This window comes from Schistocerca cancellata, chromosome 2, assembly GCF_023864275.1.
Source record: "Schistocerca cancellata isolate TAMUIC-IGC-003103 chromosome 2, iqSchCanc2.1, whole genome shotgun sequence".
Classification (NCBI taxonomy): Eukaryota; Metazoa; Arthropoda; class Insecta; order Orthoptera; family Acrididae; genus Schistocerca; species Schistocerca cancellata.
The window spans coordinates 117,329,251-117,401,339 of NC_064627.1; positions in this window are offsets into that span (position 1 = coordinate 117,329,251).

Genomic DNA, 72,089 nt, shown 5'->3' on the forward strand with positions numbered 1-72,089 from the left:
AGCCCAGCTTCATGGAGACGGTTGCGAATGGTCCTCGCCGATACCCCAGGAGCAACAGTGTCCCTAATTTGCTGGGAAGTGGCGGTGCGGTCCCCTACGGCACTGCGTAGGATCCTACGGTCTTGGCGTGCATCCGTGCGTCGCTGCGGTCCGGTCCCAGGTCGACGGGCACGTGCACCTTCCGCCGACCACTGGTGACAACATCGATGAACTGTGGAGACCTCACGCCCCACGTGTTGAGCAATTCGGCGGTACGTCCACCCGGCCTCCTGCATGCCCACTATACGCCCTCGCTCAAAGTCCGTCAACTGCACATACGGTTCACGTCCACGCTGTCGCGGCATGCTACAAGTGTTAAAGACTGCGATGGAGCTCCGTATGCCACGGCAAACTGGCTGACACTGACGGCGGCGGTGCACAAATGCTGCGCAGCTGGCGCCATTCGACGGCCAACACCGCGGTTCCTGGTGTGTCCGCTGTGCCGTGCGTGTGATCATTGCTTGTACAGCCCTCTCGCAGTGTCCGGAGCAAGTATGGTGGGTCTGACACACCGGTGTCAATGTGTTCTTTTTTCCATTTCCAGGAGTGTATTTTGTTGTCCTTGTGCGGTGTCCCTTGTTTTGCTAGGAAGCCAGCAGAAATTTCGCAGCATCCGGTTCCCCATGCGGCTATGACCGCACTCGGCTAATATAAACGCCGAGGAGGAGGAGATTTAGTGTATAACGTCCCGTCGACACCGAGGTCATTAGAGACGGAGCGCAAGCTCGGGTTAGGGAAGGATGGGGAAGGAAGTCGGCCGTGCCCTTTCAAAGGATCCATCCCGGCATTTGCCTGAAGCGATTTAGGGAAATCACGAAAAACCTAAATCAGGATGGCCGGAGACGGGATTGAACCGTCGTCCTCCCAGCTGCGGTTACGCTGTTAGTGTGGATCGGACTGCTGCACAGACAGCTGCACTGAATGACTCAGTAGATGCGTCGTTATAGGAGCAACAGGCGCTCACACGCTACTGATTACAAAGGAGTGGGCAATATAAAAGTAACTGTTAAGCCTTATCGGCCGCAGAATGTTTTGGGTAGTCCTGTAGTTTTTCTAGGGAAGCATGATAAGGCTGAGGTTGTATTTGTGTGCCTATTGTTCGTTGTGGTTCAGCTGAAAGCATCGTTGGTCTGCAGTGTTTTAATGGACGTGATGTCATTACCGACTGTACTTCAATAACCAACGACAAGATATTGTTCTACGGTCGGGGCGTCGAATGTGAACGTACCAGGGAAGCTAGAAAATCTGAAAACGGAATTGCTCCTTACACCAAGCGAGGCGTCGTTTGACATTTACCGGCGTGATGTGTGGCTTATGAGCAGCCGCTCGAACGTGAATTCCAAGTTTTGTCGCCTCCGCCTAACTTTCATAGAACTTGCAATGGATCCTGATGCAGTTTGGAATTCCCGTGTGATGGTCTGGTTAGATGTCTGCCTATTACACATTAAGACCCTCTTCAAGTGACGGCGGTCTCTGTCAGTCAGCAGACGAGATCGGCCTGTACGCTTTTGTGATGTACGTGTCCCTTCACGTTTCCACTTGACTATCACATCGGAAACAGTGACCTAGGAATGTTTAGGAGTGTGTAAATCTCGCGTACAGTCATATAGTGACACCCAATCACCTGACCGCGTTCGAAGTCTGAGAGTTCCGCGGAGCGCCCCATTCTGCTCTCTCACAATGTCTAATGACTACTGAGGTCGTTGATATGGAGTACCTGGCAGCAGGTGGCAGCACAATGCACATAATATAAAAAACGTACGTTTTTGGGGGCGCCCGGATGCTTTTGATCACATAGTGTATGTTAATATGGGAAGCTGTAGAGGAAAAGAACTATAGGGGAAAACACAGACAGAAATTCAGCCAACAAAATACTTCTACATGGATCAATAATGAGACTCGTTACATGTGTAAGATAACTATTTAGTGGCGATTGAAGGTTTCTTACTAATAAAAGCGAACATTGCTGCTCCAAAGCACGTGCAGTTGCTGTCATTGCCGGCAGTCGTGTTGTGGCATCGTTTCCCCAACTTTCCTTAACTTAAATAAATTATACGTTGGATTTCTTCTGCTGGACTCCTTAAAACCCGTAAGCTTCATTACGCTTAATCTAGGCATTGTGGGGGTCAGTGAGGTGAAATGCAAAGAAGATGAATATAGTGTAATATGAACAGCAACAGAAATTGATATGAGGGGAATAGTGTTCGTTACGAATGGGAACGTAAGGCGGAGAATGTGTTACTGTGAACAGTACAGTGACAGGGTTATTCTCGTCTGAATCGACAGAAAAACAACACCAAGAACAATATTTGAGGTCTACATGCCGAGGTCGCAAGCTGAAGATGAAGAGATAGAGAGAGTCTTTGAGGATATTGAATAAAGGGTAGTTCAATACGTATAGGAGAGGAAAAGGAACAGTCGTGGGAGAATGGAATGCGGTTGTAGGGGAAGGAGCAGAAGAAAGCGTTGCGCGAGAATATGGCCTTCGTAGTAGGAATAAGAGAGAAGAAAGTCTTTTTGATTTCTACACTAAATGTCAGATAGTAATAGCGGATGTTCCGATCACGAATTACAACAGAAGGAGGTATACTTGGAAAAGGCCGGGAAATATAGAGAGATTTCACTTAGATTACGTCGTGGTCATGCAATGATTCCGAAATCAGATACTGGATTGTAAGGCGTACCCAGCAGCACATGCAGATTCGGATCACAATTTACTACTTATGGAAAGCAGACTGAAGTTTAGAAGACTAGACAGGAAGAATCAATGTGAAAAGAAGTGGAATACAGAAGTACTAAGGAATGAAAACATATGCTTTAAATTACCTTAGGCTATAGATTGTATTATATTGTATTGTATGTTAACCGGGGGCCTAAAAACGACTGGGAGGCTTAGTCCCCGCCGCAGCCGCAGTGGTCCACAACGCCACAACGACAACCGCAGTCCACTTCACCCTTCCGCCGCCTCACACCGAATCACTCTTTCAGGGTTATTGTGCGGTTCGACATTCGGTGAATCCCCCCCCCCCCCCCCCCAGGGAACGTCTCCCCCAAGCAAGTGTAACCCCTATGTTTGTGTGGTAGAGTAATGGTGGTGTACGCGTACGTGGAGAACTTGTTTGCGCAGCAATTGCCGACATAGTGTAACTGAGGCGGAATAAGGGGAATCAGCCCGCATTCGCCAAGGCAGATGGAAAACCGCCTAAAAATCATCCACAGACTGGCCGGCGCGCTGTACCTCGACCCAAGTCCTCCGGGCAGATTCGTGCCGGGGACCAGGCGCTCCTTCCCAATCCGGAAAGTCGTGCGTTAGAAGACGCGGCTAACCGGGCGGGCAAGGCTGTAGATACTGCGATATCTAATAGCTCAGTGAGCAGTTCAGTTGTAGAGCAATGTAAATCTCTAAAAAAGTACATTCACAGAAGTTGGAAAGAAAAACAGTGGCACGAAGAGCGTAACAGCCAAGAAATCATGGGTATCAGAAGTACTTCAGTTGATCAATGAAAGCAGGAAGTACGCAAATGTTTAAGGAAATTGTGCTTGCGAAGAAAAAGTATTTCAGTTGATCAATGAATGAAGGAATTGTAAAAATGTTCAGGGAAAATCTGGTATACAGAGAAACAAGTCACTCAGGAATGAAATAAATAGGAAGTGCAGCGAAGCTAAGGCGAAACGGTGCATGAAAAATGTGAGAAAATTTGAAAGAAATGTTTCTCGGAAGGACTGAATAAGCATACAGAAAAGTCAAATCAACCTCAGTGAAATTAAAATCCAGGGTCATAACATGAAGAGTACAATGGAAGTTCCACTGTTGAATACAGCACACAGACATGGTAGATGGGAAGAGTAGATTGAAGGCCTCTATAAGAGGGAAGTCTTGTCTGATAACGTGACAGAAGAAGAACCAGCAGTCGGTATAGAAGAGATAGGGGATCCATTGTTAGAGCGTCTCTATGGACCTCGTTGTCAAAGGGACGTTAAACACTACTCTCCTCCTCCTTCGGTATTACAATCAGATTTTAAAAGGGCTTTGGAAGACCTAAGATCGAATAAGGCAGAAGGGATGGATAACGTTCCATGAGAATTTCTAAAATCATTGGGCCATGTGGCACCAAACGACTATTCACGTTAACCTGTAGAATGGATGACTCTGATGATATACCGTCTGAGCTTCCGAAAAAAACATCATACACACAATTCCAAAGCCTGCAAGAACCGACAAGTGCGAGAACTACCGTACAATCAGTTTGACAACTCACGTATCCAAGTTGCTGAGAAGAGTAATATAGAGAAGAATGAAAAAGAAAATTGAGTATGTGTTAGATGACGATCAGTTTGGCTTTAAGAAAGGTAAAGGCAACAGAGTGACACTACTGACTTTGCGGTTGACAATGGAAGCAAGACTAAAGGAAAGACGAGACAGGTTCATAGGATCTGTTGACCTGGAACGAGCGTTCGACAATGTCAATTGCTTCGAGATGTTGGAAATCCTGTGGAAAATAGGTGTAACCCGTACGAATAGAGGGGTGATGCAGGCTTAGTAGTGGAACACAAAGTACGAAGTGGTCAGATTAAGTAGGTATTGGGATGTAGTCTTTAGCCCCTACTGTTCTATCTATACATCGGAGAAGCAATGAGGAAATAAAAGAAAGGTTCAAGAGAGGAAATAAAATTCATGGTGAACTGATATCAGTGATAAGATTCAATAATGATATCGCTATCCTCGGAGGAAGTGGAGAAGAATTAGAGGATACACTGAGTGGAATAAACAATCTAATGAGTACAGAATGTGGACTGAGAGCAAACCAAAAAAAGACGAAAGCAATGAGAAGTAGCAGATATGATCACAGAGCGAAACTTAAACATTGGAATCGATGCTCGCGAAGTAGATGCAATTAAGGAATTCCGCTAACCTAGGTAGCAAAACATCCCATGACTGACGGAGCAAGGAGGACATAATTAGCAGACTAGCACTGGAAAAATGGGCATTTCTGGCCAAGAAAGGTCTACTAGTATCAAACACAGGCCCTAATTTGAGAAAAAAATTTCCGAGAATGTATCATTGGAGTACAGCTCTGTATGATAGTGAAACACGGACCGTGGGAAAACTAGAAAAGATGAGAATCTAAGCATTCGAGATGTGGTCCTACAGCCAGCCGCGGTGGCCGAGCAGTTCTAGGGGCTCCAGTCTGGAACGGCGCGACCGCAACGGTCGCAGGTTCGAATCCTGCCTCGGGCACGGATGTGTGTGATGTCCTTAGGTTAGTTAGGTTTAAGTAGCTCTAAGTTCTACGGGACTGATGACCTCAGAAGTCAAGTCCCATAGTGCTCAGAGCTATTTGAACCAATTTTTTTGTGGAAATTTGTTGAAAATTAGGAAGATTGATAAGGTTAGGAATGAGGAGGTTCTCATAAGTTTGGACGAGGAGAGTAATGTATGAAAAACACTGACAAGAAGAAGGGACAGGATGGTAGGACCTCTATTAGACATCACGGAGTAACTTCCATGGTATTCCAGGGAACTCTACAGGATAAAAAGTGTCAGGGAATACAAAGATTTGAATACATCCAGTAAACAATTGAGGACGTAAGTTGGAAGTGCTACTCTGACATTAAGAGGTGGGCACAGGAGAGAAATTCGTGGCGAGCAGTGTCAAACCAAGTAGGAGACTTATGACTAAAAAATAGAAAAAGAACAAAAACAAAAACAAAAAACTCGGAATGAGTATATTACGATAGCATTTTCAGTTTTTAATTCTATCAGTAATTAACTTCTAAATGGGTCCATGCAACATAAACCATGAACCATGAACAATGATCCACGAATCACGAACCACGAACTATGAGCCGGGTTGGTCGTTTAGTGAAATAGATAGGCAACTCTTAAAAATCTGAAAACCCATAAATTATGTTCATTTCTGGCGGCACGCCCGTCGTGCTTTTTTGGCACATGATTTGTCGTTATCTAGTTCCTCTGCGATCTCTTTAAATGAACTCTGACGTCTTGCGACTTCCCATAAAAATTACAAGGACAGATGTTCCCAGGAATTTATTGAAAAGCTCTTGGTTATGTGCCACGAATGTGGCTTAAAAGTGCTTTTTGCTGTGTCATGTACTCAATCTACATCTACGTACATGGTGAGCCCCGAATCCAGCTACAAACCTTCGGGGTTTGTGCATTGACACTTTCTGAGTATTTTAGTATCTGTAATTACTATTTACATTGTAACAATGTGATTACGAGTTATTGGATTTGTTACTGCAATCACCCCTGTTTCAGTCGAAATACCTTCACAACAGTGAGAAAGCCTGGAATATCACGAGGTGACAAAAGTCATGGTATAGCGAAATGCACACATACAGATGGCGGTACAGTCGCGCACGCAAGGTCAAAACGGCTGTACACTGACGGAGCTGTCATTTGATTGATGTGAAATGTTTACGATGTAATATGATTGCACGACAGGAATTAACTGACTACGAACGCACAATGCTAATTTGAACCAGACGCACGGGACTTTCCATTTGGGAAACCGTTAGAGAATTCATTATTCTGAGATCGATAGCGTCGAGAGAGTAACGAGAATACCAAATTTCAGGCATTACTTCTCACCACGGAAAAGGCAATGGCCGACGGCCTTCACTTAATGGCCCAGAGCAATGGCGTTTTCATTGGGTTCTCATTGCTAACAGACAAGTAACACTGCGTGACATAATGGCAGAAAACAATGAGGGGCGTATGACGAACATATCGGTTAGGGAAACTTGGCAAAATTATGCGTTAATAGGCTATGGCAGCAGGTGGTCAATGCGAGTGCCTTTGTTGACAGCACGACATTGTCAGCAGTGCTTCTCCTGGGCTCGTGACCATATTGGTAGGACCTTCAATGACTGTAACACCGTGGTGCCAGGAAGCCTGATTTCAGCCGACAGGAGCTGATAGCAGGGTTCAAGCATGGTGCAGACACCGCGAAGCCATGAACCCAAGTTGTTCAAAAACGTTCAAATGGCTCTAAGCACTATGGGACTTAACATCAGACGTCATCATTCCAATACACTTAGAACTACTTAAACCTACGGACATCACACACATCCATGCCCGAGGCAGGATTCGAACCTGCGACCGTAGCAGCCGCGCGGTTGCGAACTGAAGCGCCTAGAACCGCTTAGCCACAGCGGCCAGCTCAAGTGCAAGACTGTGGTGGCCAAATAATGGCGTGGGCTGTGTTTACATGGAGTGGACTGAGTCCGCTAGTCCTACATATCTCCGGAATCCAAAATGAGCGGATACTCAGAGGGCCATAGACACGGGTTCCCAAGTAGCTGCCGTGTTTCTTGAGTTCCGCAAGGCGTTCGATACAGTTCCCCACAGTCGTTTAATGAACAAAGTAAGAGCATATGGACTATCAGACCAATTGTGTGATTGGATTGAGGAGTTCCTAGATAACAGGACGCAGCATGTGATTCTTAATGGAGAGAAGTCTTCCGAAGTAAGAGTGATTTCAGATGTGCCGCAGGGGAGTGTCATAGGACCGTTACTACTCACAATATACATAAATGACCTTGTGGAGGACATCGGAAGTTCACCGAGGCTTTTTGCGGATGATGCTGTGGTATATCGAGAGGTTGTAACAATGGAAAATTGTACTGAAATGCAGGAGGATCTGCAGCGAATTGACGCATGGTGCAGTTAATGGCAATTGAATCTCAATGTAGACAACTATAATGTGCTGCGAATACATAGAAAGATAGTTCCCTTATCATTTAGCTAAAAAATAGCAGGTCAGCAACTGGAAGCAGTTAATTCCATAAATTATCTGGGAGTACGCATTAGGATTGATTTAAAATGGAATGATCATATAAAGTTGATCGTCGGTAAAGCAGATGCCAGACTGAGATTCACTGGAAGAATCCAAAGGAAATGCAATCCGAAAACAAAGGAAGTAGGTTACAGTACGCTTGTTCGCCCACTGCTTCAATACTGCTCAGCAGTGTGGGATCCGTGCCAGAGAGGGTTGATAGAGGAGATAAGATCCAACGAAGAGCAGCGCGCTTCGTTACAGGATCATTTAGTAATCGCGAAAGCGTTACGGAGGTGATAGATAATCTCCAGTGGAAGACTCTGCAGGAGAGACGCTCAGTAGCTCGGTACAGGCTTTTGTTGAACTTTCAAGAACATACCTTCACTGACGAGTAAAGCAGTATATTGCTCCCTCCTACATATATCTCGAGAAGAGACCATGAGGATAAAATCAGAGAGATTAGAGCCCACACAGAGGCATACCGACAATCCTTCTTTCCACGAAAAATACGAGACTGGATTTGAAGGGAGAACCTATAGAGGCACTGAAGGTACCCTCCGCCACACACCGTCAGGTGGCTTGCGGAGTATGGATGTAGATGTAGATGTAGTTCATCGACTAGAAATGGTTATGTTCGTCTACTTGGAGAACATTTACAACGATTCATTTACAGATTTAGAGAGATATGTTACTAGGAGACAGATAGAAACCGTCTGCAGGAGTACTAAAGAGGGCTCTGCAGAAAAGGGAAGAATCTTTATGAATATCAAGAGCTCAGATTGAAAACCAGTCCAAAGCAGACAAGGAAAAGTTAAAAGTTGGAAGGTGTATATCTGGGGTCCATTCAAGGGAGTTGACCTAAAGACATTATTACAGAACTGGAATTGAACGTAAATGAAGGTGAGATGGGAGAAATGATACTGCGCGATCAATTTGATAACGCAGTGAAACAGCTAAATAGAAACAAGGTCCAGGGAGCAGACGATATTCTGTCAGGACTGCTGATAGCTTTAGGAGAGTCCCCTACGACAAAACTCTTCCATCTTGTCTGCAAGATATATGAACAGGCGAAATACCCCCAAACTTCAAAAATAATGTAATAATTTCAACCCCGAAGTACACACGTGCTGACAGGTGTGAATATGACCAAACTATCAGTTTAATGGTTGCAAAATATTAACATGAATTCTCTACAGTTTAATGAAGTAAATGGTAGAAGCAAACCTCGGAGAAGATCACTTTGAATTCCGGAGATATGTAGGAACACGCGAGGCAATACTGACCCTACGACTCATCTTAGAAAGTAGGTCAAGGAAAGGCAAACCTACGTTTGTAGCATTTGTGGCTTACAACGATTTTTTGACAATTTTGAACGGAGTACTTTACTCGAAATTCTGAGGGTAGCAGGGGTAAAACACAATGACCGAAAGTCTATTCACCACTTGCAAATAAGTCAGAGGCAGTTGCAAGAGTCGAGGGACCTGAAAGAGGAGCAGTGGTTCAAAAGGGATTGAAACATGGTTGTAGCAATTCCCCGACGTTATTCAATATGATTATTGAGCAGTCAGTAAAGGAAAACGTATAAACGTTAGAAGAAGGAATTAAAGTTCAGGGAGATGAAATAAAAATTTCGAGCTTTGCCGATGACATTCTAACTCTATCAGAGACAGCGAAGGACTTGTAAAACCTGTTGAAAGGAACGGACAATGTCTTGAAATAAAGTTATAAAACGGACATTAATGAAATTAATGTAGTGGAATTGAAAACATTGACGCAGAGGAAGTTAGATAATGTATAGAGACACTAAAACTACAACATGAATTTCGTTATTGGGGAAGCTAAACAAATGATGATGGCCTATGTAGAGAGAATATAAAACGTGGACTTGCAAAGATAAAAAAAGCGTTTCGAAAAAGAGAAATTTGTTAAGATTCCGATGCAACACGGCTGGTTTACTGTAACCCTTGGACCTTCAGTTTGACGATCAAAAACAGATATTGCTCGCGGTTAAATATAAAACCACAATGCCGACGCCGGCCGAAGTGGCCGTGCGGTTAAAGGCGCTGCAGTATGGACCCGCAAGACCGCTACGGTCGCAGGTTCGCATCCTGCCTCGGGCATGGATGTTTGTGATGTCCTTAGGTTAGTTAGGTATAACTAGTTCTAAGTTCTAGGGGACTAATGACCTCAGCAGTTGAGGCCCATAGTGCTCAGAGCCATTTGAACCATGTGAACAATGCCGACAATTGACCATGGGAAGTAGCGCTTCAAACAGTCGGTGTTGGAACCTTTGCTGGGAGACCAGTATTGGTTTCCGATGCACCACGATAGGTTTCCTGTAACCCTTGGACCTTCACATTGACGACGAAATACAGATATTGCAACGGAATATAATACAATAGGCACAATGCCGTTCTGTCCAGGAGGAGTAACACCCAAAACAGTCTGTGCTTATACCCTTTTCTCGGACATCAGTATTAGAATCCGATGCAGCACGCCAGTTTTACTGTAACCCTTGTCCCTTCACATTGACGATGAAACACAGAAATTGCATCGCGATTGAATACAGAAAGCACGATGACGACCTCTGTCCATTGGGAGTAATGCTACAGCCTGTGTCGGAACCTCCTGGGAGACCAGTAGTAGATTTCGATGCACAACTGCATGTTTACTGTAACCCTTGGATCTTCACATTGACGAACAAACACAGAAATCGCATCGCGATTGGATACAAAAAGCACAATGACGACCTCTGTCCAGGGGGAGTAATGCTTCAAACAAATTGTGTTGGAACCTCGTGGGAGAGCAATAGTAGATTCCAATGCTCCACGGCAGGTTTACTGTAACCCTTGGACCTACACATTGGCGATGAAACACAGAAATTCCATCGTGACTGAATACAAAAGCCACAATGTTGACCTCTCTCCAGAGGGCGTTAAGCTTCAAACAGTCTGTTTTGGAGCCGCTTGGGTGACCAGTAGTAGATTCCGATGCATTACTGCTGGTTTACTGTAAACTTAGGACCTTCACATAGGCGAAGAAACACAGAAATTACATCGTGAATGAATACAAAATTCGCAATCCCGACTACTGTCCAGCCTGAGTAATGCATCAAACGGTATGTGTTGGATATTTTTCTGAGAGACCAGTATTAGATTCCGAAGCACGACGGCTGGTTTACTGTAACCCTTGTTAATCCACATTGACGATGAAACACAGAAATTGCATCGTGATTGAATACAAAATGCACAATGACCACCTCTGTCAAGGGGGAGTAATGCTTCAAAGTGTCAGTGTTGGAACCTCCTAGGAGACCAGCAGTAGATTCCGATACACCACTGCAGGTTTAGTGTAACACTTGGACCTTCAAATTGACGAAGAAACACAGCAATTGCATAGCGATTGAATAGAAAAGGTCCAATACCGACTACTGTCCTGCGGGAGTAACGCTTCAAACGGTCTGTGTAGGAACCTTTCCTGGGAGACCAGTGTTAGATTCCGGTGCACCACTGAAGGTTTACTGTAACCCTTGGACCTTCACATTGACGAAGATAAACAGCAATTCCCTCGCGATTGGATATAAAGGTGGAATGCCGACTACTGTCGAGCGGACGGAACGTTACAAACGGACAATGTTGGAACCTTTCCTGGGAAACCGGCATTAGATTCCGATGCACGAAAGCAGGTTTACTGTAATCCTTGTCAATTCACATTGACGATGAAACACAGTATTTGCATCACGATTGAATACAAAAAGTATAATGACGACCTCTGTCGAGGGAGAGTAATGCGTCAGTCTGTGCTGGAACCTCCTGGGAGACGAGTAGTAGATTGCGATGCACCACTGCAGGTCTAGGGTAACTCTTGTATCTTCACCCTGGCGAAGAAACACAGCAATTACATCGCGATTGAATAAAAAAGGCGCAATGCCGACTACTGTCGAGCGGAAGTAACGCTTCAATGGGTCAATGTTGGAACCTTTCCTGGGAGACCAGTTTTAGATTCCGATGCACCACTGCAGGTTTACTGTAACCCTTGACCCTTCACATTAACGATGAAACACAGATTGTATCACGATTGAATACAAAAAGAACAATGACAACCTTCACATTAACGATGAAACACAGATTGCATCACGATTGAATACAAAAAGAACAATGACAACTTCTGAAGTACACACGTGCTGACAGGTGTGAATATGACCAAACTATCAGTTTAATGGTTGCAAAATATTAACATGAATTCTCTACAGTTTAATGAAGTAAATGGTGGAAGCAAACCTCGGAGAAGATCACTTTGAATTCCGGAGATATGTAGGAACACGCGAGGCAATACTGACCCTACGACTCATCTTAGAAAGTAGGTCAAGGAAAGGCAAACCTACGTTTGTAGCATTTGTGGCTTACAACGATTTTTTGACAATTTTGAACGGAGTACTTTACTCGAAATTCTGAGGGTAGCAGGGGCAAGCATGACGGCAAGTTTACTTTAACCCTTGTCCCTTCACATTGACGAAGAAAAACAGAAACTGCTTCGCGATGGATTAGAAAAAGCACAATGATGACCTCTGTCCAGGGGGACATCCTGTGAGACCAGTAGTAGATTCCTATGCACCACTGCATTTTTACGGTAACCCTTGGGCCTTCACATTGACGAAGAAACACAGAACTTGCATCGCGATTGAATACAAAGGGCGCAATGCCAACTAATGTCCGGCGGGCGTAACGCTTCAAGCGGTCTGTGTTGGAACCTTTCCTGGGATACCAGTAAAAGATTCCGATGCACGAAGGCAGGTAAACTATAACCCTTGTGCTTTCACATTGTCGCTGTAACACAGAAACTGCATCGGGATTGAATACAAAAAGCACAATATCGACCTGTGTCCAGAGGGAGTATTGCTACAAACCGTCTGTCTTAGAACCTCCTAGGAGACCAGTAGTAGATTCCGATGCACCACTGCAGCTATACTGTAACCCATGGATATTCACATTTTCGTAGGAACACAGCAGTTGCATCGCAAATGGTACATAAGACGCAATGCCTAGTACTGTCCAGCGTTGGTAACGCTTCAAACGATCTGTGTTGGAACCTTTCCTGGGAAACCAGTAATAGATTCCGATGCACAGCGGCAGGTTTACTGCAACGCTTTTCCCTTCACGATGACGATGAGACACAGATATTGCATCGCGATTGAATACAATATGCACAATGTCGGCCTCTGTCCAGGGGGAGTAATGCTACAGTCTGTTTGGAGCCTCCTGTGAGACCAGTAGTAGAATCAAATGCACCACTTCAGGTTTACTGTAACCCTGGTCCCTTCACACTGACGCAGAAGCACAGAATTTGCATCTCGATTGAATACAGAAAGCATCGTAAAGACCTCTGTCCAGGTGTAGTAATGCTTCAAACTATCTGTGTCGTAAATTCCTGGAAGACCAGGAGTAGATCCCGATGCACCAGTGCAGGCTTACTGTGCTCCTTGGACCTACACATTGATGAAGAAACAGAGCAATTGCATCGCCGTGGAATACAAAAGGCGCAATGCTATCTACTGTCCAGCGGGAGTAACGCTTCAAACGGTCTGTGTTGTACCTTTCCTGGGAGACCAGTATTAGATTCCGATGAACGACGGCAGGTTTACTGTAACCCTTGTCCCTTCACATTGGCGATGAAACACAGAAATCGCATCGCGATTGAATACAAAAACCACAATTTCGACCTCTGTCCAGGGGGAGTAATCCTACAAACAGTCTGTGTTGGAACCTCCTGTTAGACCAGTAGTTGATTCCGATGCACCACTGCAGCTTTACTGTAATCCTTGGACCTTCACAATTTCGAAGAAACACAGCAATTGCATCGCAAATGATACAATAGACGCAATGCCGACCACGGTCCAGCGGTAGTAATGCTTCAAATAGTCTGTGTTGGAACCTCCCGGGAGACCAGTACTAGGATCCGATCCACCACTGCAGGTTCAATATAACCCTTGGACCTGCACATTGACGAGGAACACCAGCAATTGGATCGCGATTGAATACAAAAGGAGCAATCCTGACTAATGTACAGCGGGAGTAACGCTTCAAACGGTCTGTGTTGGAACCTTTCCCGGTATGCCAGTATAAGATTCCGATGCACGGCGGCAGGATTACTTTACCGCTTTTCCCGTCATATTGACGATGAAACTCAGAAATTGCATTGCGATTGAATACAAAAAGTACAATGTCGATCTCTGTCCAGGGGGAGTAATGCTACAAACAGTCTGTGTTGGAACCTCCTGGGAGACCAGAAGATGTTTCCGATGCACCACTGCAGCTTAACTGTAACCCTTGGACCTTCACATTTTCCAAGAAACACAGCAAATGATGCAAAAGACGCTATGCCGAACACGGTCCAGCGGTAGTCACGCTTCAAACGATCTGGGTTGGAACCTTTCGTGGGAGACCAGTATTAGATTCGGATGCAGAACGGCAGGTTTACTGTAACCCTTGTCCCTTCACATTGACGATGAGACACAGAAATTGCATCGCAATTGAATACAAAAAGCGCAATTACGGTCTTAGTCCTGGGGGAGTTATGCTGCTACCAGTCTGTGTTGCAAAGATCTAGGAGACCAGTAGTAGATTCCGAAGCACCACTGCATTTTTACTGTAAAACTTGGACCTTCACATTCACGAAGATACACAGAAATTGAATAGCGATTGAATTGGAAATGTGCAATGCCAACTAGTGTCCAGCGGGAGTAACACTTCCATCGGACTGTGTTGTACCTTTCCTGGGAGACCAGTATTAGATTCCGATGCACGACGGAGGGTTAACTGTAACCCTTGGACCTTGGCATTGACGAAGAAACACAGAAATTGCATCGCGATTGAATACAAAAAGCGCAATGACGATCCCTGACCAGGGGGAGTAATGCTTCAAACAGTCTGTGTTGGAACCTCCTGGGAGAACGGTAGTAGATTCCGAAGCACCACTGCAGGTATCATATAACCTTTATACCTTCACATTTCCTAAGAAAGACAGAAATTGCATAGCCATTAAACACAAAAGGCGCAATGCCGACTTCTGACCAATGGGAGTAACGCTTCAAAGGGTCTGCGTTGCAACCTTTCCTGGGAGACCAGTATTAGATCCTGATGCACGACGGCAGGTTTATTGTAACCCTTGTCCCTTCTCATTGACGATGAAACACAGATATTGCATTGCGATTGAATACAAAAAATTGCATTGCGAACTACTGTCCAGCGAGAGTAACTCTTTGAACGGTCTGTGTTTGAACATTTCCTAGGACACCACTATTAGATTACGATGCATGGCGGCAGTTTTACTGTAACCCTTGTCCATTCACATTAACGATGAAACACAGTTTGTCTCACGATTGAATACAAAATGGACAATGACGACCCCTGTCGAGGGGAAGTAATGCTTTATACAGACTGTGGTGGAACCGCCTGGGAGCCCAGAAGTACATTCCGATGCACAACTGCAAGTTTACTCTGACCCTTGGTCCTTCACATTGACGAAGAAACTCAGCAATTGCTTTGCAATTGAATACAAAAGGCGCAATGCCGTCTACTGTCCAACGGGAGTAACGCTTTAATCGGTCTGTGTTGGAACCTTTCCTGGGAGATCAGTATTCTATTACGATGCAAGACAGCCGGTTTACTATAACCCTTGTCCCTTCACATTGACGATCAAACACAGAAATTGCATCGCAATTTAATACAAAAAGCACAATGACGATCTCTGTCCAGGGTAATTATGCTCCAAACAGTCTGTGTTGGAAACTCCTGCGAGACCAGTACTGGATTCCGATACACCACTGCAGCTTTACTGTAACCCTTGGACCTTCACATTTTCGAAGAAACATAGCAATTACATCGCAAATGAATACAAATGGCTCAATGCCGACTACGGTCCAGCGTTAGGAGCGCTTCAAACGATCTGTTTTGGGACCTTTCCTGGGAGACCAGTATTAGATTCCGATGCACGACGGAAGGATTACTGTAACCCTTGTCCCTTCACATTGACGATGAAAAACACAAATTTCATCGCGATTGAATACAAAAAGCACATTGTCGACCTCTCTCCAGGGGGAGTAATGATTGAAACATTCTGTGCTGCAACCTCCTGTGAGGCCAGTACTAGATTCCGATGCACCACTGCAAGTTTAATATTACCGCTGGAACTTCACATTGACGAAGAAAGACTGGAATTGCATCGCCATTAAACTTAAAAGGCGCAATGCCGACTACTGACCAGCGGCTGTAACGCTTCAAACCGACTGTGTTGGAACTTTTCCTGGGAGACCAGTATTAGATTCCGATCCACGACGACAGGTTTGCTGTAGCGCTTGTCCCTTCACATTGGCGATGAAGCACATATGTTGCATCGCTATTGAATACCAAATGCCCAACGTCGACCACTGTAAAGGATGAGTAATGGTTCAGTCTGTGTTGGCCCCTCCTGTGATACCAGTAGTATATTCCTATGCACCACTGCATTTTTACTGTAACCCTTGAACCTTCACATTGACGAAGAAACACAGATATTGCATCGCGGTTGAATACAAAATGCACAATGTCGGGCTCTGTCGTGGGGGAGTAATGCTTCAAACAGTCTGTGTTGGAAACTGCTGGGAGACGAGTACTAGTTTCAGATCCACCACTGCAGGCTTAATATAACCCTTGGAGCTTGACATTGACAAAGAAACACAGGAATTGCATCGCGAATTAATGATGATGATGTCCTCCTCGCCTTGTCCGGCGACAGCGACTCCGTCAGTCTTCTCTGTCCTTGTTGTGGTAGGCTCGGATGTGGTTCGCGGATCCGAATTTCGCTTTGAATATCCTGTTGCATGAAGCACAGTGAAGTTGACCAGCAGAGTTGTAAGAATACGTGTAGACAGTCTTGACCTGAGATTTTCGGAGCTCTCTTTTAGCATCCAGGTTCATTAGACGCTTTTGCTCGAATTCTTCGATGCTCTTACGTACAGTTGATCGCCACTCCGATCGGCGCAATGCCAGCTCCTCCCAGCGGTTGCTTGGAATGCCACAGACTGCAAGGTGGCGTATAATGGTGTCTTTATATCGCAGGTGTTGACCACCTTTCCTCCTCTTCCCGCACGAGAGCTGCGAGTAGAACTCCGCTTTAGGTAGCCTACTGTCATCCATGCGTACTATGTGACCACTCCATCTCAGTTGATGTTTCATTATTAAAGCTTCAATACCAGTCAGTTTCACGCGGCGCAAAATCTCCGTGTTTGGGACACGGTCTTCCCATTTGATGCGCAGAATTGATCTCAGACATCGAAGATGGAATTTATCTAGCTTCTTAATGACAGCTTTGTAACAGCACCAGGTTTCCGAGGCATAGAGTAAGGTGGATAATACTACTGCTTTGTAGACTGCAATTTTTGTTTGTAGTTTGAGATCATGTGATTTCCATACTCGGTCATTAAGCTTACCGATGGCTGAGGCTGCGCTGGCTATACGCGCTGCGATTTCCGTTGTCAGGCTGTTGTCACTTCTAATTTGGCTTCCCAGGTATTTGAAATTTGACACATTTTGCAAGGGTTTGTTATTTATCACAATACTGGTGTCATCTGCATTAAGACCTCTAAGTGGCTGTTTGAGAACTTGCGTCTTAGTGATGCTAATGGCTAAGCCAAATCTTCTGCAGGAGGCATTTAGCAGATTTATGTAAGTCTGAAGAGTTTCGCAAGAATTAGCCATCATGCATACATCATCCGCGTAGAGAATCTCTAAGATGGATAGTTTGGTTACGCGACTTTTTGTTCTGAGGCGAGAGATGTTGAAGACACTTTTGTCTGTCCTTGTGTCGAGACTAATTTGATTACTACAGGCTTTGGTCGCGTCTCTCATAATAACTGCGAAGTAAAGTGAGAAGAGTGTGGGAGCCAGAACACAGCCTTGTTTTACACCACATGTCACGGGAAACTGCTCTGAGAGCTTGTCCTCATGGCGGATTTTTGCCATCATGTTTTCATGAAACTGCCGAAACCAACTGACAATTTTGTCAGGGCACCCAGTTTTCTTTAGTATGATCCAGAGAGCTTCCCGTGGGACACGATCAAAAGCATTTTTCCAGGTCTACAAAGCACATGAACAAAAGCCGATGTTGCTCTAAGCTTTTCTCTTGCATTTGTTTGACAACAAATATGGCATCCACTGTGCCTCTGTTTAGCACAATGGCGCAATGGCGACTACTGTCCGGCTTTAGTAACGCCTCAAACGATCTGTCTTGGAACCTTTCCTGGGGCACCAGTATTAGATTCCGTTGCATCACTGCTGTTTACTGTAACCCTTGGACCTTCACATTGACGATGAAACACAGAAATGTCATCGCGGTTCAATACAAAATGTACATTGACGACCTCTGTCCAGGGGGAGAAATGCTTAAGCCCGTGTTGGACCACCCTGGTAGACCAGTAGTAGATTTCGGTGCACCACGGCAGGTTTACTGTAACCCTTGGAACTTCCCATTGCGGAAGAAATACAGAATTTGGATCGCGATGGAACACAAAAGGCGTAATGCCAACTACTGTCCAGCGGGAGTATCGCTTTAAACGGTCTGTGTTGGAACCATTCCTAGGAGACCAGTATTCGATTACGATGCACGACGCCAGGTTTACTGAAACCCTTGACCCTTCGCATTGACGATGAAACACAGAAATAGCATCGCGATTGAATACAAAAGTCACAATGACGACCTCTGTTCAGGGTGAGTAATGCTTCAAACAGTCTGTTGCAATTTCTGTGTTTCTTCGTCAATGTGAAGGTCCAAATGCAGTGAGGCATCGGAATCTACTACTGGTCTCTCTGGGAGACCAGGAGTAGATTCCTATGGATCACTGCAGATTTACTGTAACCCTTGGACCTTCACATTGACGACGAAACACAGAAACTGCATCGCGATTGATAGAAAATGCACATTGACGACCTCTGTTCAGGGGAAGTAACGCTTCAGTCTTTGTTGGACCCTCCTGGGAGAACAGTAGTAGATGCCGATGCACCACTGCACGTTTACTGTAATCCTTGGACTTTCACATTGACGAAGAAACACAGAAATTGCATCGCGATTGAATACAAAAGGCGCAATGCAAACTCCTGAACAGCGGGAGTAACGCTTTAAACGGTCTGTGTTGGAACCTTTCCTCGGAGACCAGTATTCAATTACGATGCAAGACGGCAGGTTTACTGTAACCCTTGTCTCTTCACATTGGAGATGAAACACAGAAATTGCATCGCGATTGAATCCAAAAAGAACAATGACTTCGTAAGTCCAGGCGTAGTCATGCCTGAAACAGTCTGTGTTGGAAGTTCCTGGGAGACCAGTATTAGACTCCGACGTAGCACTGCAGGTTTCCTGTAACCATTTCACCTTCAAATTGACGAAGAGACACAGCAATTGCATCGCAATTCAATAGAAAAGGCGACATGCCGACTACTGTCCAGCGGGAGAAACGCTTCACACGGTCTGTGCTTACAACATTTCCAAGGAGACCAGCATTAGATTCCGATGGACGACGGAAGGTTTAATGTAACCCTTGCCCCTTCACTTTGACGCAGAAAAACAGAAATGCATCGCGATTGAATGCGAAAAGCACAAATACGACCTCTGTCCAAGGAGAGTAATGCTTCATACTCTGTGTTGAAACCTCCTGGGAGAACAGTGGTTGATACCGATGCACCACTCCAGGTTTACTGTAACACTTGCCCCTTCACATTGACGAACAAACACAGCAATTGCATCGCGATTAAAATCAAAAGGCGCAATGACGACTACAGTCTGGCGGGAGTTACGTTTCAAACGATCTGTGAGGGAACCTTGTATGGGAGACCAGTATCAGATTCCGATGCCCGATGGCAGGATTCCTTTAACGCTTGCCCCTTCATATTGACGATGAAACACAAAATTTGCATTGTGATTGAATACGAAAAGCACAATGACGATCTCTGTCCAGGGGAGGTAATGCTTCTAACAGTCTGTGTTGGAACCTCCTGGGAGCCATGTGGACGATACCGATGCACCATTGCAGGTCTCCTATAACCCTTGCCCCTTCACATTGACCAACAAACACAGCAATTGCACCGCGATTAAATTCAAAAGGCGCAATGACCACTGCTGTCCGGCAGGAGTTAGGTTTCAAACGGTCCGTGTTGGAACCTTTTATAGGAGACCAGTATTAGATTCCGATGCACGACGGCAGGATTTTTGTAACCCTTGCCCCTTCACATTGACGAAGAAACACAGCAATGGCATCGCGATTAAATTCAAAAGGCGCCATGTCGACTCTTGTCCGGCTGGAGTTACGATTCATACTGACTGTGTTCGAACCTTTTATGGGAGACCAGTATTAGATTCCGATGCACGACGGCAGGATTCCTGTAAACTTTGCCCCTTCAGATTGAGGAACAAACACAGCAAATGCATCGAGATCAAATACAAAAGGTGCAATGACGACTACTGTCCGGCGGGAGTCACGATTCAAACGGTCTGAGTTGGATCCATTTAAGGGATACCAGTATTAGATTTCGAGGCACGACGGCAGGATTCCTTTAAACCTTGCCCCTTCACATTCACGATGAAACACAATATTTGCATCGCGATTGAATACGAAAAGCACAATGACAACCTATGTCCGGGGGGAGTAATGCTTCAAACAGTCTCTGTTGGAACCTCCTGGGAGTTCAGTGGTTGATACCGATGCACCACTGCAGATTTAATGTAACCCTTGCCCCTTCACATTGACTAACAAACACAGCAATTGCATCGCGATGAAATTCAAAAGGCGCAATGACGACTACAGTCCAGCAGGAGTTACGTTTCAAACGGTCTGTGATGGAACCTTTTATGGTAGACCAGTATTAGATTCCGATGCACGAAGGCAGGATTTTTGTAACCCTTGCCCCTTCACATTGACGATGAAACACAAAAATTGCAACGCGATTGAATACGAAAAGCACAAAGACGACCTTAGTACAGGGGGAGTAATGCTTCAAACAGTCTTTGTTGGAACCTCCTGGGAGACCAGTGGTTGATACCGATGCACCACTGCAGGTTTACTGTAACCCTGGGACCTTCCCATTGACGAACAAACACAGCAATTGCATCGCGATTAAATACAAAACGGGCAACGATGACTATTGTCCGGCGGGAGTTACGTTTAGAACTATCTGTGTTGGAACCTTTTATGGGAGACCAGTATTAGAGTCCGATGCACGACGGCAGGATTCCTGTAACCCTTGCACCTTCGTTTGACGATGAAACACAAAAATTGCATCGTGGTTGAATACGAAAAGCACAATGACGACCTCTGTCCAGGGGGAGTAATATTTTAAACAGACTGTGTTGGAACGTCCTGGAAGACCAGTGGTTGATACCGACGCACTACTGCAGGTTTGCTGTAACCCTTGCCTCTTCACATTGACGAAGAAACACAGCAATTGCATCACGATTAAATTCAAAAGGCGCCATGACGACTATTGTCCGGCGGGAGTTACGATACAAACTGACTGTGTTCGAACCTTTTATGGGAGACCAGTATTAGATTCCGATGCACGACGGCAGGATTCCTGTAACCCTTGCCCCTTCACATTGACGAAGAAGCACAGCAATTGCATCGCGATTAAAATCAAAAGCCGCAATGACGACTACTGTCCGGCGGGAGTTACGTTTTAAACTGTCTGTGTTGGAACCTTTTATGAGAGACCAGTATTAGATTCCGATACTCGACGGCAGGATTCCTGTAACCCTTGCCCCTTCACATAGACGATGAAACACAAACATTGCCTCGTGATTGAAAACGATAAGCACAATGACGAACCCTCTCCAGTGGGAGTAATGCTTCAAACAGTCTGTGTTGGAACCTCCTGGGAGACCAGGGGTTGATATCGATGCACCGCTGCAGGTTTACTGTAACCCTTGGACCTTCACATTAACGAACAAACATAGCAATTGCATCGCGATTAAAATGAAAAGGCGCAATGACGACTACTGTCCGGCGGGAGTAACTTTTCAAACGGTTCTTGTTGGAACCTTTTATGGGAGACCAGTATTTGATTCAGATGCACGACGGCAGGATTCCTGTAACCCTTGCCCCTTCACATTGACGATGAAGTACAAAAATTGCATCGCGATTGAATATGAAAAGCACAATGACGACCTTTGTCCAGGGGGAGTAATGCTTCAAACAGTCTCTGTTGGAACCTCCTGGGAGTCCAGTGGTTGATACCGATGCACCAGTGCAGATTTAATGTAACCCTTGCCCCTTAACATTGACTAAGAAACACAGCAATTGCATCGCGTTGAAATTAAAAAGGCGCAATGACGAATATTGCGCCCTTTGAATGACGAATCCCTCCTCATGAACCATGGACCTTGCCGTTGGTGGGGAGGCTTGCGTGCCTCAGCGATACAGATAGCCGTACCGTATGTACAACCACAACGGAGGGGTATCTGTTGAGAGGCCAGACAAACGTGTGGTTCCTGAAGAGGGGCAGGAGCCTTTTCAGTAGTTGCAAGGACAACAGTCTGGATGATTGACTGATCTGGCCTTGTAACAATAACCAAAACGGCCTTGCTGTGCTGGTACTGCTAACGGCTGAAAGCAAGGGGAAACTACGGCCGTAATTTTTCCCGTGGGCATGCAGCTTTACTGTATGATTAAATGATGATGGCGTCCTCTTGGGTAAAATATTCCGGAGGTAAAATAGTCCCCCATTCGGATCTCTGGGCGGGGACTACTCAAGATGATGTCGTTATCAGCAGAAAGAAAACTGGCGTTCTACGGATCGGAGCGTGGAATGTCAGATCCCTTAATCGGGCAGGTAGGTTAGAAAATTTAAAAAGGGTAATGGATAGGTTAAAGTTAGATATAGTGGGAATTAGTGAAGTTCGTTGGCAGGAGGAACAAGACTTCTGGTCAGGTGACTACTGGGTTATAAACACAAAGTCAAATAGGGGTAATGCAGGAGTAGGTTTAATAATGAATAGGAAAATAGGAATGCGGGTAAGCTACTACAAACAGCATAGTGAACGTATTATTGTGGCCAAGATAGATACGAAGCCCACACCTACTACAGTAGTACAAGTTTATATGCCAACTAGCTCTGCAGATGACGAAGAAATAGAAGAAATGTATGATGAAATAAAAGAAATTATTCAGACAGTGAAGGGAGACGAAAATTTAATACTCATTGGTGACTGGAATTCGAGTGTAGGAAAAGGGAGAGAAGGAAACGTAGTAGGTGAATATGGATTGGGGCTAAGAAATGAAAGAGGAAGCCGCCTGGTAAAATTTTGCACAGAGCACAACTTAATGATAGCTAACACTTGGTTTAAGAATCATGATAGAAGGTTGTATACATGGAAGAACCCTGGAGACATTAAAAGGTATCAGATAGATTATATAATGGTAAGACAGAGATTTAGGAACCAGGTTTTAAATTGTAGGACATTTCCAGGAGCAGATGTGGACTCTGACCACAATCTATTGGTTATGACATGTAGATTAAAACTGAAGAAACTGCAAAATGGTGGGAACTTAAGGAGATGGGACCTGGATAAACTGAAAGAACCAGAGGTTCTACAGAGTTTCAGGGAGAGCATAAGGGAACAATTGACAGGAATGGGGGAAAGAAATACAGTAGAAGAAGAATGGGTAGCTTTGAGGGATGAAGTAGTGAAGGCAGCAGAGGATCAAGTAGGTAAAAAGACAAGGGCTAATAGAAATCCTTGGGTAACAGAAGAAATATTGAATTTAATTGATGAAAGGAGAAAATATAAAAATGCGGTAAATGAAGCAGGCAAAAAGGAATACAAACGTCTCAAAAATGAGATCGACAGGAAGTGCAAAATGGCTAAGCAGGGATGGCTAGAGGACAAATGTAAGGATGTAGAGGCGTATCTCACTAGGGGTAAGATAGATACTGCCTACAGGAAAATTAAAGAGACTTTTGGAGATAAGAGAACCACTTGTACGAACATCAAGAGCTCAGATGGAAACCCAGTTCTAAGCAAAGAAGGGAAAGCAGAAAGGTGGAAGGAGTATATAGACGGTCTATACAAGGGCGATGCACTTGAGGACAATATTATGGAAATGGAGGAGGATGTAGATGAAGATGAAATGGGAGATACGATACTACGTGAAGAGTTTGACAGAGCACTGAAAGACCTGAGTCGAAACAAGGCCCCCGGAGTAGACAACATTGCATTGGAACTACTGACGGCCTTGGGAGAGCCAGTCATGAAAAAAATTCTACCATCTGGTGAGCAAGATGTATGAAACAGGCGAAATACCCTCAGACTTCAAGAAGAATATAATAATTCCAATCCCAAAGAAAGCAGGTGTTGACAGATGTGAAAATTACCGAACAATCAGTTTAATAAGCCACAGCTGCAAAATACTAACACGAATTCTTTACAGACGAATGGAAAAACCAGTAGAAGCCGACCTCGGGGAAGATCAGTTTGGATTCCGTAGAAATACTGGAACACGTGAGGCAATACTGACCTTACGACTTATCTTAGAGGAAAGATTAAGGAAAGGCAAACCTACGTTTCTAGCATTTGTAGACTTAGAGAAAGCTTTTGACAATGTTGACTGGAATACTCTCTTTCAAATTCTGAAGGTGGCAGGGGTAAAACACAGGGAGCGAAAGGCTATTTACAATTTGTACAGAGACCAGATTGCAGTTGTAAGAGTCGAGGGACATGAAAGGGAAGCAGTGGTTGGGAAGGGAGTGAGACAGGTTTGTAGCCTCTCCCCGATGTTATTCAATCTGTATATTGAGCAAGCAGTAAAGGAAACAAAAGAAAAATTCGGGGTAGGTATTAAAATCCATGGAGAAGAAATAAAAACTTTGAGGTTCACCGATGACATTGTAATTCTGTCAGAGACAGCAAAGGACTTGGAAGAATAGTTGAACGGAATGGATGGTGTCTTGAAGGGAGGATATAAGATGAACAACAACAAAAACAAAACGAGAATAATGGAATGTAGTCGAATTAAGTCGGGTGATGTTGAGGGTATTAGATTAGGAAATGAGACACTTAAAGTAGTAAAGGAGTTTTGCTATTTGGGGAGCAAAATAACTGATGATGGTCGAAGTAGAGAGGATATAAAATGTAGACTGGCAATGGCAAGGAAAGCGTTTCTGAAGAAGAGAAATTTGTTAACATCGAGTATAGATTTAAGTGTCAGGAAGTCATTTCTGAAAGTATTTGTATGGAGTGTAGCCATGTATGGAAGTGAAACATGGACGGTAAATAGTTTGGACAAGAAGAGAATAGAAGCTTTCGAAATGTGGTGCTACAGAAGTATGCTGAAGATTAGATGGGTAGATCACATAACTAATGAGGAAGAATTGAATAGGATTGGGGAGAAGAGAAGTTTGTGGCACAACTTGACCAGAAGAAGGGATCGGTTGGTAGGACATGTTCTGAGACATCAAGGGATCACCAATTTAGTATTGGAGGGCAGCGCGGAGGGTAAAAATCGTAGGGGGAGACCAAGAGATGAATACACTAAGCAGATTCAGAAGAATCTAGGTTGCAGTATGTACTGGGAGATGAAGCTTGCACAGGATAGAGTAGCATGGAGAGCTGCATCAAACCAGTCTCAGGACTGAAGACCACCACAACAACAATGACGTATACTGTCCAGCGGGAGTTGTGTATCAAACGGTCTGTGTTGGAACCTTTTATGGGAAACCAGTATTAGTTTTCGATGCACGACGGCAGGATTTTTGTAACCCTTGCCCTTTCACATTGACGATGAAACACAAAAATTGCATCGCGATAGAATACGAAAAGCACAAAGACGACATCTGTCCAGGGGGAGTAATGCTTCAAACAGTCTTTGTCAGAACCTCCTGGGAGACCAGTGGTTGATACCGATGCACCACAGCAGGTTTACTGTAACCCTGGGTCCTTCACATTGACGAACAAACACAGAAATTGCATCGCGATTAAATTCAAAAGGCGCAATGACGACTAGTGTCCGGCGGGAGTTACGCTTCAAACGGTCTGTGTTGGAACCTTTTATGGGAGACCAGTAATAGATTCCGATGCACGACGGCAGGATTCCTGTAATACTCTCCCCTTCACATTGACAACGAAACACTAAAAGTGCATCGCGATTGAATATGAAAAGCACAATGACGACCTCTGTCCAGGGAGAGTAATATTTCAAACAGTCTGTGTTGGAACCTCCTGGGAGACCAGTGGTTGATACCGATGCACCACTGCAGGTTTGCTGTAACCCTTGCCCCTTCACATTGACGAACAAACACAGCAATTGCATCGCGATTAAATTCAAAAGGCGCAATGACGACTGCTGTCCGGCGGGATTTACTATTCGAACATTCTGTGTTGTAACCTTTTGTGGGAGACCAGTATTAGATTCCGATGCACGACGGCAGGATTCCTTTAACCTTGCCCCTTCACATTGACGAAGAAACACAAAATTTTCATCGTGTTTGAATACGAAAAGCACAATGACGACCTCTGTCCAGGGGGAGAAATGCTTCGTACAGTCTGTGTTGGAACCTCCTGGGAGACTAGTGGTTGATACCGATTCACCACTGCAGGTTTACTGTAACCATTGGACCTTCACATTGATGAACAAACACAGCTATTGCAACGCGATTAAATTCAAAAGGCGCAATGTCGACTAATGTACGGCGGGAGTTACGTTTCAAACTGTCTGTGTTGGAACATTTTATGGGATACCAGTATTAGATACCGACGCACGACGGCAGGATTCCTGTAACCCTTGCACCTTCACATTGACGATGAAGCACAAAAATTGCGTCACGATTAAATACGAAAGGCACAATGAAGACCTCTGTCCAGGGGGAGTAATGCCTCAAACAGTCCGTGTTAGAACCTCCTGAGAGACCAGTGGTTGATACCGATGCACCACTGCAGGTTTACTGTAACCCTGGGACCTTCACATTGACGAACAAACACAGCAATTGCATCGCGATTAATTTCAAAAGGCGCAATGACGACTACTGGCCGGCGTGAGTTACGTTTCAAACGGTCTGTGTTGGAACCTTTTATGGGATAAATGTATTAGATTTAAGAAGAATTTAACTTGCAAGAGATCTACGTGCAATCTGTCCTCGCAAATGGCCGAATTGCCTCATATTATAACAAACTATGGCCTGATGGCAATTTTCACACTTACTTTCCATAACATCTGAAATTGTAATAGGACATATAAACACCCATAATAGTCGGCTGGTCATGCAGGAGCTTCGGAAGGTAGTGGAGGAGAGGAGACTGGATGTGGTCTGTCTGCAGGAACCATACTCCCGAGCGGGACAGATTTCCTTCATGTCTACCACCTGGCAGGTAATCTCTACCGGAGAGGAGCCGAAGGCAGTCTTAATAATTACAAACAAGGCCCTAAGAGCCACTAGACTAACACAGTTATCAAACAGCCACTGCAATGTGGTGGAACTACAAACCCCGGTTGGAGTAATACACCTCGTAAACATGTATTTCCAATACGGAGGAAATTTCGAATATATCTCGGACCACCTCGCGAGAACCATCACGGCGCTACGTGGACGCAGGGTTATTGTTACGACTGACATCAATGCCAAGTCTCCTACGTGGTACAGCGGCACTAGGGATACTAATGGTGAGAAGGCTGAGGAACTAATTATGGCTTCCAAACTTGTAGTGGCAAACAAACCTGGTAATCCCCCCACCTACAGAGGAGGCGGAGGGCAGGGGACAAACATCGATGTTACCCTGGCAACTGCCAATGCCATCAGTATCATTGAGGATTGGAAAGTTATCGAATATGCCACTACAAGTGATCACAACCTAATTACCTTCTGCCTCAGAGAAGAAGGGTGCCGCTGGGACCTCGGATGGGAAATCCAACTCAACTACAATAGAACCGATTGGGACTGCCTGGCTCGGGAGTGTGACATTCCGCCATTGCCGGAAGGTGACCTGGATGTAGATAGGTATGCCGAAGAGCTGGTAGGGTCTATAGTCAACGCGGTCAGGGCCGCTGTGCCAACCAGGAGAAGAGCCGTGGCGGCTTTCCCATCACCATGGTCTGCCGATCTTGAGCATATGCGTCAGTCTGTGAGACGGGCGAGAAGGTACTACCAGCGAGGTGCCGTCTGGCAGGAAAAACAGTTCTGGCTACAGCAGTACAGGGAGGAAAAAAAGAAAATTCCAAAAAGAATTAAAGGAGGTAAGGATAAAAAGTTGGGAAAGGTACGTTCTGAGCCAGCTAGCCACTGACCCTTGGGGAATACCATACAAATTGGTCAGAGAAAAAATCAGGTCCCCTGCGGTCCTCTCGACGATCAGAGACGGAGGCAGAATGACAGAGTCGTGGCAGGAAACTGCTGAAGTTCTCCTGCGCACTCTGCTACCGGATGAAGAAGAAAATGAGGAGGATGAACTCCAACAACAAATTCGCAGAGAGGATCTAAATGAATACACTAACAACACCATGGTGTACCCCTTCTCAGAGGAAGAAGTGGCTGCGCAAATCAAATCATTGAAAAAGGGTAAAGCAGTAGGGGTAAAGCACCAGGGCCAGACGGCATAGTCGCGGAGGTGGTACAGTTTCTCGCCCCTCAGCTAGTGACATCCCTCACGGGACTGTCCAATGAATGTTTAAGAACTGGGAGATTCCCTAAAATCTGGAAAAGGGCTAATGTAATAATAATTCAGAAAGGAAAGGATAAGGACCCCATAGAACCCAAATCCAATAGGCCAATCTGCCTCTTAGATAACCTAGGAAAACTATTGGAGAAGTTATTGGCTGACAGACTGACAGCGCACAGGATACTGTGTGGGATGAGCGACAGGCAGTTCGGCTTTAGACCAGGGCGATCGGCGTCTGACGCAATTGCCCTGGCAGCTGAGGTCTGCAGCTCAACCCCGCACAAGTATGTGGTAGGCATCATGGTGGACATCAGTGGCGCCTTTGACAACCTGTGGTGGCCCTCGCTCTTCTCCCGCTTGCGTGAGAAGGAGTGCCCAGGGCCCCTTTATGGCTGTCTGAGGAGCTATTGCATGGACAGGGAGGTATGGCTATCATCGCCTAGCGGAAGAACGAGCAAAACCATTACGAAAGGGTGTCCCCAGGGATCAGTTCTGGGGCCACTCTTTTGGGATCTTAACATAGAACCCCTCCTGGAGAAATTACAACTAAGTGAGGACGTGCTAGACGTGATAGCTTACGCTGACGACCTCCTCCTGCTGGTAGGCGGCCGTAGCCGAGAGGAACTTGAGCCTAAGGTAGAGCAAACAGTGATAATACTTCAAAAGTGGTGCCAAGAAGCGAAAATGAAAGTTGCACCACATAAATCTACATATTTACTAATGAAAGGTAGTCTCGTCAGAAACCCAACTGTCAGAATTGGGGGAACTCCAGTTCTTCTGCGTCGAGAGGCCAGATACCTAGGAGTCACAATAGATGAAAAATGGAATTACAATACTCACACAGAAAACATAACACAACGAGCATTAGAAGTTCTAAACAATCTCGTAAGTATAGACCATAGAAGATTCCACCTACCTCCCAACTTAATCAAACTGTATCATAACAGCATCCTAACGTCCCTAGTAGGATAAGCGAGTGGGGTTTGGGCACACAGGCTCACGAGGGTGGTGCCCGCAGTGACCGTGAGAAGGATGCAGCGAAATATGCTGTTGCGCTCTGTTGGGGCATATCGAACAACACCTGGGGGGGCCTTACTAATAATAATAGGATTATGTCCTTTAGACATAAAAATCAGAGAGCAGGGAGCGTGGTACTGGGTCTCCAAAGGAAAAATAGATAAGACCAGGGAAATCATGGGGGTACAAGTGGGGGATAAGTATGCAATAAAGAGAAGGGGCGAAGAGCTATGGCAACAGCAATGAGAAACTGAGGAAACGGGGAGAAGGGTTTTCCAGCTACTACCAAATGTCACAGAATGGCTACAAATGAGCTACTTTGAGCCGAGTAGAGGTCCGCTGCACTTTCTAACAGGTCACGGGCCATATCCGACATATTTATGTCGATTTGGACAGCGTGCAACACCAGCGTGCGACTGTGGTGCATCGGATGGAACACCCGAACACGTCGTCTATGACTGTACGTTGTATGACGATGTGGCGCTCGAACTTAGAAATCAACTACCAAACAGAGACACATACACATTACTGCGACGTGCCGAGACCTTCAATGTCCTCAGTAATTTGGCAAATGAAATTTCCAAAAAGATCCTGAGGGACTTCATTAGAAACCAATACGACTAAAAACACAACTCGATAAAGACTTAGGTGCACCTGCAATTGCCGCCGAGCGCGGTACTGGCCGGTTGTCATACAACTGGAATCCGCCGCGTTGTCGGATCAGGGAAGCAGGAGCACCATTCCCGAACTTGACTTATGCACTATATTTTACAGGAAGTAGTTACACTAGAATAATGTAGAATTAGAACACTAAAACAATTAACATAGGTAGGGACTCCAGCGAAATCAAAGTATTGGCCAGCCTAGTGCCAGGGGCACGCTCGCTGGGATTAGCTCAGTGAGCAGGCCTTACAGTAGGTTTATATATATATCATCTGGCACACTTGTAACGCTGCAGAGTAGCTAGTCGTAGAATAACCAGAGTAGTCACGTAGTTAGATTGCCCTGCCGGTAGCTAGTGCCATCAATCAGTAAGAGTAATAAATAAACTGCAGGTTTCAATATATATATAATAACTGGACCCACTAATTATACTGTATAAGGTAATGGGTCAGTATGTATCACACAATGTTTTCGTTGTTTTATGAATCATTTGTATCAAAATACTTGTTTCAATTGAGTCATAATGTTGTTGTTGTATCAATAAAGAGCTTTTTTTTTAAAAAAAATTTGTATTAGATTCCGATGCACGACGGTAGGAATCCTGTAACCCTTGCCCCTTCACATTGACGATGAAACACAAATATTTCATCGCGACTGAATACGAAAAGCACAATGACGACCTCTGTGCGGGGGGAATTATTGCTTCAAACAGTCTAAGTTGGACCTCCTGGGAGAACAGTCGTTGATACCGATCCAAAACTGCAGGGTTACTGTAAAACTTGGAACTTCACATTGACGAACAAACACAGCAATTGCATCGCGATTAAATACAAAAGGCGCAATGACGACTACTGTCCGGGGGGAGTTACGTTTCACACGATCTGTGTTGGAACCCTTTATGAGAAACCAGTATTGGATTCCGATGCACGACGGCAGGATTCCTGTAACCCTTGCCCCTTCACAATGACGATGAAAAACAAATATTTCATTGCGACTGAATACGAAAAGCACAATGACGACCTCTGTGCGGGGGGAGTATTGCTTCAAACAGTCTAAGTTGGACCTCCTGGGAGAACAATCGTTGATAAAGAATGCAAAACTGCAGGGTTACTGTAAAACTTGGAACTTCACATTGACGAACAAACACAGCAATTGCATTGCGATTAAATACAAAAGGCGCAATGACGACTACTGTCCGGGGGGAGTTACGTTTCACACGGTCTGTGTTGGAACCCTTTATGAGAAACCAGTATTAGATTCCGATACACGACGGCAGGATTCCTGTAACCCTTGCCCCTTCACATTGACGATGAAAAACAAATATTTCGTCGCGACTGAATACGAAAAGCACAATGACGACCTCTGTGCGGGGGGAGTATTGCTTCAAACAGTCTAAGTTGGACCTCCTGGGAGAACAGTCGTTGATACCGATGCAAAACTGCAGGGTTACTGTAAAACTTGGAACTTCACATTGACGAACAAACACAGCAATTGCATCGCGATTAAATACAAAAGGCGCAATGACGACTACTGTCCGGGGGGAGTTACATTTCACACGGTCCGTGTTGGAACCCTTTATGAGAAACCAGTACTAGATTCCGATACACGACGGCAGGCTTCCTGTAACCCTTGCCCCTTCACATTGATGATGAAAAACAAATATTTCGTCGCGACTGAATACGAAAAGCACAATGACGACCTCTGTGCGGGGGAAGTATTGCTTCAAACAGTCTAAGTTGGACCTCCTGGGAGAACAGTCGTTGATACCGATGCAAAACTGCAGGGTTACTGTAAAACTTGGAACATCGCATTGACAAACAAACACAGCAATTGCATCGCGATTAAATACAAAAGGCGAAATGACGACTACTGTCCGGGGGGAGTTACGTTTCACACGGTCTGTGTTGGAACCCTTTATGAGAAACCAGTATTAGATTCCGATACACGACGGCAGGATTCCTGTAACCCTTGCCCCTTCACAATGACGATGAAAAACAAATATTTCGTCGCGACTGAATACGAAAAGCACAATGACGACCTCTGTGCGGGGGGAGTATGGCTTCAAACAGTCTAAGTTGGACCTCCTGGGAGAACAATCGTTGATAAAGAATGCAAAACTGCAGGGTTACTGTAAAACTTGGAACTTCACATTGACGAACAAACACAGCAATTGCATCGCGATTAAATACAAAAGGCGCAATGACGACTACTGTCCGGGGGGAGTTACGTTTCACACGGTCTGTGTTGGAACCCTTTATGAGAAACCAGTATTAGATTCCGATACACGACGGCAGGATTCCTGTAACCCTTGCCCCTTCACATTGACGATGAAAAACAAATATTTCGTCGCGACTGAATACGAAAAGCACAATGACGACCTCTGTGGGGGGGGAGTATTGCTTCAAACAGACTAAGTTGGACCTCCTGGGAGAACAGTCGTTGATACCGATGCAAAACTGCAGGGTTACTGTAAAACTTGGAACTTCACATTGACGAACAAACACAGCAATTGCATCGCGATTAAATACAAAAGGCGCAATGACGACTACTGTCCGGGGGGAGTTACGTTTCACACGGTCTGTGTTGGAACCCTTTATGAGAAACCAGTATTAGATTCCGATACACGACGGCAGGATTCCTGTAACCCTTGCCCCTTCACAATGACGATGAAAAACAAATATTTCGTCGCGACTGAATACGAAAAACACAATGACGACCTCTGTGCGGGGGGAGTATTGCTTCAAACAGTCTAAGTTGGACCTCCTGGGAGAACAGTCGTTGATACCGATGCAAAACTGCAGGGTTACTGTAAAACTTGGAACTTCACATTGACGAACAAACACAGCAAATGCATCGCGATTAAATACAAAAGGCGCAATGACGACTACTGTCCAGGGGGAGTTACGTTTCACACGGTCTGTGTTGGAACCCTTTATGAGAAACCAGTATTAGATTCCGATACACGACGGCAGGATTCCTGTAACCCTTGCCCCTTCACATTGACGATGAAACACAAATATTTCATCACGACTGAATACGAAAAGCACAATGACAACCTCTGTGCGCGGGGGTATTGCTTCAAACAGTCTAAGTTGGACCTCCTGGGAGAAAAGTCGTTGATACCGATGCAAAACTGCAGGGTTACTGTAAAATTTGGAACTTCACATTGACGACCAACACAGCAATTGCATCGCGATTAAATACAAAAGGCGCAATGACGACTACTGTCCGGGGGGAGTTACGATTCACACGGTCTGCGTTGGAACCCTTCATGAGAAACCAGTATTAGATTCCGATACACGACGGCAGGATTCCTGTAACCCTTGCCCCTTCACATTGACGATGAAACACAAATATTTCATCGCGATTGAATACGAAAAGCACTATGACGACCTCTGTGGGGGGGGGGGGGGGGAGTATTGCTTATAACAGTCTAAGTTGGACCTCCTGGGAGAACAGTCGTTGATACCGATGCAAAACTGCAGGGTTACTGTAAAACTTGGAACTTCACATTGACGAACAAACACAGCAATTGCATCGCGATTAAATACAAAAGTCCAGGGGGAGTTACGTTTCACACGATCTGTGTTGGAACCCTTTATGAGAAACCGGTATTAGATTCCGATACACGACGGCAGGATTCCTGTAACCCTTGCCCCTTCACATTGACGATGAAACACAAATATTTCATCACGACTGAATACGAAAAGCACAATGACGACCTCTGTGCGGGGGGAGTATTGCTTCAAACAGTCTAAGTTGGACCTCCTGGGAGAACTATCGTTGATAAAGAATGCAAAACTGCAGGGTTACTGTAAAACTTGGAACTTCACATTGACGAACAAACACAGCAATTGCATCGTGATTAAATACAAAAGGCGCAATGACGACTACTGTCCGGGGGGAGTTACGTTTCACACGGTCTGTGTTGGAACCCTTTATGAGAAACCAGTATTAGATTCCGATACACGACGGCAGGATTCCTGTAACCCTTGCCCCTTCACATTGACGATGAAAAACAAATATTTCGTCGCGACTGAATACGAAAAGCACAATGACGACCTCTGTGGGGGGGGAGTATTGCTTCAAACAGACTAAGTTGGACCTCCTGGGAGAACAGTCGTTGATACCGATGCAAAACTGCAGGGTTACTGTAAAACTTGGAACTTCACATTGACGAACAAACACAGCAATTGCATCGCGATTAAATACAAAAGGCGCAATGACGACTACTGTCCGGGGGGAGTTACGTTTCACACGGTCTGTGTTGGAACCCTTTATGAGAAACCAGTATTAGATTCCGATACACGACGGCAGGATTCCTGTAACCCTTGCCCCTTCACAATGACGATGAAAAACAAATATTTCGTCGCGACTGAATACGAAAAACACAATGACGACCTCTGTGCGGGGGGAGTATTGCTTCAAACAGTCTAAGTTGGACCTCCTGGGAGAACAGTCGTTGATACCGATGCAAAACTGCAGGGTTACTGTAAAACTTGGAACTTCACATTGACGAACAAACACAGCAAATGCATCGCGATTAAATACAAAAGGCGCAATGACGACTACTGTCCAGGGGGAGTTACGTTTCACACGGTCTGTGTTGGAACCCTTTATGAGAAACCAGTATTAGATTCCGATACACGACGGCAGGATTCCTGTAACCCTTGCCCCTTCACATTGACGATGAAACACAAATATTTCATCACGACTGAATACGAAAAGCACAATGACAACCTCTGTGCGCGGGGGTATTGCTTCAAACAGTCTAAGTTGGACCTCCTGGGAGAAAAGTCGTTGATACCGATGCAAAACTGCAGGGTTACTGTAAAATTTGGAACTTCACATTGACGACCAACACAGCAATTGCATCGCGATTAAATACAAAAGGCGCAATGACGACTACTGTCCGGGGGGAGTTACGATTCACACGGTCTGCGTTGGAACCCTTCATGAGAAACCAGTATTAGATTCCGATACACGACGGCAGGATTCCTGTAACCCTTGCCCCTTCACATTGACGATGAAACACAAATATTTCATCGCGATTGAATACGAAAAGCACTATGACGACCTCTGTGGGGGGGGGGGGGGGGAGTATTGCTTATAACAGTCTAAGTTGGACCTCCTGGGAGAACAGTCGTTGATACCGATGCAAAACTGCAGGGTTACTGTAAAACTTGGAACTTCACATTGACGAACAAACACAGCAATTGCATCGCGATTAAATACAAAAGTCCAGGGGGAGTTACGTTTCACACGATCTGTGTTGGAACCCTTTATGAGAAACCGGTATTAGATTCCGATACACGACGGCAGGATTCCTGTAACCCTTGCCCCTTCACATTGACGATGAAACACAAATATTTCATCACGACTGAATACGAAAAGCACAATGACGACCTCTGTGCGGGGGGAGTATTGCTTCAAACAGTCTAAGTTGGACCTCCTGGGAGAACAGTCGTTGATAAAGAATGCAAAACTGCAGAGTTACTGTAAAACTTGGATCTTCACATTGACGAACAAACACAGCAATTGCATCGCGATTAAATACAAAAGGCGCAATGACGACTACTGTCCGGGGGGAGTTACGTTTCACACGGTCTGTGTTGGAACCCTTAATGAGAAACCAGTATTAGATTCCGATACACGACGGCAGGATTCCTGTAACCCTTGCCCCTTCACAATGACGATGAAAAACAAATATTTCATTGCGACTGAATACGAAAAGCAAAATGACGACCTCTGTGCGGGGGAAGTATTGCTTCAAACAGTCTAAGTTGGACCTCCTGGGAGAACAGTCGTTGATACCGATGCAAAACTGCAGGGTTACTGTAAAACTTGGAACTTCACATTGACGAACAAACACAGCAATTGCATCGCGATTAAATACAAAAGGCGCAATGACGACTACTGTCCGGGGGGAGTTACGTTTCACACGGTCTGTGTTGGAACCCTTTATGAGAAACCAGTATTAGATTCCGATACACGACGGCAGGATTCCTGTAACCCTTGCCCCTTCACAATGACGATGAAACACAAATATTTCATCGCGACTGAATACGAAAAGCACAATGACGACCTCTGTGCGGGCGGAGTATTGCTTCAAACAGTCTAAGTTGGACCTCCTGGGAGAACAGTCGTTGATACCGATGCAAAACTGCAGGGTTACTGTAAAACTTGGACCTTCACATTGTCAAACAAACACAGCAATTGCATCGCGTGTAATTCAAAAGGCGCAATGACGACTACTATCCGGCGTGAGTTACGTTTCAAACGGTCTGTGTTGCAACCTTTTATGGGAGACCAGTATTAGATTCCGATGCACGACGACAGGATTCCTTTAACCCCTTGCCCCCTCACATTGCCTTTGAAACGCGACTGAATACGAAAAGTACAATGACGATCTCTGTCCAGGGGGAGCAATGCTTCAAACTGTCTGTGTTAGAACTTCCTGAGAGACCAGTGGTTGTTACCGACGATCCACTGCAGGTTTACTGTAACCCTTGGCCCTCACATTGACGAACAAACACAGCAATTACATCGCGATTAAAATCAAAAGGCGTAATGACGACTAATGTCCGGCGGGTGTTACGTTTCAAACGGTCTGTGTTGGAACATTTGATGGGAGACCAGTATTAGATTACGATGCACGACGGTAGGAATCCTGTTACCCTTGCACCTTCACATTGACGATGAAACACAAAAATTTCATCGCGATTGAATCCGAAAAGCACAATGATGACTTCGGTATAGGGGGAGTAATGCTTCAAACAGTCTGTGTTGGAACCTCCTGAGAGACCAGTGGTTGATACCAATGCACCACTGCACGTTTACTGTAACCCTGGGACCTTCACATTGACGAACAAACACAGCAATAGCATCACGATTAAATTCAAAAGGCGCAATGACAACTACTGTCCGGCGTGAGTTACGTTTCAAACGGACTGTGTTGGAACCTTTTATGGGAGACCAGTATTAGATTCCTATGCACGACGTCAGGATTCCTGTAACCCTTGCCCCTTCACATTGACGATGAAACGCAAAAATATCATCGCGACTGAATACGAAAAGCACAATGACGACCTCTGTCCAATGGGAGTAATTCTTCAAACAGTCTGTGTTGGAGCCTCTTGAGAGACCAGTGGTTGATACCGATGCACCACTGCAGGTTTACTGTAACCCTTGCCGCTTCTCATTGACGAACAAACACAGCAATTGCATCGCAATTAATTTCAAAAGGCGCAGTGACGACTACTGTCCGGCGTGAGTTACGTTTCAAACGGTCTGTGTTGGAAACTTTTATAGGAGACCTGTATAAGATTCCGATGCTCGCCGGCAGGATTCCTGTAACCCTTGCCCCTTCACATTGACGATGACACACAAGAATTGCATCGCGGTTTTATACGAAAAGCACAAAGACGACCTCTGTACAGGGGGAGTAATGCTTCGAGCAGTCTGTGTTGGAACCTCCTGGGAGACAGGTAGTTGATACCGATGCACCACTGCAGGTTTGCTGTAACCCTTGCCCCTTCACACTGACGAACAAACACAGCAATTACATCGCGATTAAAATAAAAAGGCGCAATGACAGCTACTGTCCGGCGGGAGTTCGTTTCAAACTGTCTGTGTTGGAACGTTTTAAGGAAGACCGGTATTAGATACCGACGCACGACGGCAGGATTCCTGTAACCCTTGCCCCTTCACATTGGCGGTAAAACACAAAAATTGCATTGCGATTGAATACAAAAAGCACAATGACGACCTCTGTCCAGGGGGAGTATTGCTTCAAACAGTTTGTGTTGCACCTCCTGGGAGACCAGTCATAGATACAGATGCACAACTGCAGGTTTACTTTACCCCTTGGACCTTCACATTGACGAACAAACACAGCAATTGCATCGCGAGTAAATTCAAAAGGCTCTATTACGACTACCATCCGGCGGGAGTTACGTTTCAAACGGTCTGTGTTGGAACCTTTTATGGTAGACTAGTATTAGATTCCGACGCACCACGGCAGGATTCCTTTGACCCCTTGCCCCTCCATATTGTCGATGAAACACAAAAATTGCATCGCGATTGAATACAAAAAGCACAATGACGACCTCTGTCCAGGGGGAGTAATGCTTCAAACTGTCTGTGTTGGAGTCTCCTGGCGACCAGTGTTTGATTTCGATGCACCACTGCAGGTTTACTGTAACCCTTGGTCCTTCACATTGACGAAAAACACAGCAATTACATCTCGATTAAAATAAAAAGGCCCAATGACAACTACTTTCCGGCGGGAGTTACGTTTCAAACGCTCTGTGTTGGAACCCTTTATGGGAGACCAGTAAACGATTCCGCTGCTCGACGGTAGGATTCCTATAAACATTGCCCCTTTACACTGCCGATGAAACACAAAAATTACATCGCGAATGAATACGAAAAACACAGTAACGAACTCTGTCCAGGGAGAGTAATATTTCAAAGAGTCTGTGTTGGAAACTCCCGGAGGACAAGTGGTTGATACCGATGCACCACAGCAGGTTTGCTGTAATCCTTGCCCCTTCACACTGAAGAACAAACACAGCAATTGCATCGCGATTATATTCAATAGGAGCAATGACGACTACTGTCCGGCGGAAGTTACAATTCAAACGGTCTGTGTTGTAAACTTTTATCGGAGACAAGTATTAGATTCCGACGCACGACAGCAGTATTCCTGTTACCCTTGCACCTTCAGATTAAAGATGAATCACAAAAATTTGCATCGCGATTGAATACGAAAAAGACAATGACGACCTCTGTCCAGTGGGAGTAATGTTGAAACAGTCTGTGGTGGAACATTCTGAGAGACCAGTGCTTGATACCGATGCACCGCTGCAGGTTTAATGTAACCCTTAAACCATCACTTTGACGAACAAACACAACAATTGCATCGCGATTAAATTCAAAAGGTGCAATGACGACTAATGTTAGGCGGGAGTTACGTTTAAACGGTCTGTCTTGGAATCTTTTATGGGAGACCAGTATTAGATTACGATGCACGACAGTAGGATTCCTGTATCGCTTGCTCTTTCACATTGACGATGAAACACAAAAATTTCATTGCGATTGAATACGAAATGCACAATGAGGACCTCTGTCCAGTATGAGTAATGTTGAAACAGTCTGTGGTGGAACATTCTGAGAGACCAGTGGTTGATACCGATGCACTACTGCTGGTTTACCGTAACCCTTGCCCCTTCATATTGACGAACAAATGTAGCAACTGCATTGCGATTAGATTCAAAAGGCGCTATGACTTCTACTATCCGTCGGGAGTTACGTTTCAAACGGTCTGTGTTGGATCCTTTTATGGGAGACCAGTATTAGATTCCGATGCACGCCGGCAGGATTCCTGTAACCCTTGCCCCTTCACAATGATGATGAAACACAAAGTTTGCTTCGCGATTGAATACGAAAAACACAATGACGACCTCTGTCCAGGGGGAGTAATGCTTCAAACAGTCTGTGTTGGAACCTCCTGGAACACCAGTGGTTGATACCGATGCACCACTGCGGGTTGACTGTAACCCTGGGATCTTCACATTGACGAAAAAACACAGCAATTGCATCGCGATTAAATTCAAAAGGCGCAATGACGACTACTGTCCGGCGTGAGTTACGTTTCAAACTCACTGTGTTGGAACCTTTTATGGGTGACCTGTATTAGATTCCTATGCACGACGGCAGGATTCCTGTAACCCTTGCCCCTTCACATTGACGATGAAACGCAAAAATTTCATCGCGACTGAATACGAAAAGCACAATGAAGTCCTCTGTCAGGGGGAGTAATACTTCAAATAGTCTGAGTTGGAGCCTCCTGAGAGACCAGTGGTTAATACCGATGCACTAGTGCAGGTTTAGTGTAACCCTTGCCGCTTCTGATTGACGAACAAACACAGCAATAGCATCGCGATTAAATTCAAAATGCGCAATGACATACTACTGTCCGACGGGAGTTACGTTTCAAACGGTCTGTGTTGGAACCTTGTATGGGAGACCAGTATTAGCTTCCGATGCACGACGCAGGACACCTGTAACCCTTGCCCCTTGACGTTGACAATGAAAAACAAAGGTTGCATCGCGATTGAATACGAAAAGCACAATGACGACCTCTGTCCAGGGGGAATAATGTATACGAAAAGCACAATGACGACCTCTGTATAGGGGGAGTAATGCTTCAAACAGTCTGTTTTGGAACCTCCTGAGAGACCAGTGGTTGATACCGATGCACCACTGCAGGTTTAATGTAACCCTGGGACCTTCACATTGACGAACAAACACAGCAATTGCCTCGCGAATAATTTAAAAAGGCGCAATGACGACTAATGTCCGGCGGGAGTTACGTTTCAAACGGTCTGTGTTGGAACCTTTTGTGGGACACCAGTATTAGATTCGATGCACGACAGAAGGAATCATGTTACCCTTGCTCCTTCACATTGACGATAAAAGACAATAATTGCATCGTGATTGAATACGAAAAGCACAATGTAGACCTCTGTCCATGGGGAGTAATGCTGCAGATAGTCTGTATTGGAACCTACTGAGAGACCAGTGGTTGGTACCGATGCACCACTGCAGATTTACTGTAACCCTTGGACCATCACATTGACGAACAAACACAGCAATTGCATCGCGATTGAATTCAAAAGGCGCAATGACGACTACTGTCCGGCGGGAGTTACGATTCAAACGGACTGTGTTGGAACCTTTTATGGGAGACTAGTATTAGATTCCGATGCCCGACGGCAGTATTCTTGTAACACTTGCCTCTTCACATTGACGATGAAACACAATAATTGCATCGTGACTGAATACAAAAAGCTCAATGACGACCTCTGTCCAGGGGGAGTAATGCATCAAACAGTCTGTGTTGCATCCTCCTCGGAGACCAGTGGTAGATACCGATGCACCACAACATGTTTACTGTAACCCTTGCCCCTTCACATTGACGAACAAACACAGCAACTGCATCGCGATTAAATTCAAAAGGCGCAATGACGACTACTGTCGGCGGGAGTAACGTTTCAAAGGGTCTGTGTTGGAAGCTTTATGGGAGACCAGTATTAGATTCCGATGCACGACGGTAGGATTCCTGTAACCCTTGCCCCTTCACATTGACGATCAGACACAAAGATTGCATCGCGATTGAATACGAAATGCACAATGACGACCTCTGTCCATTGGGAATAATGCTTCAAACAGTCGGTATTGGGACCTCCTGGGAGTCCAGTGGTTGGTACCGATGCACCGCTACAGGTTTTCTGTGACCCTTGGACATTCACATTGACGAACAAACACAGCAATTGCATCGCGATTATATTCAAAATTCACAATGATAACTACTGTCCGGCGAGAGTTCCGTTTCAAACTGTCTGTGTTTTAATCTTTTATGGGAGACCAGTATTAGATTCCGATGCACGACGGCAGGATTCCTGTAACCCTTGTTCCTCCACATTGACGATGAAACACAAAAATTGCATCGCGATTGATGACTAGAAGCACAATAACGATCTCCGTCCAGGGGGAGTTGTGCTTGAAACAGTCTGTGTTGGAACCTCCTGGGAGACCAGTGGTTGATTCCGATGCACCACTGCAGATTTACTGTAACCCTTGGACCATCACATTGACGAACAAACACATCAATTGCGTCGCGATTGAATTCAAAAGGCGCAATGACAACTACTGTCCGGCGGGAGTTACGTTTCTAACGGTCTGTGTTGGAACCTTTTATGGGAGACCAGTATTAGATTCCGATACACGACGGCATGTTTTCTGTAACCCTTGCTCCTTCCCATTGACGATGAAACACAAAAATTGCATCGCGATTGAATACGAAAAGCACAATGACGACCTGTGTCCAAGTGGAGTAATGCTTCAAACAGTCTGTGTTGGAACCTCCTAATAAACCACTGGTTGATACCGATGCACCACTAAAGGTTAACTGTAACCCTTGCCCCTTCACATTGACGAACAAACACAGCAACTGAATCGCGATTAAATTCAAAAGGCGCAATGACGACTGAAACGTCCCCTTAGAACAATTTATATAAGACTGTGCTTAAACTGACACACAATGTTTTTAGCGCAACGCAATCTGACTTTCAAAAATCCCTACAAAATAATGGCCCTGACTAACATTAACTTATACCTTTCACAAATCACTTACCTCACAAAAATCTTCGTTACTCAAGCTACTGCAATACAGCGAGCGCCACTACTGCCAGCTAAATAAAAGATTCAAACAACAGTAGGCACTAACTACTGATAGGGATGGTTAGCAAATGAAAGATATTAATAGAGAACAAACACTGTATTTACCTTAATATCATCAAAAGTCATAATATATGTAATTTCAAAACTCCGCCATTTCCTTCCACACATCCACCACTGCCGGCGGCTCACCTCTAACTGCGCAATGCTACGCGCTGTTCACATCCAGCTGCCGCTGCCCAACACTACAATGGCAGACAACAATGCAAACTAGCCACATACTGCACACAACACAGCCAGTAATTATCATACAGAAAGCTACGTGGCTTTGCCGATATAAAAATCTAAACAGCCTACTTACATAGCCCCCATGCTCCCCACAAAAAATTTTACAAACTCTTTTTGGCCAGTGGCCAATAATGATTTGATAAAATTTTTCATAATTACACTAACAAAGATATCCAATGCACACACTTATCGATACAATGTTGGTCAAAAGCTAAAATTTTCTCACAGTCCATAAAGACAGTCCTGATCATTAATCATAATAGTAATTACAGTTTTTTTTCACAAAGTCTCATTAGTAAAAAAATTGCACACAGAAGTAGTGGATTTCCATGCAGTCTTGAAGAAGTAGTGGTGTCCTTCCAATGGAAAGACAGTGCTGACTCTTGACATGCTGACAGGTAATGGGCCACAACAGAGCAAACCCACAACAGAGTCATTCGACTTTTTGAAGAAGATTGATAGGTAGGTCATCACAGAGCAGACCCACTGTAGTCCTGGTAGAGATTGTGGTATTGGTGGACACCAGAGGTGCAGACCCACTGCAGTCCTTGCAGAAATTGTGGAGAGGCCCACTGTAGTCCTGGTAGAGATTGTGATATTGGTGGGTCGTCAGAGGTGCAGACCCACTGTAGTCCTTGTAGAGATGGCCAGCAGCCATCTGTTGCGACTGTGCGGGTGCACAATCACCATTGAAGAGTCTTGCGGATAATATAGCAAGTCCATAAACCACCACTCGTGCACTCACAAAGTTTTTGGAATTGTCATTAGAAGGCTTGCAGACAGTATAGCAAGTCCATAAACCACCACTTGTACACTCACGTAGTTTTTGGAATTGTCCTTTGAACCAGCAATGCTGTTATCCAGTCCCTTGCTGAATTAAAGTAACACACGTGCAAACACTATCACTCCCGACTTCTCACATATTGTGCATTACTATGACCAACAGAAACGTGTGCAGTGAAATGAATGCTTACAAGTTACTTATTTTGATTAACTGGTGTCAATTACAATATTATAAGATGAGAATACAATAGCAAAGGTACAAAATACATCACTAAAGAACATAACAATACAGATAACATTTGTAGTACAGGCACACAAGAGCAACAAAACAGAATAAATAATGTCTAACATCTTTACAAAGTAAATGACATATTATTAATGCCAATTATATTTGAGGATAACAGTATTCCACATCATAGTGAATACAGCTTAGTATTAGAAGAAGAAAAAATTCTATGAAACTACACAAAGACAGGAAGAAAACAACTACACAAGGGTACACAAACACATAGTGGGATAACACAAAAGGAAAGGACAGGGTTTGTTTTACTGCAGTATTTTGCATGGAGATCTCCCTTCGTTGATCATTATTCCCAAAAGTCCTATGTAAGCCTGCTCTCTGTATTCTGTTCACATCCTCTGCCAAAAATAGTTTTTCTCCACTGTACAGTATCCTTTTTTTTTTTTTTTTTTTGCCAGACCATTTTCTGATAGCTTCTCAATGCATTTCTTATAAATTCATCATAGTTAGTTTCTTATATAGTCTACTCCTCTTAAGCTAACTTAAATCTATTGAGCTCAGATGCTAAACTAAGGGACGAGGCAATGCAGCAGCATATAACAAATTAACACAAACAGCAATGCAAAAAAAATGGAAAATTGCAAAGCAAGCTACAGTAAATCTAAATTACCCAGCAATGCAACATTACAACTAACATGAGCCAATGTGCAGTAACAAGAAAAATAAGTCAGTAGTAAAACTAGCTTAACAGAGTAACACAATTTAAAATTCAGTAGCACTATGCCTGGCAAACAGCAGCAGCAAATATAAAAAATATAAAACTTATATCTATACATGACAAAGCTCAAGCAGAAAAAATATTACAGTAAAAATGGCCATGTTTAATACCTATGTCACATCTTAACACTAAAGTGATGCATCACGAGAACTTACACTAGCAGATAAGTTACCAAATCGTAAAGAAATTATTTATGCAATTCCTGTGAAGGGAAATGTCTATTTATGTGCCCTCGTTTTCTTGGAAGTAGATCATAAATTTCTTATTGACTGGATCTGTAGGCATAAAATAAATATATTAGTACATATATTAAATTTTATTTTAACCAATGCTGCAGTGCAGCTAGAAACTAGATATTAAAGAAAATGAGCAAATATGTACAAAGGACGGCATGAAACATCATTCATTAGCCATATGGCATTTCATAACGCAGTAAAAATTCCCTCAATTCTAAAGAAAGACGCTTGTCATAATCAGGTGTGCAGATGTAAGCGTGTCGTGTTTGCGGTGCTTTCTGCAAAGGTATGTCAAAAGCGAGGATAATGGCCTCCATTTTTTTTTCTTTTCTACCTGAGCGTCTGAAAAGGCTTGTTCTCCAGGTGTCTGACACAGCTGTGTGCCCACGACGCACGTGCAGATGGTCACTTAACTTTCTTATGGAAATATTTACGACATTTTTCCGCTACAGAGACAGTCTCATATACAAAATTTCACGGGTCGAGAATTTGCGTTGCAAATGTGTACAAACAAAATCTTATGAATATAACAGTGTACAAAAAATTTTCGCCGGCATTGTGATACATTGACGCATTTACACACATTTCATAACTCTTAAAGTACGATTCTTGGTTTCCAACATCCTTTTTCACAAGTCAAGAGTCCCTAAACACTACTCATTATTCCTTACCTTATTCGTCAACACTTCTCCAATATTTCATCATAACGTATGTAGCAAATCAAATAACTCATATAGCATTAGCTTATTGATCATAAACATACCTCAACAGCATAATACACATCGTCGTCGTAAAAATAACATCATAACACCTCAGTCAAATCTCAAAAACGTCATAGCTTTCTGCAATAATTTCAAAACCTAAAGAAAATTCTCTGCTCATTTCAATAGTGTCATCTACCTCAAACGTACTTTAAAAATCGTGATCCAATACCAAATACATCATTCAAAGCTCTCATAGTATCACAATGGTTCTGAAAAAATATGAACAGTTCACAAAGTACAGACAAAATACAATTTCATAAGTGTGAAGTTACCCAACTGTGTAATTGCGTAAACATCTGTCACTGACGTAGTAAAAAAGTTTACCTCTCAGTTAAATGATCAGATAGCTGTGTAATTTATGTGTTAGAGAAATATGGTACCGATGTGTAAAGTTGTATAAGCAAATACCATATTAGCTAGGGCTCCTTGTGCTTGCCAAACACATGGTACACAAAGCAGGCGTGTACCCCCCTGAGGATTAATGTAATTATACCCTCAGGTGTTACAGATTACAAGAATGGAATGAAATGTATTACGGAAAACCTTTGTATTATTGTACCTCAAATATCTTTAAAAATGAATGATTTAAGTACAAAATTAATCACTCAAATACGTGTCCTGTAGCGCTAAATATGCGTCTTGCTGTAGGATAATCTCTGTGCAAGTGTCGTAGTTATTGTCCTCCGAAAGCTAAGTTCTGCAGAAGTCAATGTACTTACCTCATGATAAACAAAAGTGAAATGCTTTGCTTATAGATATCTTAGTTATTACACTTATTGTTGTGATGAAGAAAGTACTGTGCTGTAACGTATTGTTGTGCTACGGAAAATGCTGTCTCATTGTAGCTGTACCACAAACGTTACTATTAAACATGTTTTACTTTCCAGAAGAATTCAGAAAAACTGTGCAGATATAAAACAGAAACACCGCAAAAGCAACATTGTAGATTGTCACTCATTAGTAGCGTCATGATAAAATCGTGTAGCTGTCACATTAACTAACCACTGTGTCATCTGTTCGCAATAACAATGCATTCGTAATTTCTGTTTAAATAAGTTCTCTTGGTTCTTGACTGGATATTTAACTTCAAACATTGTTGCATGATAACAGTTTCTAAAGCATACTAGTAACGTGAAGTGAAACGTTTTATGGCAAAGACAATGTTAAAAAGCAGATTATCTTTCAAGAAATGGTTTCACATGTGAAATGTGGTGTAGCCCTTTGCTCTTCCTAGTACGCAGAGTTTCAACTTTAACGCAATTATCATGTGGTATACGTCGGTAAAGAATACTGGAATTTTGCTCAAGGTTAGCGTCAATGTTATTTTTCCCAGAGCCAGCGGGCGCAAGTGGCTGCCTGCGGTGCGAGTCATTGTTTGTTTCTTTGTTGGCATGCGTCGTTATTGGGATTTGGAGACCTAACTTCCACAAATTCACCGTGACGAGAGGGCTCTGCCCTGTTTAAAGCTCGCCAGTTCCAATGGAATTCAGGTCTGTCGTTTTATCGGTAGTTCCTGTAGATTCTTTCTTGTCGGTTAAGTGGTGGAGAATTTCTCCCTGAATTATCACTGCACGGTGGACCGTTGCCTCTGAAGTTATTCTGTCTCCCGTGATAATAATAGTTCTGGTTGCCATATTGTCTGTTTCTATGATTGTCTCTGTCATATTCATTACTATGGAAGTGCGATCTTTCTCTGTAACTATTATTACTCTGCCAGTGGTTGTCATATGGGTGGTGTCTGTTTTGGTCACGATTTGCGTTGTAAGAATAGGCTTGTCGTGGCCATTTATTGTTTCTGTCATCACGGAATTGTGATGGATGTGACCTGTAGTTATTGTTTTCCTGTTTTCGCATCCCGCAACTGTCTGTGTCAATTTCCAATTCTTGTAACAGTCCCTGAAAAGCTTCAATGTCGTCTTTGCAACGTCCTGCTAAAATAATATGTCGTAAATGTTCAGGCAGTTTGATTAAGCAAATGCGGATGAGTTCTGAGGGGCTGTATGCGTTTGAAAGATACTGATTCTTATGCAACATGTCTTCAAAATATTTCATAAGACTGGAAAATTCAGATTGTTCGAAACGTTTCATCATTATGATGCTATGTTTTACTCGGTCTTGTGTAGCTTGAGACCAATACGCTGAGAGGAAGGCATGGTAAAATTCTCCCTCACTGTGACAATCGTGAATGACCGATCGCATTCTTACAGCTGGTTCATTCTCCAAGTAGCCACACATAAATTCTAATCTGTGCTCCAATGACCAGTTGGGAGGAAAACAATGAGAGAATTGATGGAGCCACGCTTGTGGATGAATGTCGTTGGCAGAATTCTTAAACGTTTTGAATTTACGTGTAGTAATGAACAGCTTATAGTCAAAATTATCTTGTCGGCGAGTAGCATATCGGTCATTGTTACGTCGTGTCGGCGGTTCCATCTCAAAATTCGGTGTATCTTGCCAATTTCTTTCATAATTACCGAAATGCCCTGTGTTATTATTTTGTGGCTTTTCCGTATTTCTATGTCCCTCTTCCTGCATTGGAGCGCGAGTGTCCTCTGAAATACGTAATTCTTGTATTACCTGTGTCTGCTGATCTTGTACTTCCCGGATTTCTCTTTGGTGGTGTGTATCAATTTGATTCAGATTTTGTTTCAGTTTCCTAATTTGTTCGCACTCTTCTGTGTTATTAAAGACTACCGGTTTTGTGTCATTCAGATTATCATCTACCTTCGTAGATAAATTATTTAGCTGATCCGAAAGTTCAACTACTTTCTCTGATAACGAACTAATTTCCTCCATGTGTCTTTCTGAACCAATTTTCAGAGTATCGACTGTGTCCTTTAAGTTTTCTTGAGTTTTTGAAAGTTGCGTAACCAAATCGGTAGTTGCAACTGAGTCAGTTTTAGCTTGCAAGGTCTCATGATTTTCGTGAACAATAGTTTGCAGTTCTTTTATGGCTGCTTCATGATTCTGTAAAGCATTTTCATGACGCGCAAAAATAGGTTGGAAATGCTCACAAATTTGTGTTTTTACGTCATTACAGACATTCTGACATTTCGATTCAATGTTATGTAACTCAGTAGTTAAATCTTCACGTGTTAGTTCAACCTTATGTTCCACTGAGTCTAACTTTTGAAGCTTTTGTTCCATTGCGTCTAACTGTTGCTGTGTTTGTCTCTGGTGTTGTTCCATTGTGTCTAACTTTTGAAGATTTTGTCCCATTGTGTCTAACTGTTGCTGTGTTTGTTTCTGATTTTGTTCCATTTTTTGCATTAATTGCAATAATAATGTATTAGTGTCTGGAATCTGTTTCTCTATGCTTTTTGGCAGTGCGTTTTCACCGGCAGCATTCACATTTTGAAAAGCAGAAAATGTGTCTTGACTCATTTGAGAAAACGGTGAGGACCCAAAACCTAAGTCTACAGTATTTGCAATATTGTGTTCTGTCATTTCGGATTCCTGAGGCGAGCTGTTGCCGACCGATCGATCGATAAAGCTTCCCTGTTCACTACCTGTTTGACTGTCTGCACCATTATTTGCCGCCCGCTCCATATCCCTATGCACAATTACCAAATTACTACTTCGAATGTCTGTTAATTCACTACCCAGTGGTGCTGATACGCTACGCTCGTCGTCACTATTATTTCTCAGTTTACTTTGGAGCCGAGTGTTACGTCTTTCACACGCCATTATTGTCACAATATTTCACAAGATAACACAGAAAAGCACAATTTGAAGAGCAAAAATAGGGGAACACATTAACATAGCACTGAAAATAATATGTAGTTAATTACAAGCGCAGCTGCGAAATACTTGGTGCAAATCTACATGCATGCCACAACTGTTTTACAGTACAACAATGAAAGACACTGCAACTACAAAGGAGATTCTCTCTAGAATTACGCGCTAGCAATAAACAAAAGCTACACTAAATAAACAAACTACAAGAAAAAATTAGAAGATTCCAGTGAGGTATCCTAGGCTAAGGGTCGACATATGAAACGTCCCCTTAGAACAATTTATATAAGACTGTGCTTAAACTGACACACAATGTTTTTAGCGCAACGCAATCTGACTTTCAAAAATCCCTACAAAAGAATGGCCCTGACTAACATTAACCTATAACTTTCACAAATCACATACCTCACAAAAATCTTCGTTACACAAGCTACTGCAATACAGAGAGCGCCACTACTGCCAGCTAAATAAAAGATTCAAACTACAGAAGGCACTAACTACTGATAGGGATAGTTAGCAAATGAAAGATATTAATAGAGAACAAACACTGTATTTACCTTAATATCATCAAAAGCCATAATATATGTAATTTCAAAACTCCGCCATTTCCTTCCACACATCCACCACTGCTGGCGGCTCACCTCTAACTGCGCAACGCTACGCACTGTTCACATCCAGCTGCCGCTGCCCAACACTACAATGGCAGACAACAATGCAAACTAGCCACATACTGCACACAGCACAGCCAGTGATTTACATACAGAGCGCTACGTGGCATTACCAATATAAAAATCTAAACAGCCTACTTACACGACTACTGTCTGGCGGGAGTTACGTCTCAAATGGTCTGTGTTGGAAACTTTTATGGGAGACCTATATTAGCTTCCGATGCACGACGGAGGATTCCTGTAACCCTTGCCCCTTCACATTGACGATGAAACACAAAAATTGCATCGCGAATCTATACGAAAAGCACAATGACGACCTCTGTCCAGGAGGAGGAAAGCTTGAATCAGTCCGTGTTGGAACCTCCTGGGAGACCAGTGGGGGATACCAATGCACCACTGCAGGTTTACTGTAACCCTTGCCCCTTCACATTAACAATAAAACACAGAGATTGCATCGCGATTGAATACGAAAAGCACATGACGACCTCTGTCCAGAGGGAGTAATGCTTCAAACAGTCTGTGTTGGAACCTTCTGAGAGACCAGTGGTTGATACCGATGCAAAACTGCAGATTTACTGTAACCCTTGCCCCATCACATTGACGAACAAACACAGCAATTGCATCGCGATTAAATTCAAAAGGCGCAATGACGACTACCGTCCGGCGGGAGTTACGTTGCAAGCAAACTGTGTTTGAACCTTCTATGGGTGACCAGTAATAGATTCCAAAGCACGACGGCAGGATTCCTGTAACCCTTGCCCCTTCACATTGACGATGAAACACAAAAATAGTATTGCGATTGAATACGAAATGCACAATGAGGACCTCTGTCCAGGGGGAGTAATGCTTGAAACAGTCTGTGTTGGAACCTCCTGAGAGACCAGTGGTTGATACCGATGCACCACTGCAGGTTTACTGTAAAACTTGCCCATTCACATTGACGAAAAAACACAGCAATTGCATCGCGATTAAATTCAAGAATCGCAATGACGGCTAATGTCCGGCGGGAGTTGCGTTTCAAACGGTCTCGGTTGGAACCTTTTATGCGTGACCAGTATTAGATTCCAATGCATGACAGCAGGATTCCTGTAACCCTGGTCCCTTCACATTGACGATCGGACACAAAGATTGCATCGCGATTGTATACGAAAAGCACAATGACGACCTCTGTTCAGGGGGAATAACGCTTGAAACAGTCTGTGTTGGAACCTCCTGGAAGACCAGTGGTTGATACCGATGCAACGCTGCAGGTTTTCTGTAACCCTTGGACATTCACAGTGAGGAACAAACACAGCAATTGCATCGCGATTATATTCAATAGGCGCAATGATAACTACTGTCCGGCGAGAGTTACGTTTCAAACTGTCTGTGTTGGAACCTTTTATGGGAGACCAGTATTAGATTCCGATGCACGACGGTAGGATTAATCTAACCCTTGCCCCTCCACATTGACGAAGAAACACAAAAATTGCATCGCGATTGAAGACTAAAAGCACAATAACGATCTCTGTCCATGGGGAGTTGTGCTTGAAACAGGCTGTGTTGGAACCTCCTGGGAGACCATTGGTTGATTCCGATGCACCACTGCAGACTAGTGTATCCCTTGGCCGTTCACATTGACTAATAAACACAGCAATTGCGTCGCGATTAAATTCAAATGGCGCAATGACGACTACTGTCCGGCGGGAGTTACGCTTCAAAAGGTCTGTGTTGGAACTTTTTATGGGAGACTAGTATTAAATTCCAAAGCACGACGGCAGGATTCCTGTAACCCTTGCCCTTCACATTGACGATGAAACACAAAAATTGTATCGCGATTGAGTACGAATTGCACAATGACGACCTCTGTCCAGGGGGAGTAATGCTTGAAACAGTCTCAGTTGGAACCCCTGAGAGACCAGTGGTTGATACCGATGCACCACTGCAGGTTTACTGTAAACCTTGCACTTCACTTTTGATGAACAAACACAGCAATTGCATCGCGATTAAATTCAAAATGCGCAATGACTGTTACTGTCCGGCGGGAGTTATTTTTCAAACGGTCTGTGTTGGAACCTTTTATGCGAGACCAGTATTAGATTCGATGAACGACGGCAGCATTCCTGTAACCCTAGCCCCTTCACATTGACGACGAAACACATATATTTCATCGCGATTGAATACGAAAAGAACAATGACGACCTCTGTCCAGGGGGAGTAATGCTTGAAACAGTCTCAGTTGGAACCCCTGAGAGACCAGTGGTTGATACCGATGCACCGCTGCAGGTTTTCTGTAATCCTTGGACCTACACATTGACGAACAAACACAGCAATTGCATCGCGATTAAATTCAAAAGGCGCAATGACGTCTACAGTCGGCGGGTGTTACGTTTCAAACGGTCTGTGTTGGAACCTTTTATGGGACACCAGTATTAGATTTCGATGCACGCCAGCAGCATTCCTGTAACCCTTGCCCCTTCACATTGACGATGAAACACAAAGATTGCATCGCCATTGAATACCAAAATCACAATGTCTAGGTGGAGTAATGCTTGAAACAGTCTGTGTTGGAACCTCCTGAGAGACCAACGGTTGATAGCGATGCACCACTGCAGACTACTGTAACCCTTGGCCCTTCACATTGACGAACAAACACAGGAATTGCGTCGCGATTAAATTCAATGGCGCAATGACAACTACTGTCCGGCTGGAGTATGTTTCAAATGGTCTGTGTTGAAACCTTCTATGGCAGACCAGTATTAGATTCCGATGCACGACGGAAGGATTCCTGTAACTCTTGCCCCTTCAAATTGACGATGAAACACAAAAATTTCATCGCGATTGAATACGAAAAGCACAATGACGACCTCAGTCCAGGGGGAGTAATGCTTAAAACAGTTTGTGTAGGAACCTCCAGGGGGACCAGTGGTCTATACCGACGCACCACTGCAGCTTTGCTGTAACCCTTGGACCTTCAAATTGACGAACAAACATAGCAATTGCATCGCGATTAAATTCAAAAGGCGGAATGACAAATACTGTCCGGCGAGAGTTACGTTTCAAACTTTCTGTGTTGGAATCCTTTATGGGAGACGAGTATTAGATTCCGATGCACGATGGCAGGATTCCTGTAACCCTTGCACCTTCACATTGACGATGAAACACAAAAAATGCATCGCGATTGAATACGAAAAGCACAATGACGACGAACTCTGTCCAGATGGAGTAAAGATTCAAACAGTCTGTGTTGGAACCTCCTGGGAGACAAGTGGTTGATACTGATGCACCGCTGCAGGTTTTATGTAACTCTTGGACCTTCACATTGACGAACAAATACTGCAATTGTATCGCGATTTAATTCAAAAGGCGCAATGACGTCTACTGTCCGGTGGGAGTTAACATTTCAAACGGTCTGTGTTGGAATCTTTTATGGGAGACTAGTATTAGATTCCGATTGACGACCTCAGGATTCCTGTAACTCTTACCCCTTCACATTGACGATCAAACACAAAGATTGAATCGCGATTGAATACGAAAAGCACAATGACGACCTCTGACAAGGATGAGTAATGCTTCAAACAGTCTGTGTTGGAACCTCCTGGTAGACCAGTGGTAGATACCGATGCAACACTGCAGGTTTACTGTAACCCTTGCCCCTTCACATTGACGATGAAACAGAAAAATGCATCGTGATTGCATACGAAAAGCACAATGACGACATTTGTCCAAGGGGAGTAATGCTTCAAACTGTCTGTGTTGGTACCCCCTGGGAGACCAGTGGTTGATACCGATGCACCACTGCAGGTTTACTGTAACCCTTGGACCTTCACATTGACGATCGAACACAGGAATTGCATCGCGATTAAATTCAAAGGGCGGAATGACGACTACTCTAAGGCAGGAGTTACGTTTCAAACGGTCTGTGTTGGAACCTTTTATGGGAGACCAGTATTAGATTCCGATACACGACGGCATGTTTCCTGTAACCCTTGCTCCTTCACATTGACGATGAAACACAAAAATTGCATCGCGATTGAATACGAAAAGCACATTGACGACCTGTGTCCAAGTGGAGTAATGCTTCAAACAGTCTGTGTTGGAACCTCCTAATAAACCACTGGTTGATACCGATGCACCACTGCAGGTTTACTTTAACCCTTGCCCTTTCACATTGACGAACAAACACAGCAATTGCATCGCGATTAAATTCAAAAGGCGCAATGAAGACTACTGTCCGACGGGAGTTACGTCTCAAACGAACTGTGTTGGAACCTTTTATGGGAGACCAGTATTAGATTCCGAAGCATGGCGGCAGGATTCCTGTAGCCCTTGCAACTTCACTTTGACGTAGATGCACAAATATTGTATCGTGATTGAATACGAAAAGCACAATGACGATCTCTGTCCAGGGGGAGTAATGCATCAAACAGTCATCGTTGGAACATCCTGGGAGACCAGTGGTAGATACCGATACACCACTGCAGGTCTACTGTAACCCTTAGACCTTGACATTGACGAACATACACAGCAATTGCATCGCGATTAAATTCAAAAGGCGCAATGAAGACAATTGTCCGGCTGGAGTTAGGTTACCTACAGCCAGTTTTGGAACCTTTTGTGGGAGACCAGTATTAGATTCCGATGCACGACGGCAGGATTCCTGTAACCCTTGCCTCTTCACATTGAGGATGAAACACAAAAATTGCATCACGATTGAATACGGAATGCACAATGACGACCTCTATCCAGGGGGAGTAATGCATCAAACAGTCTGTTTTGGAACCTCCTGTGAGACCAGTGGTTGATACCGATGCACCACTACTGGTTAACTGTAAACCTGGCCCCGTCACATTGCCGATGAAACACAAAAATTACATCGCGACTGAGTACGAAATGCACAATGACGACCTCCGGCCAAGGGGAGTAATGCTTCATTCGGACTGTGTTGGAACCTCCTGAGAGATTAGTGGTTGATATCGATGCACCACTGCAGATTTACTGTAACCCTTGCCCCTTTCACATTGCCGTCAAACACAGCAATTGCATCGCGATTAAATTCAATAGGCGCAATGATGACTACTGACCGGCGGGATTTACGTTTCAATCGGTCTGTGTTGGAACCATTTATGGCAGACCAGTATTAGATTCCGATGCACGACGGCAGGATTCCTGTAACCCTTGCCCCTGCACATTGACGATGAAACACCATAATTGCATCGCGAAAAATTACGAAAAGCAATATGATGACCTGTGCCCAGGGGGAGTAAAGCTTAAAACAGTCTGTGTTGGAACCTCCTGGGAGACCAGTGGTTGATACCGATGCACCACTGCAGGTATACTGCAACCCTTGCCTTTCACATTGAAGGTGAAACACGAAAATTGCATCGCGATTCAATACGAAAAGCACAATGACAAACTCTTCATAGGGGGAGTAATGCTTCAAACAGTCTGTGTTGGAACATCCTGGGTGACGTGTGGTTGGCACCGATGCACAACTGCGCGTTTACTGGAACCCTTGCCCAATCACATTGACGATGAAACACAAAAATTACATCGCGAAAAATCCGAAAAGCACAATGGCGACCTCTGTCCAGGGGCAGTAATGCTTCAAACATTCTGTGTTGGAACATCCTGGGAGACCAGTGGTTGATACCGATGCACCACTGCAGGTTTACTGTATTCCCTGCCCCTTCACATTGACGAAATAACACAGCAATTGCGTCGCGATTAAATTCAAAAGGCGTTATGACGACTACTGTCCGGCTGGAGATACGTTTCACACGGTCTGTGTTAGAACATTGTATGGGAAAACAGTATTACATTCAGATGCACGACGGCAAGATTCCTGTAACCCTTGCCCCTTCACAATGACGACGAAATAAAAAAAAGGAACCGCGAATGTATACGAAAAGCACAATGACGACCTCTGTCCAGGGGGAGTAATTCTTCAAACAGTCTGTGTTGGAATCTCCTGGAGGACCAGTGGTTGATACCGATGCCCCACTGCAGGTTTACTATAACCCTTGACCTTCACATTTACGACCAACCACAGCAACTGCATCGCGATTAAATTCAAAAGGCTCAATGACGACTACTGTCTGAAGGGAGTTTCGTTTCAAACGGTCTGTGTTAAATCCTTGTATGAGAAGACAGTATTACATTCCGATGCTCGACGGCCGGGTTTCTGTAAACCTTGCCCCTTCACATTGACGATGGAACACAAAAATTGCATCGCGATTGAATACGAAAAGCACAATGACATCCCAGTCCAGGGGGAGTAATGCTCAAACAATCTGTGTTGGAAGTTCCCGGGAGACCAGTGGTTGATACTGATGCACCATTGTAGGTTTACTGTAACCTTTAGACCTTCACATTGACAAACGAACACACCAATGGCATCGCGATTAAATGCAAAAGTCGCAATGACAACTACTGTCTGGCGGGAGTTATGGTTCAAACGGTCTGTGTTAGAACATTTTATATCAGACCAGCATTTCATTCCGATGCACGATGGCAGGATTCCTGCAACTCTTGCCCCTTCACGTTGACGATGAAACACAAAAATTGTATCGCGATTGAATTCGAAAAGCACAATGACGACCTCTGTCCAGGGGTAGTAATGCTTCAAATACTCTGTGTTGGAAGCTCCTGGAAGACCAGTGGTTGATACCGATGCACCTTTGCAGGTTTACTGTATTCCTTGCCCCTCCACATTGACGATGAGACACAAAAATTGCATAGCGTTGCATACAAAAAGCACAATGACTACCTCTGTCTAGGGGAAGTAATGCTTCAAACAGAGTGTGTTTGAACCTACTAGGAGACTAGTGGCTGATACCGATGAGCCACTGCACGTTTACTGTAGCCCTTGGCCTTTCACAAAGATGATGAAACACAAAAATTGCATCGCGACTGAATACGAAAAGCACAATGACGTCCTCTTCCAGGGGGAGTAATGCTTCAAATAGTCTGAGTTGTGACCTCATGGGAGATTAGTGGATGGCACCGATGCACCACTGCAGCTTAACTGTAACTCTATGGACCTTCACATTCACGAACAAACACAGAAATTGCATAGCGATTAAATTCAAAAGGCGCTATGATGATTACTGTCCGGCGGGATTTACGGTTCAAACGGTCTGTGTTTGAACCTTTTATGTGAGATCAGTATCAGATTAAGATGCACGACGGCAGGATTCCTGTAACCCTTGCAACATCTCATTGACGATGAACTACAAGAAATGCATCGCGATTGAATACGAAAAGCACAATGACGACCTCGGTCCAAGGGGAGTTATGCTTGTAACAGTCGGTGTTGAAACCTCCAAGGAGACCAGTGGTTGATACCGATGCACCACTGCAGATTTGCTGTATTCTTTGACCCTTCACATTGACGATGAAACACAAAAATTGCATCGCGAATGAATACGAAAAGCACAATGAGGACCTCTGTCCAAGGGGAGTTATCCTTGTAACAGTCTGTGTTGGATCCTCCCGGGAGACCAGTGGTTAATACCGATGCACCACTGCAGGTTTACTGTATTCCTTGACCCATCACGTTGAGGATGAAACACAAAAATTGCATCGCGATTGAAGACTAAAAGCACAATAACGATCTCTGTCCATGGGAAGTTGTGCTTGAAACAGTCTGTGTTGGAGCCTCCTGGGAAACCAGTGGTTGATTCCGATGCTCTACTGCAGACTACCCTTGGCCGTTCACATTGACGAACAAACACAGCAATTGCATCGCGATTAAATTCAAAAGGCGCAATGACGACTACTGTCCGGCGGGAGTTACGCTTCAAAAGGTCTGTGTTCAAATCTTGTATGGGAGAAAAGTATTACATAACGATGCACGACGGCAAGATTCCTGTAACCCTTGCCCCTTCTCATTGAGGACGAACTACAAAAAATGCATCGCGATTGATTACGAAAAGCACAATGACGACCTCTGTCCAGGGGGAGTTATGCTTGAAACAGTCTGTGTTGGAACCACCCAGGACACTAGTGGTTGATACCGATGCACCACTGCAGGTTTACTGTATTCCTTGACCCTTCACATTGAGAATGAAACACAAAAATTGCATCACGATTGAATACGAAAAGCACAATGGCGACCTCTGTCCAAGGGGAGTTATGCTTGAAACAGTCTGTGTTGGAAACTCCCGGGAGACCAGTGGTTGATACCGATGCACCACTGCAGGTTTACTGTATTTCCTGACCCTTCACATTGACGATGAAACACAGAAATTGCATCGCGATTGAATGCGAAGAGCGCAATGACGAACTCTGTCCAAGGGGAGTTATGCTTGAACAGTCTGTGTTGGAACCTCCTGGGAGACCAGTGGTTGATTCCGATGCTCTACTGCAGACTACTGTTACCCTTTGCCGTTCACATTGACAAACAAACACAGCAATTGCATCGCGATTAAATTCCAACAGTACTGTCCGGCGGGAGTTACGCTTCAAAAGGTCTGCCTTGGAACGTTTTATGGGAGACCAGTATTAGCTTCCGATGCACGACGGCAGGATTGCTGTAACCCTTGCCCCTTCGCATTGATGATGAAACACAGAAATTGCATCGCGATTGAATACGAAAAGCACAATGATGACCTATGTCCAAGGGGAGTTATGCATACAACAGAGTGTGTTGGAACCTACTGGGAGACTAGTGGTTGACACCGATGCACCACTGCACGTTTACTGTAGCTCTTGCCCTATCACAATGATGATGAAACACAAAAATTGCATCGCGAATGAATACGAAAAGCACAATGACGACCTCTTCCAGGGGGAGTAATGCTTCAAATAGTCTGTGTTGGGACTTCCTGGGAGATTAGTGGATGGCACCGTTGCACCACTGCAGCTTTACTGTAACTCTATTTACCTTCACATTGACGAACAAACACAAAAATTGCATAGCGATTAAATTCAAAAGACGCAATGATGATTACTGTCTGGCGGAATTTACGGTTCAAACGGTCTGTGTTTGAACCTTTTATGGGAGACCAGTAAGATTAAGATGGACGACAGCAGGATTCCTGTAACCCTTCGCCCTTCACATTAACGATGAAATACAAAAATTGCATCACGATTGGATACGAAAAGCGCAATGGCGACCTCTGTCCAAGGGGAGTTATGCTTGAAACAGTCTGTGCTGGAACCTCCCGGGACACCAGTGGTTGATACCGATTTACCACAGCAGGAATACTGTAACCCTTGGACCTTCACATTGACGAAGAAAAACAGCAATTGTATCGCGATTAAATTGAAAAGTGTCAATGACGGCTACTGCGTGAAGGGAGTTTTGTTTCAAACGGTCTGTGTTGGAACCTTGTATGGGAGAACTGTATTACATACCGATGCACGAAGGCAGGATTCCTATAACCCTTGCACCTTCACATTGACGACGAAATACAAAAAATGCATCACGATTGAATATAAAAAGCACAATGACGACATCTGTCCAGGGGGAGTAATGCTTCAAACAGTCTCTGTTAGAACCTCCTGGGGGACCACTGGTTGATACCGATGCACCACTGCAGATTTACTGTATTCCTTGGCCCTTCACATTGAGGATGAAACACAAAAATTGCATCGCGATTGAATACGAAAAGCACAATGGCGATCTCTGTCCAAGGGGAGTTATGCTTCAAACAGTCTGTGTTGGAACCTCCTGGGAGACCAGTGGTTGATTCCGATGCTCTACTGCAGACTACTGTAACCCTTGGCCGTTCACATTGACGAACAAACACAGCAATTGCATCGCGATTAAATTCAAAAGGCGCAATGACGACTACTGTCCGGCGGGAGTTACGCTTCAAACGGTCTGTGTTGGAACGTTTTATGGGAGACCAGAATTAGCTTCCGATGCACGATGGCAGGATTGCTGTAACCCTTGACCCTTCACATTGACGATGAAACACAAAAATTGCATCGCGATTGAATACGAAAAGCACAATTACGACATCTGTCCAAGGGGAGTAATGTTTGAAACAGTCTGTGTTGGAACCTCCCGGGAGACCAGTGGTAGATACTGATGCACCATTGCAGGTTTTCTGTAACCCTTCGACCTTCACATTGACGAACAAACACAGCAACTGCATCTCGTTTAAATTCAAAAAGGCGCAATGTCGACTTTTATCCGGCGGAAGTTACGCTTCAAACGGTCTGTGTTGGAACGTTTTATGGGAGACCAGTATTAGCTTCGATTGAACGACGGCAGGATTGCTGTAATCCTTGCCCCTTCACATTGACGATGATCACAGAAATTGCATCGCGATTGAAGACGAAAAGCACAATGACGACCTCTGTCCAAGGGGAGTTATGCTTCAAACAGAGTGTGTTGGAACCTCCTGGGGGACTAGTGCTTGATACCGATGCACCACTGCACGTTTACTGTAGCCATTGCCCTATCACAATGATGATGAAACACAAAAATTGCATCGCGAATTAATACGAAAAGCACAATTACGACCTCTTCCAGGAGGAGTAATGCTGCAAATAGTCTGTGTTGGGACCTCCTGGGAGATTAGTGGATGGCACCGATGCACCACTGCAGCTTTACTGTAACTCTATGGACCTTCACATTGACGAACATACACAGAAATTGTATTGCGATTAAATTCAAAGGCGCAATGATGACTACTGTCCGACGGGATTTATGGTTCGAACGGTCTGTGTTTGAACCTTTTATGGGAGACCAGTATTAGATTAAGATGCACGACGACAGGATCCCTCTAACCCTTCCCCCTTCACTTTGACGATGAAACACAAAAATTGCATCAAGATTTAATACGATAAGCACAATGACGACCTCTGTCAAAGGGGAGTGATGCTTGAAACAGTCTGTGTTGGAACCTCCCGGGACACCAGTGGTTGATAGCGATTTACCACATCAGGATTACTGTAACCCTTGGACCTGCACATTGACGAAGAAAAACAGCAATTGTATCGCGATTAAATTGAAAAGGGGGAATGACGACTACTGTATGAAGGCGGTTTCGTTTCAAACGGTCTGTGTTGGAACCTTGTATGGGAGAACAGTATTACATACCGATGCACGACGGCAGGTTTCCTGTAACCCTTGCCCCTTCACATTGACGACGAAATACAAAAAATTCATCGCAATTGAATACGAAAAGCACAATGACGACCTCTGCCCAGGGGGAGTAACGCTTCAAACAGTCTCTGTTGGAACCTCCTGGGGGACCAGTGGTTGATACCGATGCACCACTGCAGGTTTACTGTAACCCTTGGAATATCACATTTACGACCGACCACAGCAATTGCATCGCGATTAAATTCAAAAGGGTCAATGACGACTAATGTCTGAAGGGAGTTTCGTTTCAAAAGGTCGGTGTCAAAACCTTGTATGGGAGAAAAGTATTACATTACTATGCACGACGGCAGGATTCCTGTAACCCTTGCCCCTTCTCATTGACGACGAACTACAAAAACTGCATCGCGATTTAATACGAAAAGCACAATGACGACCTATGTCCAAGGGGAGTTATGCTTGATACAGTCTGTGTTGGAACCTCCCACGAGACCAGTGGTTGATACCGATGCACCACTGCAGGTTTACTGTATTCCTTGACCCTTCACATTGAGGATGAAACACAAAAATTGCATCGCGATTGAAGACGAAAAGCACAATGACGACCTCTGTCCAAGGGGAGGTATGCTTGAAACAGTCTGTTATGGAACCTCCCGGGAGACCAGTGGTTGATACTGATGCACCATTGCAAGTTTACTGTAACCCTTAGACCTTCACTTTGCCGAACAACACAGCAATTGCATCGCGATTAATTTCAAAAGGCGCAATGACGACTACTGTCCGGCGGGAGTTACGTTTCAAATGGTCTGTGTTGGAACCGTTTATGGGAGACCAGTATTAGCTTACGATGCACGACGGCAAGATTCCTGTAACCCTTGCCCCTTCACATTGACGATGAAACACAGAAATTGCATCGCGATTGAATACGAAAAACACAATGACGACCTCTGTCCAAGGGGAGTTATGATTCAAACAGTCTGTGTTGGAACTTCCTGGGAGACCAGTGGTTGATACTGATGCACCATTGCAGGATTACTGTAACCCTTAGACCTTCACATTGACGAACAAACACAGCAATTGCATCGTGATAAAATTCAAAAGGCGCAATGTGCACTACTGTCGGACGGGATTCACGCTTCAAACAGTCTGTGTTGGAACGTTTTATGGGAGACAAGTATTAGCTTACAATGCACGACGGCAGGATTGCGGTAACCCTTGGCCCCTCAAGTTGATGATGAAACACAGAAATTACATCGAGATTGAATACGAAAAGCACAATGACGACCTCTGTTAAAGGGGAGTTACTCTTGAAACAGTCTGCGTTGGAACCTCCCGGGAGACCAGTGGTTGATACTGATGCACAATTGCAGGTTTACTGTAACCCTTAGACCTTTACATTGACGAACAAACACAGCAAGTGCATCGCGATTAAATTCGAAAGGCGCGATGACGACTACTGTCTGGTGGGAGTTACGCTTCAAACGGTCTGTGTTGGAACGTTTCATGGGGGGACCAGTATTAGCTCCGATTGCACGACTGCAGAATTCCTGTAACCCTTGTCCCTTCACATTGACATGGAAACACAAAAGATGCATCGCGTTTGAATACGAAAAGCATAATGACGACTTCATCCTAATGGGAGTAATGCTTCAAACAGTCTGTGTTCGAACGTCCTCGGCGACCAGTAGTAGATTCCGATGCACGACGCCACGTTTACTGTAACCCTTAGACCTTCACATTGACGAACAAACACAGCAATTGCATCGCGATTAAATTAAAAAGGCGCAATGAGGACTACTGTCGGGCGTGATTCACGCTTCAAACAGTCTGTGTTGGAACGTTTTATGGGAGACCAGTATTAGCTTCCGATGCACGACGCCAGGTTTGCTGTAACCCTTGACCCTTCACATTGATGATGAAACACAAGAATTGCATCGAGATTGAATACGAAAAGCATAATGACGACTTCATCCTAATGGGAGTAATGCTTCAAACAGTCTGTGTTCGAACGTCCTCGGCGACCAGTAGTAGATTCCGATGTACGACGCCAGGTTTACTGTAACCCTTAGACCTTCACATTGACGAAAAATCACAGCAATTGCATCGCGATTAAATTAAAAAGGCGCAATGAGTACTACTGCCGGGCGTGATTCACGCTTCAAACAGTCTGTGTTGGAACGTTTTATGGGAGACAAGTATTAGCTTCCGATGCACGACGCCAGGTTTGCTGTAACCCTTGACCCTTCACATTGATGATGAAACACAAAAACTGCATCGCGATTGAATACGAAAAGCACAATGACGACCTCTGTCCAAGGGGAGTTATGCTTGAAACAGTCTGTGTTGGAACCTACTGGGAGACCAGTGGTAGATACCGATGCACCACTGCACGTTTACTGTAACCCTTGGACCTTCACATTGACGAACAAACACATCAATTACAACGCGATTAAATTCAAAAGGCGCAATGACGATTACTGTCCGGCGGGAGATACGCTTCAAACGGTCTGTGTTGGAACGTTTCATGGGGGGACCAGTATTAGCTTCGATTGCACGACGGCAGAATTCCTGTAACCCTAGCCCCTTCACTTTGGCCTGGAAACACAAAAGTTGCATCGCGTTTGAATACGAAAAGCACAATGACGCCCTCTGTCCAAGGGAGTAATGCTTCGAACAGTCTGTGTTGGAACATCCCGGGAGAGCAGTGGTTGATACTGATGCACCATTGCAGGTTTACTGTAACCCTTAGACCTTCACATTGACGAACAAACACAGCAATTGCATTGGGAATAAATTCAAAAAGGCGCAATGACGACTACTATCCGGCAGGAGTTACGCTTCAAACGGTCTGTGTTGGAAAGATTTATGGGGGACCAATATTAGCTTCCGATGCACGACGGCAGGATTGCTGTAATCATTGACCCTTCACATTGACGATGAAACACAGAAATTGCATCGCGATTGAATACGAAAAGCACAATGACGACCTCTGTCCAAGGGGAAAAAAATGGTTCAAATGGCTCTGAGCACTATGGGACTCAACTGCTGTGGTCATAAGTCCCCTAGAACTTAGAACTACTTAAACCTAACTAACCTAAAAACAGCACACAACACCCAGCCATCACGAGGCAGAGAAAATCCCTGACCCCGCCGGGAATCGAACCCGGGAACCCGGGCGTGGAAAGCGAGAACGCTACCGCACGACCTCGAGATGCGGGCTGTCCAAGGGGAGTAATGCTTCAAACAGTCTGTGTTGGAACTCCCCGGGAGACCAGTGGTTGATACTGATGCACCATTGCAGGTTTACTGTAACCCTTGCACCTTCACATTGACGAATAAACACAGCAATTGCATCGGGATTAAATTCAATAAGGCGCAATGACGACTACTATCCGGCAGGAGTAACGCTTCAAACGGTCCGTGTTGGAACGTTTTATGGGAGACAAGTATTAGGTTCCGAAGCACGACGGCAGGACTGCTGTAACCCTGACCCTTCACATTGACGATGAAACACACAAATTGCATTGCGATTGAATACGAAAAGCACAATGACGACCTCTGTCCAAGGGGAGTTATGCTTGAAACAGTCTGTGTTGGAACCTACAGGGAGACCAGTGGTAGATACCGTTGCACCACTGCACGTTTAATGTAACCCTTGGACCTTCACATTGACGAACAAACACAGCAATTGCATCGCGATTAAATTCAAAAGGCGCAATGACGACTACTGTCCTGCGGGAGTTACGCTTTAAACGGTCTGTGTTGGAATGTTTTATGGGAGACCAGTATTAGCTTCCGATGCACGACGGCAGGATTGCTGTAACCCCTGAACCTTCACATTGACGATGAAACACACAAATTGCATCGCGATTGAATACGAAAAGCACAATGACGCCCTCTGTCCAAAGGGAGTTATGCTTGAAACAGTCTGTGTTGGAACCTACTGGGAGACCAGTGGTAGATACCGTTGCACCACTGCACGTTAACTGTAACCCTTGGACCTTCACATTGACGAACAAACACAGCAATTGCATCGGGATTAAATTCAAAAAGGCGCAATGACGTCTACTGTCCGGCATGAGTTACGCTTCAAACGGTCTGTGTTGGAACGTTTTATGGGAGACCAGTATTAGCTTCCGATACACGAGGGCAGGATTGCTGTAACACTTACCCTTCACATTGACGATGAAACACAGAAATTGCATCGCGATTGAATTAAAAGGCGCAATGACGACTACTGTCCGGCGGGAGTTACGCTTCAAACGGTTTGTGTTGGAACGTTTTATGGGAGACCAGAATTAGCTTCCGATGCACGACGGCTGGATTGCTGTAACACTTACCCTTCACATTGACGATGAAACACAGAAATTGCATCGCGATTGAATTAAAAGGCGCAATGTCGACTACTGTCTGGCGGGAGTTACGCTTCGAACGGTCTGTGTTGGAACGTTTTATGGGAGACCAGTATTAGCTTCCGATGCACGGCGGCAGGATTGCTGTAACCCTTTAACCTCCACATTGACGATGAAACACAGAAATTGCATCGCGATTGGATAAGATGAGCAAAATGACGACCTAAGCCCAAGGTGAGTTATGCTTGAAACAGTCTGTGTTGCAACCTCCCGGGAGACCAGTGGCTGATACTGATGCACCAATGCACGTTTTCTGTATCCCTTAGACCTTCACATTGACGAACAAACACAGCAATTGCTTCGCGATTAAATTCAAAAGGCGCAGTTACGACTACTGTCCAGCGGGAGATACGTTTCAAATGGTGTGTGTTGAACGTTTTATGGGAGACCAATATTAGCTTCCGATGCACGACGGCAAAATTGCTGTAACCCTTGACCCTTCACATTGACGATGAAACACAGAAATTGCAACGCGATTGAATACGAAAACACAATGATGACCTCCGTCCAAGGGGAGTTATGCTTGAAACAGTCTATTTTAGAACCTCCCAGGAGACCAGTGGTTGAAACTGATGTACCATTGCAGGTTTACTGTAACCCTTAGACCTTCACATTGACGAACAAACACAGCAATTGCATCGTTATTAAATTCAAAAGGCGGAATGACGACTACTGTCCGGCAGGAGATACGCTTCAACCGGTCTGTGTTGGAACGTTTTACGGGAGACCAGTATTAGCTTGAGATGCATGACGGCCGGATTGCTATAACCCTTTAACCTTCACATTGACGATGAAACACAGAAATTGCATAATGATTGAATACGAAAAGAACAATGACGACCTCTGTCCAAGGGGAGTTATGCTTGAAACCATCTGTCTTGGAACCTACTGGGAGACCAGTGGTAGATACCGATTCACCACTGCACGTTTACTGTAACCCTTGGACCTTCACATTGACGAACAAACACATCAATTACAACGCGATTAAATTCAAAAGGCGCAATGACGATTACTGTCCGGCGGGAGATACGCTTCAAACGGTCTATGTTGGAACGTTTCATGGGGGGACCAGTATTAGCTTCGATTGCACGACGGCAGAATTCCTGTAACCCTAGCCCCTTCACTTTGGCCTGGAAACACAAAAGTTGCATCGCGTTTGAATACGAAAAGCACAATGACGCCCTCTGTCCAAGGGAGTAATGCTTCGAACAGTCTGTGTTGGAACATCCCGGGAGAGCAGTGGTTGATACTGATGCACCATTGCAGGTTTACTGTAACCCTTAGACCTTCACATTGACGAACAAACACAGCAATTGCATCGGGATTAAATTCAAAAAGGCGCAATGACGACTACTATCCGGCAGGAGTTACGCTTCAAACGGTCTGTGTTGGAAAGATTTATGGGGGACCAATATTAGCTTCCGATGCACGACGGCAGGATTGCTGTAATCCTTGACCCTTCACATTGACGATGAAACACAGAAATTGCATCGCGATTGAATACGAAAAGCACAATGACGACCTCTGTCCAAGGGGAAAAAAATGGTTCAAATGGCTCTGAGCACTATGGGACTCAACTGCTGTGGTCATAAGTCCCCTAGAACTTAGAACTACTTAAACCTAACTAACCTAAAAACAGCACACAACACCCAGCCATCACGAGGCAGAGAAAATCCCTGACCCCGCCGGGAATCGAACCCGGGAACCCGGGCGTGGAAAGCGAGAACGCTACCGCACGACCTCGAGATGCGGGCTGTCCAAGGGGAGTAATGCTTCAAACAGTCTGTGTTGGAACTCCCCGGGAGACCAGTGGTTGATACTGATGCACCATTGCAGGTTTACTGTAACCCTTGCACCTTCACATTGACGAATAAACACAGCAATTGCATCGGGATTAAATTCAATAAGGCGCAATGACGACTACTATCCGGCAGGAGTAACGCTTCAAACGGTCCGTGTTGGAACGTTTTATGGGAGACAAGTATTAGGTTCCGAAGCACGACGGCAGGACTGCTGTAACCCTGACCCTTCACATTGACGATGAAACACACAAATTGCATTGCGATTGAATACGAAAAGCACAATGACGACCTCTGTCCAAGGGGAGTTATGCTTGAAACAGTCTGTGTTGGAACCTACTGGGAGACCAGTGGTAGATACCGTTGCACCACTGCACGTTTAATGTAACCCTTGGACCTTCACATTGACGAACAAACACAGCAACTGCATCGCGATTAAATTCAAAAGGCGCAATGAGGACTACTGTCCTGCGGGAGTTACGCTTTAAACGGTCTGTGTTGGAATGTTTTATGGGAGACCAGTATTAGCTTCCGATGCACGACGGCAGGATTGCTGTAACCTCTGAACCTTCACATTGACGATGAAACACACAAATTGCATCGCGATTGAATACGAAAAGCACAATGACGCCCTCTGTCCAAAGGGAGTTATGCTTGAAACAGTCTGTGTTGGAACCTACTGGGAGACCAGTGGTAGATACCGTTGCACCACTGCACGTTAACTGTAACCCTTGGACCTTCACATTGACGAACAAACACAGCAATTGCATCGGGATTAAATTCAAAAAGGCGCAATGACGTCTACTGTCCGGCATGAGTTACGCTTCAAACGGTCTGTGTTGGAACGTTTTATGGGAGACCAGTATTAGCTTCCGATGCACGAGGGCAGGATTGCTGTAACACTTACCCTTCACATTGACGATGAAACACAGAAATTGCATCGCGATTGAATTAAAAGGCGCAATGACGACTACTGTCCGGCGGGAGTTACGCTTCAAACGGTTTGTGTTGGAACGTTTTATGGGAGACCAGAATTAGCTTCCGATGCACGACGGCTGGATTGCTGTAACACTTACCCTTCACATTGACGATGAAACACAGAAATTGCATCGCGATTGAATTAAAAGGCGCAATGTCGACTACTGTCTGGCGGGAGTTACGCTTCGAACGGTCTGTGTTGGAACGTTTTATGGGAGACCAGTATTAGCTTCCGATGCACGGCGGCAGGATTGCTGTAACCCTTTAACCTCCACATTGACGATGAAACACAGAAATTGCATCGCGATTGGATAAGATGAGCAAAATGACGACCTAAGCCCAAGGTGAGTTATGCTTGAAACAGTCTGTGTTGCAACCTCCCGGGAGACCAGTGGCTGATACTGATGCACCAATGCACGTTTTCTGTATCCCTTAGACCTTCACATTGACGAACAAACACAGCAATTGCTTCGCGATTAAATTCAAAAGGCGCAGTTACGACTACTGTCCAGCGGGAGATACGTTTCAAATGGTGTGTGTTGAACGTTTTATGGGAGACCAATATTAGCTTCCGATGCACGACGGCAAAATTGCTGTAACCCTTGACCCTTCACATTGACGATGAAACACAGAAATTGCAACGCGATTGAATACGAAAACACAATGATGACCTCCGTCCAAGGGGAGTTATGCTTGAAACAGTCTATTTTAGAACCTCCCAGGAGACCAGTGGTTGAAACTGATGTACCATTGCAGGTTTACTGTAACCCTTAGACCTTCACATTGACGAACAAACTCAGCAATTGCATCGTTATTAAATTCAAAAGGCGGAATGACGACTACTGTCCGGCAGGAGATACGCTTCAACCGGTCTGTGTTGGAACGTTTTACGGGAGACCAGTATTAGCTTGAGATGCATGACGGCCGGATTGCTATAACCCTTTAACCTTCACATTGACGATGAAACACAGAAATTGCATAATGATTGAATACGAAAAGAACAATGACGACCTCTGTCCAAGGGGAGTTATGCTTGAAACCATCTGTCTTGGAACCTACTGGGAGACCAGTGGTAGATACCGATTCACCACTGCACGTTTACTGTAACCCTTGAACCTTCACATTGACGAACAAACACAGCAATTGCATCACGGTTAAATTCAAAAGGGGCAATGACGTCTACTGTCCGGCGGGAGTTACGCTTCAAATGGTCTGTGTTGGATCGTTTTATGGGAGACCAGTATTAGCTTCCGATGCACGACGCCAGGATTGCTGTAACCCTTGACCCTTCACACTGACGATGAAACACAAAAATTGCATCGCAATTGAATACGAATAGCACAGTAACGACCTCTGTCCAAGGGGACTTAGGTTTGAAACAGCATGTGTTGGAACTTACTGGGAGACCAGTGGTAGATACCGATTCACCACTCCACGTTTACTGTAACCCTTGAACCTTCACATTGACGAACAAACACAGAAATTTCATCGCGGTTAAATTCAAAAGGCGCAATGACGACTACTGTCCGGCGGGAGTTACGCTTTAAACGGTCTGTGTTGGAATGTTTTATGGGAGAAAAGTATTAGCTTCCGATGCACGACGGCAGGATTTCTGTAACCCTTGACCCTTCACATTGACGATGAAACACAGAAATTGCATCGCGATTTAATACGAAAAGCACAATGACGACCTCTGTCCAAGGGGAGTTATGCTTGAAACAGTGTGTGTTGGAACCTACTGGGAGACCAGTGGTAGATACCGATGCACCACTGTACGTTTACTGTAACCCTTAGACCTTCACATTGAGGAACATACACAGCAATTGCATTGCGATTAAATTCAAAAGGCGCAATGACGACTACTGTCCGGCGGGAGTTACGCTTGAAACGGTCTGTGTTGGAACTTTGTATGGGAGACCAGTATCAGCTTCAGATGCACGACGGCAGGATTTCTGTAACCCTTCACCCTTCAGATTCACGGTGAAACACAGAAATTGCATCGCAATTGAATACGATAAGCACAATGACGACCCATGTCCAAGGTGACTTATGCTTGAATCTGGATGTGTTGGAACATACTAAGAGACCAGTGGTAAAAAACGATGCACCACTGCACGTTTACTATAACCCTTGGACCTTCACATAGACGAACAAACACAGCAATTGCATCGTGATTAAATTAAAATGGCGGAATGACGACTACTGTCCGGCAGGAGATACGCTTCAAACGGTTTGTGTTGAAACGTTTTATGGTAGACCAGTATCAGCTTCAGATGCACGACGGCAGGATTGCAGTAACCCTTTAACCTTCACATTGACGATGAAACACAGAAATTGCATCGCGTTTGAATACGAAGAGCACAATGACGACCTCTGTCCAAGGGGAGTTACGCTTGAAACAGTGTGTGGTGGAACGTCCTGGGAGACCAGTGGTAGATACCGGTGCACCACTGCACGTTTACTGTAACCCTTGGACCTTCACATTGAGGAACATACACAGCAATTGCATCGCGATTAAATTCAAAAGGCGCAATGACGACTACTGTCCGGCGGGAGATACGCTTCAAACGGTCTGTGTTGGAACCTTTTATGGGAGACCAGTATTAGCTTCCGATGCACGACGGCAGGATTGCTGTAACCCGTGCCCCTTCACATTGACATGGAAACACAGAAATTGCATCGCGTTTGAATACAAAAAGCATTATGACGATTTCAACCTAATGGGAGTAATGCTTCAAACAGTCTGTGTTGGAACGTCCTCGGAGACCATTAGTAGATTCCGATGCACAACTACAGGTTTACTGCAACCCTTGTCTCATCAGATTAACGATGAAACACAGAAATTGCATCGCGATTGAATACGAAAAGCACAATGACGACCTCTGTCAAAGGTGAGTTATGCTAGAATCAGTCTGTTTGGAACCTCCCGGGTGACCAGTGGTTGATACTGATGCACCATTGCCGGATTACTGTAACCCTTAGACCTTCACATTGCCCAACAAGCACAGCAATTGCATCGCGATTAAATTCAAAAGCCGCAATGATGACTACATTCAGGCGTGAGTTACGCTTCAAATGGTCTTTGTTGGAACCTTTTATGGGAGACCAGTATTAGCTTCCGCAGCACGACGGCAGGATTGCTGTAACCCTTGACCCTTCACATTGACGATGAACCACAGAAAGTGCATCGCGTTTGAATACGAAAAGCACAATGACGACCTCTGTCCCAAAGGAGTTATGCTTGAAACAGTCTGTGTTGGAAACACCCGGGAGACCAGTGGTTGATACTGATGCACCATTGCACGTTTACTGTAACCCTTAGACCTTCACATTGACGAACAAACACAGCAATTGCATAGCGATTATATTCAAAATGCGCAATGACGACTACTTTAAGGCGGGAGTTACGCTTCAAACGATCTGTGTTGGAACGTTTTATGGAAGACCAGTATTAGCTTCCGATGCACGACGGCAGGATTGCTGTAACCCATGACCCTTCACATTGACGATGAAACACAGAAATTGCATCACGATTGAATACGAAAAGCACAATGACGACCCATGTCCAAGGTGAGTTATGCTTGAATCTGTCTGTGTTGGAACCTACTAAGAGACCAATGGTAGATACCTCTGCACCACTGCACGTTTACTATATCCCTTGGACCTTCACATAGACGAACAAACACAGCAATTGCATCGTGATTAAATTCAAAATGCGGAATGACGACTACTGTCCGGCGGGAGATACGCTTCAAACGGTCTGTGTTGGAATGTTTTATGGGAGAAAAGTATTAGCTTCCGATGCACGACGGCAGGATTGCTGTAACCCTTGACCCTTCACATTGACGATGAAACACAGAAATTGCATCGCGATTTAATACGAAAAGCACAATGACCACCTCTGTCCAAGGGGAGTTATGCTTGAAACAGTCTGTGTT